Here is a 54304-nt window from a genome sequence, read left to right on the forward strand (position 1 = left end):
CTGATAAAGTACTATTCAGTCATTGAGTCTGTCCTCTGCACTTCAGTAACTGCCTGGTTTGATTCAGCTACGAAATTGGATATCAGAAGACTACAAAGGACTGGAAAAATCACTCTGGACCCCACTCACCCAGCCCACTACCTTTTTGAACTGGACGGCGCTACAGAGCACTGAGCATCAGAACCGTCAGGCAAAGGCCCTTAATAGCCACATCCATATAATCAGCCCTCATTACCAAACATACAGCTGAATTTTCATCAAAATCACACAATGCACACAGAACATATAATGCACTTCCTGTTTTCCATTTTTTGCCATAAATGTATTGTGTCGCCATGGTGACACCATTTAAGATATAAAAAATATGTTTGCAATTTAACATTTACAATTGTCATGATGTCGCACAAATTTGGTGCCAGTCACATGAATCCCCTAGGAGCAGTATTTAAAAGTTTAGAGCCTGCAATTTTCAGAAAATCCAAAATGGCTCACAATAGATACTTGAAAATTTTTGAAAAGTTGTTCGGCTTTATGAGAACTATATATGTACCAATTTTGGTGACTGTAGGTGAAAATGAGGGGGCTAAAAGGCCCCCCTTACATGCCCATTTTCAAGGGGGCACTACAGAGCCCCCACTGCAGGCTTTCAGTGCTTGGGCTCAAATAAAAAATAGGGCCTCTGCACTTTCAGTTCTTAGGTCCTAATAATAATCGTTAGTAGAACAATAGGGCCTCCACACCTTCAGTGCTTAGGTCCTAATAATATTAATAATAATAATTGTTAGAAAAACAATAGGGTCTCTGCACTTTCAGTACTTGGGTCCTAATAATAATAATAATAATCGTTAGAAGAAAAATAAAGCCTCTGCACTTTCAGTGCTTGGGTCCGACTCCTAATTAAACAAGAGAATCTGAAATCAAAAACCCTATCACACTACATCACTGATACGACTCTGCCACTTCATCTTTCCCTTTGTTTCTTTTTTCCAACCCTTTTTCTATATTTTCCCTTCACACATGTTTTCTCTTTTTGCCCTTCTCAATTTTGTTGGTAGTAATTCTTAGTTTCAAAGAAATGAAACTTTTGATATGAGCTGCCGCATTAAGCCCCAGGGGAGATCACCCCTCCCAGTTAATAAATATTCATATGCACACAGTTAACCATCTCCCCATCTACTGAAGGTCAGTCTTCTGTGGTGTCCATGAGGGCCCTGACTTATATGAGAATCTGTACATCGAAAAAGCGCTTCAGGGCCCTTTGTATCCAATGGGATGTGTTTCAAGATTATATAAACTGCAATGGATTACTTAACCACTTCTAATTTGCAATAGGCTTACTCAGTATATTCCATGAAGTTTGTGCCTTCCATATTTAGTATAAATCATACAAAAATAGGATGTTGTGGTAGTATATTAAATAAGTATTACGATGAACGATGGATTTTATCACACTGAAATAATGGCAACAATGTTTACACCTTTCAGCTATACAGTACTTCTGAAACAATGTGTATTTTAGCGTTTATAGACTGGCCTCATTCACTTCAACTGAATGTGCCTTACTGTAACTAATTCATGCCTTTTTTATCTTTTACAGTTGAGGGGCAAATATAATTTGTGGTAATCATAATTTTGTCACAAATGCTGTTGATTGATCTTAACTTGAATTGAACCCTTTAAGTCATTCTGTAATTTTGAGTTAATTTGCACTCTTTCTTAATATTTATTATGATAATAGTGGTGTGAAAACTCACAAGGGTTTCAGCACTGTAGCTACTTTTAAAGCACTCATAAGGCAGGTCAGTCATGCAGACTAGTGCATTATTTAACTGCTTTCTCTTATTAAAAGAAGTTTACAGTAATGGGACTATAAAGCTGTGATGATATAATAATTACATAATCTGTTTGTTTGTTTATTTAAGGTTCTCAAGTGTATATAAAAGTATATATAAATGTAGAAAATATATATAAAAGTATATATAAAAGAGGAAATTAAAATGAAAGGTGTGAAAAAGAATGAGAAAAAGAAAGAAAGGAAGGAAAAGAGAATAAGACCGAGAGATGGGGTGGAAATAAGAAGTAATAAGCAGATTTGCCGGCAGCCATCTGATGTTTTAACAGAAGCTAGGTTCTGGTAAAAAGAAAGAGGCTGGAAAATGGTGCAGTTTCCTGGATTTGCTGGACAGGGTTTCATTGCTATTCCTCTCATGTTTGGGGTTAAGAGGCTTTTTGGCTGCTTGTTGGTGAAGTCTCATTATCTATGACATATGCTGACCCTTGTATGCCATGCCCTGTTTGTTTCTCTGGGTGTGTATCCACATCATGTCTATATAATGACCAACAACAAACTTTCATTTTCTACCCCGGTTTGTGTCCATTACAACACTCAAGACCTTTGTGTGTGTGTGTGTGTGTGTGGACTGTATTTGTGGTTATGTGCATGTGTGTCATGTTTTTTTGGGGGGTATATAGTGTGACAGGATTGTGTTGCACACTTTTGTGCTTATACGGAAACGAATATGACCTTTTGAATCAATAATATGTCTTTATTATGATCCATTGGTCTTTATTAGGGATCATATGCTGTGTTGCAGTGCAGATCTGGCTATGTACTGTAATTAATGGGATGGGTGGACCAATTAAATTTGGGTCCTTTATGGTTGTGCTGATTACCATGTTTAGGGCCTGCATTTCAAAGAATGCCTCCCAAACAGTTCCAACCTCTTGGGGGAGTATGTGAATACATGTGTATCAATCTTAATTTGCTTGCATGAAGGGATGCTTGTGCGTGTACATGTATTGGCTGGGGGTGGTACCAGCAATATAATTATTGTTCATAAATTACCCTTGAGAATCCTTTTAAGCCACCTATACTTTATTATGATAATAATAATAAATAGAGAGGGTAACAAAAAGCATCTGTAATTTGGTCAGTTCATATGTTTTTTTTCGATGTCTTCTCTCTTTAAACCAGCTGGCCCCAGAACAGCAGATATGCTCTATTCCAGTATTTCCCAAATTGGGGTACGGAGACAAAATTCTGAGATTTACCGTTCTTTTAATTTCATTCTAGTTCAAAATAACATTCAAACCGAGTTCATTTATTTTCATAGGTAAAGAAAAAACAAAAATGTATGCACCCTCTAGTGCAGCAACACCAAAATAGTTGTGTCATAAAGGTCAAATAAATAGCATGCAATGAAAAAACCCTATCTTTTACGGTAAAAAAATACTCCTATGTCATGCGAGAGCATACGTGATGTAGGTATGTGTTTTTGCAAGCCCTACACACTGCTAGTTGATGTATCTAAGTGACTGCTTGTTAAATAGACTTCACTGTTTTACTACACTCGCCCTAGTCAGTCATCCACGATTTTATGTCACTCTAAACGGTGCAACCAAAAATTCACACACACATTCACACACAGTAATGTTCACTTGCATTTGCTCACACTCTAGACAGAACTACCGCTTTCACATCCATTTCTCTCAGAAAGACTCAGAACAGCATAGAATGAAGGGAATAACAATTTGTTAATGAACAATAATATAACAATGTAAAGTCTCCTTGGTGTAAGACCCCATCTGACAATCTGGGAAAATTTTCAAGTCCAAAAAATGGCAGGGGCGAGGAGCCTACCACAAAAATACTTTTAATACTAGGACCCCCAAAAGAGTAGGGAAAAATTAAATAAAGAATACCGACCTGGTCTTCATGTTGGCAGGAAACAATCTACAAAGGTTGGGGGTTGGGGGCATAATTTTGCAATACCCTTGAAAAGGATAATGATGCTTTGAGGAAATTGAGAGAGGAGAGAATAGTTTGTGATGTTTGATGCTTTAGGGCCCTGACTTGGGCTGTGCAATACCCTTGACAAGAGTAACCAAAGCTTATGTATATGAGCCATGAATTGGGCAAACATGGTTGTGCAATACCCTTGAAAAGAATGACCAATGTTTATGACACATGAAAGGGAGGGGGCGTTGATTGTGCAATACCCTTGAAAATGTAACCAATTATGTATTCAATCCCTGAATTGGATGAGCATTTGATCATGCAATACCCTTGAAAAGGATAACCAACGCTTATGACACATGAAGGTAAGGGGGCATTGGTTGTGCAATACCCTTGGAAAGGATAATGTCTCGGTTACTGTCATAACCTCCGTTCCCTGATGGAGAAGTTGTGTCGATGAAGTGACACTAGGGGTCAATCTTGAGAGCCCGAAACACTTTCAGATCTTTGAGAAAAGGCCAATGTGAATTGGCGAGTTGAATTTGCATCCAACACCCCCCGAAATATGAGTATAAAAGGGAGGCCAGCAGGCAAGTTCATTCAGGTTTTGCACTGAGGAGCCGAGACAAGGACCTGGCCGTTACAGCGGTACATTTTCTGTCTGTGGCAAGAGGGACACAATGTCTCGTTCCCTCCATCAGGGAACGGAGGTTACAACAGTAACCGAGACATTCCCCTTCTGTCACTCACTCAAGGTTGTGTCGATGAAGTGACACTAGGGGTCCCATATACAAAACGCCACAATGACTGAACTAGTCACGTGAACTGCTGATGCAGGTGTAGGCAAGCTACTACGAGTGTAGGAACAGATGCACTCGGGCTGCACGGAGGCTCCCCAGACGCCCCAAGATGTCATGTGCTTCCCCATAACCCTGGGGGGAGATATACCAAAGCCGCTGCCATTTCTGTCTAAGTTTTTCTCACCATAGAAAAATAGATTCCGCTGGGGCCTAAAAATGCTCACAAAACGCGCCGGGGAAGTGTTATTTTCCGTTCCTATTCTTTCAGGGGGAAAAGACCTGGAGGCCACACCCTGCCCTTGAGAGGAGGGGAGGGTAAAAAGTGGCAAATACATAATCTGGGCTGAATGGCCGGACATGGGAGAGGCGCAGTGGTAAGTCCTGCCATTCATGGGGGGGGGGGGGATTCTACAAACACAGTGGCCGGGGCAGAGAGGGCTCTGCAAAGGGAGACGTGGGTCTACCACAAGGAAGGGGGAGACCATGCTGCGGAAGATACATCATAGGAGGTTAACAAGGAAACCGAAAACCTGTGGAGCATTTACCCTAGTTCAGGGCATGTAGAAGAAGCACCAGGTCTGACCACGAATTCCTCCAGAATTTGTGAGTCAGTAGGCTAGGAGGCAGATAAAGAGCTGCTCAGAGCATCTAAAGCTCTGCTTGCAATCAAAATAGATGCGCAAAGCATGCAGGTATTGCTTGTAGGCTCACCACTTGATCCCTGAAGGGGGTTGTGGGAACCTTGGGCACATAGCCCGGTCGGGGTCTCAGGATCACGTGAGAGTCTTCTGGACTGAACTCTAGGCACTCTTCGCTGACAGAGAACGCTTGCAGGTCCCCGACCCTCTTGATGGATGGAGTATGGTCAGGAGGGCAGTCTTCAGAGAGACTGCCTTTAACTCAACTGACTCGAGGGGCTCCGCCCGACCGTCGAATGCAAACCGTAGGAAGGTCTGTATCGAGCTAAAATCGAGCATCTTGAACAGGAGTATGTGCAAAGCCCGGTTCAGGACTCGCAGGTCCAGCATTGGGCGCAACTTACCGCCCTTCTTGGGAACAATGAAGTAAGGGCTGTAAAAGCCTCTCTTCATCTCGGCTGGAGGGACAGGCTCTATCGCGTCCTTCTGTAGAAGTGGGAAGCGGGGGGCTCTACGCCGCTCAAGCTGGGTTGGAGTTGGTTGTGTTTGGGTTGCCGCAGGGGGGTGCCCTTGGCAATCAGACAGTGTGCGCACTCTTGAGCCGCGGGGAAAGATGTGCTTTATGGCTTCTGTCTGTTGCTTCACCGCCGAGAACTGCTGGGAGATGAGGGCATTAAGGAACCGTGCTGTGTCTGCCTTCCTCATCTCGACCAGGTTCAGTCATAGGTGGCGCTTCTGGACCACGAATGTGGACATCGTCTGCCCGATGGCTTGCGCTGTGACCTTCGTCGCTCAGAGGGCGAGATCAGTTGCTGAGTGCAGTTCTTGCAGCACATCAGAACTATCAGAACTAACCTCATACAAATCTCTTAGCACCTTGATCTGATGTACTTAATGGAAGACTCTTGAAGTTCTCTTGAAACAGTTGCTGTAGCGGCTCTTATCCTGAAGGAATGGCTGGAATACGCTTGAGGAGAGAGACTGCAGCGTATTAGCATGCCGGAAAGATGAGATGTGAACCAGTGGAGAGTCATGGGGTCCCCAGAAGAATTAATAAAAAAGGGGGAGGCAGCTGAAATGTGAGGCTGTGACTAAAGATAATTTATCAGAGGTGTATGGTCAAAAGGAATTATCAGGATATTATTCAGATATTGAAATGGTGCGGCCATGATCTAAACATGATCTATCTGTTTTTGAATGTTTAAGAAATAAAAATAGATTTTTTATTTTTTGGGAGAAAAAGAAATATCAGAAAAGGTTAAATGTCATGATGGAAGGAAAACTAGAGAATGTGAAGTGAATTCCCCACACCTCAAAAAAGCTGTAAAATGCCATGAGAAAAACTGCTTCTAAAAAATTTGAATTTAGAAAAACCTCCTGCTCTGAGAGTGAAAATAAGGTGTAGAATGTCTAAATTGATAGGAAGTCATTTGTCGGGAATGTTAGGGGAAATTTTCTGATTCATCTCAGAATTAGGCAGATGGATGGATAGGAGAAAAGACTGGGGAATTCAGGTGAATGACATCAAGCTTGAAACCAAATGACTACCACCATTTTATTAATGGATGAAGGTTTTGAAAATTTGACATTAAAACAGAAAGCAATGAAAGCACAGACAGTTGACACTAACACTGGGAATAACGTGGTCTTGTGAGAGTTGCAAAATGAAAAATATTGAGACCAAGCAGAATTGTAAAATTTGAGCATAGAGGGGCAATTCCATGCCTTATCAAATATTTTGCAGAATCTAGCGGGGCCAAAGATTCTAAATGTAAGCTGCCCTGACAGCAAATATATTAACAGTTAAAGGAGCAGAGAGCAAAATGCATTGCAACTTTAAAAATAAATAATGCGTTTTGACAAAGCCTTTCTGTGATATAGCCTACTAGACAGTGCTCAGTTCTTTTACATGTCCAACATTTTGATGCAAATACGTGTTTTGTCCCACTGTTTACACTCACTTTAGACCAAACCGACTTTGTTTATATTAATAAATCATCAAGATGGGCATTGGCAGAATTATAAAGTGTATTTGATAATTTTGGCACGTAATCGCATTAGCGCTCAAACATTAGCTGCCTGTCAATCAAACAGCACGCAACTACAGATGTCAGGAAATAAAAAGTAAATCTTTTATATTTTATCTTGATCAACCAACCAGTGGTTGTCTTGCTATTGCAGTCGATGTAATGAACACCCCTGTTCTAGATGTAGATCATAGGTTAAGTATATAAAATTACTCAAAATTTTATCTTCAATATCGATCTCTCTTCTTTTGACATAAAAATCAAGATTGTTTTATCACCAGCCCTATTGATAACATTGCATTAATCTCTCACATCAACCCAATAATCTGAGTGATGGATAGTAAAATTACAGGCTACATTATAGACACACAGAATATAGTAAGCAGAAATATGAAATTTACCTTGATATGTTTCTTCAAATTAGAGGCAGAATTAATGCTGATATCTGGCTTAAGCAAGTTAAACTCACATGACACAATCCTGCAATTGGCCTTTTTCACTGCGAAAAGCCCTTTCAGGTGTTGAACTGTGCTTGAGGCTTCCTCCACAGTTGGCGCCAGATCTACAGTTGCTGTGTGTCATTTGATTTGACAGGAGTCTCGAGACTCTCCCTAGACAATCATATTGATAGATTAAAATAAAATTAGGACAGGGAAGTAGCGAACACAGGTGGTGGGAAAATAGCGTGGTAAAAGTACAGTTACAGCATTTAAAATGAACTCAAGTAAAAGTATAAAATTTTTAGACTACTTAAAAAAGTACAATTCCTGGGAAAAACTACTACTACAGTAACATGAGTATTTGTAATTCGTTACTTTACACCCCTGGCTATATATTAGCAACTGGTTTGCTATCCAAATAAAACCATACATAATGTTGTTGTAACTTAGTAGGTGGTCAATAAAATTAGTCTAGCCTTACTTTAACAATAGCCTCAACAAGACAAGGTCTGTATTAATCTGTAATGATCAGGCCCCGTGGCAGAATGACCGTTTAAATTTCAAGACATCAATTAAATGCTATATTTGGCTATGAACACATGGTGTTGATTGCATTTTTTTTTTAAAGTTTATAATTATTTTTTGTTTAGAGTAAGTTTTTTGTTATCAGTTAATTTAAAGGCCAGTTTGGTATTGAAAATGTAGCTTAAATAAACATTTAATTAAGAGAACAACAATAAAGTTTGTTTATCGTTCATCCTGTTTTTGTTATGTAATTCGGTACCATGGTAATACTGTTTACCATGATAAAAGCTTCAGTAATTATCGTGACATGAAAATTTTATATGTCACATGCCTATACCTTTGCAACAATGTCTTCTGAATTTAGCCTTGCATCCTCAGTCAGCTCTTTCAACCATAGTCCTGGTAACTCAGAGGCTGGGGCAGCTCTTTGCTGGTGGAGAGGTGAAGAGAACATTATGAGAGCCAGCATGCTGGGACTGGTGTTCATTCAGCAACTAGTATTGACATGTGCCTCTCAGGTAGACTGGGGAGCAGTGCAAATAGGCTGGGGAATCAACAGCTACTGGGCCGACTTCTGGGCAGTGCTGGACCTGAAGGCAGTACACCGTGTACTGCAGCATTTCCTACCACGCGTAAGGGGCTATCACATCTTGGTTCAAACAGACAGCACAGTGGCCGTGGCATGTATGAACAGGCAGGGAGGTCTTGGCTCTCCTCCCTTTGTTGACTAGCATACAAACACTAGACTTGAGCAGATGCACAGTTCCTGTCCTCAATGGCAGTACACATGCCATGATCCACTAATGCAGCAGGGGAGTGGAGACTCCACCCCGAGGTGGTCACACAGGTCTGGGGGCAGTTTGGGCCAGAAGTAGTAGACCTGTTTGCCTCCAGGGAGTCAATGTCCACTGTTAATCTCTCTGGGGAGGGACAATTCCGCTTTCGGAAAAGATCCCCCATTCGGCCTGCTCAACCCCTTCTTCAGAGAATGAAGGTGGAGATTGTGAGAATGTTCTTGGTGCGCCATACTGGCCTTACATGGTGTGGTTCTCGGACATCCCACTTCTCCTGCACAGGACACCATTGGAGCTTACCATGAAAAAGAATGACATTTTGATCTTGCCCTTGCAAAAATAGCATATACAGAAACACCTTGTCCTAACCAGATACGCTGTGACTCCCGATAAAAGGTATCTTTCCAAGTCAATCAGAGTTTTTGTCCTAACCACTAGTGACAAGTGACAGAGACAGGGCTTTCTATTTTTTAAATGGTTTCTATTTCTGCTCAGTCAACTAATGGGTCTAAAATTATTCTTATTACAGTATATAAAAGCCGGCAACACACTAGCTGGTTCACAACAACTTGATTTTGGCTGAGAGTGTCAAGCACCTACCGAATGTTATGCTTGAGGTCTCTCTCTCTTCAGCCGGAGCTATATCACACACACACGCACTAGTTCAGAATGGCAGGGGGGAGACATACCGGCTCATCCATGCTTCCCTGTTACATGGACATCAGTGAAACAGCAACAGGAGTATCACGTGAACACAAACAATTGTAACAGACTGAATAAGGATGTGATTCATAAAGTAACATTTCCCTGTGTTTGTGTAAATTAACCCCTCTGGGCTTGCCGTTAAAATAGTTATAGAGCTTATGTGAGAAAATGAGTTGCGATCACTGATCTATATATATAACTGGATTGCTCATAGAATTCTAAACTGCCAGCAGTAGGTGAAGCTACCGGAAGTGCTCTGGCGGCCATCTTACTATTCCCTACCGACAGAGGGCATCGTGGCATGTGCAGCGTTTAACCGCGAAACAACACTCACTTAAGGATGCGGCTAAAGTGCCCTCAGGTTGTAATTTATGACTATGTACATATTAAGCACACATTAGTCGTTATCCCCATGTAGAGTGGGCATAACGATCATAATCTTTAATAATCAACAGTAAAAATACAACACCAAAGTGTATTAATACCCCTTTTTAAAGCAAAGTTATCCATCTGCAGATTGTTTTACTCTGTCAGCCTGGTTTCACTGAAGAGCTGTTTTAACAATGTCTCCTCATACAGCTTTTCCTCCTGTTGCAAACCAATTCCAGTTTTATCTAACATTCAGTGGGATGTTTATTGAAATCCGACGGCAAACTCACCTTGTTTAACTTCAACAATATCCATGTGCTCCTTGTCAGAGCTGGACTGAAAAGAGAAATCGGCCCGGATTTGACATAACTGGCCCAAAAGTTGTTGGGGGGGGGAGTGTTCGGCGGCGGCTCGTTTTAGATTATCGCGGCTCGTTTTAGATTATCGCGGCCGACACTGCGGCCCGCTCGGTTCTCCCGATGGCCAGTCCACCCTGATCGGCCCCATAGTGCGTCGGTCCACCGGAAAAATGTCCGGTAGGCTAGATTACCAGTCCAGCCCTGCTCCGCGTCTATTCCAATTGATCACTTTATAAATGATGCCCGTGAGCTGGTCCGGTTTCAGGCGTGCACTGCAAAAACTACAAATCACACACAGAGAATTAATGCAAGCCCACATTATATTCATCATATGTAACCGGTGTTGATCTGCAATTAGATATTCAACTTGACCAAAAAAGCTAACTTGGTGAGTTATACTGTTATTCATTGTGGTTATTTTCCTAAGTTAACGTTAGCTGCATAGCTAATATTCATTTATCCTAAGAAAATAACCACAATGCACGTTCAACGTAAACAAAAGCTACAAAACATAATTATGTATTCAGAATAAAAACTTTAAAGCCTGCAAAAAAAAAAAAAAGTCTACTGATATCTTACCTCAGTTTCTTAAACTTGTTTCTATTGAGGTAACACGTGCGCCGCTGATCGTAATGCTGCTGCAATAAAGAGTAACATAACACGCTCACATTTAGAATAAGCAGGGGGAAAAAAATGAAAGTCAAAATAAATAATGAATTACATATTTAGGAAGATTGCATTGTGATGCAGTGTATGCAGACGTAAAACATTGTTTTTAATGTGACTGGATAGGTAAAAATTACTCACCAAAACAGACGTTTTCTCATTGAGACCCATAGGAATACAGAACGTTAGGGAATACCAAGATGGCGGCGCAGTAGCTTCACTGTTGTGACGTCATGAGCTATCCAGTTATATAGATCAGTGGTTGCGATCAATAAACAGACTGTTCCATCTGCGATTGCTGTTTTTTTTTTTTTACATTTTTTAAATTATCTTCATTTTAGTGTATTAATATAGCTGTGTCACGTCGCGCCTGGTGTGGACAGACAGATGGCTTGTCACTGGAATCTTATCGCATTTCGTCTGGTTAGGACAAGGAATAAGACACTTACAATGGAAGAGAATGGGGCCAGTGCATAAATGCTATAATACACACCATTTCAAAAGTAAAGCCACAAGAGATTTTAGTGCGATAAAATCACTTATTAACCTTGTATTTGTGTAAGTTATATTCTGTACCAGTATTATAGGATTTCATTGTCATATCTACCAAGGTGTAATATTGGATATACAGTAACTTCACAAAAAAAAAGGTTAGTAAACATTATATAGTAACCATTTCGTTATTACGTAAAAAGTTTTGTTAAAATGTCTTGTTGTTCTACTTTTGAAACAATGTGCATTTTAGTGTTTATGTAAAAAAATATATTGTTTATAGAAAATAGTTTGAAAATGCAAATGAAGCCAAAGCATCAATCTTTGAGTGGCACCAAGCAACACACAGTCTGAAACAGAGTTTATGAGTGGAATAAGGTGACAGCAATTTCCTTTTTATCACTCCCCTCCAGCTCCACTCCATCTTTTTCATTTTCCCTGCTATCTGGAGTGAGAGACAATGCAGACACTAATTGTTTTAATAATATTTAAAATTGAAATTTGTGCTATTCCACCTGTAAACATGCTGGTTTACAGAACAAATCTCAAATCTGCCTGCAATAGTGGTACTGCCTTGGAAGGTATTTTTTAATGAAATGTATATATCAGAAATTTTCTCCTGAGAGGCAGACAGAAATTGGGATATATAGGGGGGGCAGAAAGAAAATACTGAAGATGCATAGAAATTGAAAGAAAGAGAAACAGAGCTGAAACAGAACAGATTGGAGTCTCTTGAGCACTACTAGAATCATCTTACGAATCCCCTCAGCAAAAAGATAAAAAGAAGTACTGCAGCAATAGCTACAAGAGGACGCAGTGAGTATCTTTGCAATTATATGTGATGAGGAAAGGAGAAATTTACTAATGACAACAAAAAATCTAGTTCTTAGAGCACTTAGAACCCTTGTAATGAAAACATCCCTTTTTTCCCAATGGTTATCTTAATGCTTTTTGGCACAAGCTTTTCCACAAGACATAGTTGCAATAAGTGTTGCATTAAAATATAATGTATTAATAGGTTGTTAATTATTTTTGCATTAAAATACTTGTATCTATGTCAGTTTAATGTTCAGAGTACAACTATCCACAACTTTTCTTGAACAACTAATGGGCATTGCCATGATGGCACCCTATTTCCGTTTGACGGTTTTCCCTGTCTGGTCTCATTAAAATGTGCAAACCATGACAAGATAATGCAACATAAAATTAAATTTGAGCTCATAGTCAACATGTGTGGCTGTTGTTTGCCACAAAAATAAGATATTTTAAAGGAAGTTTAGAACACTAACAAATTAGAGAATAACGCCCATGCCCAGTGCCCTATACATTTATTTCACACCAAAGCAAGAAGAAAGGAGATGAGTGTGTTTGCTGCTTTAAAATTAAAATAGCCTCCCAGCTCTCTCAAAAATCATAACTTACTATTTACCTAACAATTAAAAATGAGTTTTGTTTGTGTAACCTAATGTATTTAAGTTTATTCAGACATGTTAAGTATTATTTTTTACTTGAATCAAACCAGTTAATGGTAACACTTTACAATAAAGTGCCATTTGTTTACATTAGTTAACATGAACTAACAATGAACACCACTTTTGCAGCATTTATTAACGTTTTTAATGTTAATTATGATGTTAACTAATACATTTTTAACTAACACTTACTAACAATGAACAATTTCAGTTGTATGAGCTAACAGTAACAAAGCTTTTTAAATGCTGTAATAAATATATTGTTACTTGTTAATAATACCTAATGCATAAACTAATGTAAAAAAATGGCACTTTATTGTAAAGTGTTACCCACTTCATTTATATGTTAATTCATATATTTAGGTAACGTTTTTTTTTTTTTCACTGAAGTAAGTGTATAAGTTTGTTTTCCATTTTGATGAAAGCTAAGCTATAGAACTGCATCCAGTGCAGAGATTTATTGTACCTGTGTTATGATCATCCTCCTTAAACTACATGTAAGTGGAGAAAGCTGAACATGTATTGCGTGCACTGGTCTTCATTTAGTGAAAACTAGAGCTTTTATAGTGGACACTTTTAAAGGCAGGTATTTCAATAAATCTCTTATATTCTGATCAATCGCAGGTGATGTGAACACTTGGCGTGAATGTAGACAATGTGCAATAGGATGGCAGCTTTGATATGTTTAATGAAGAACATCTTACATTTTCAAAGACACATTTCAGTTCTGCATATGCCTGTATTTAGTGCCTGTGTGTAGTACTCACCATAATGTTAGATGTCTGTTGAACAGACCTGTTCAATGTTCTGCTCTGCGGCTTCTTCTTCAAGATATTTTGGCTAATCTCTTACGGTGCAAGAGATTACAATAAACCAGTTTTGAATACTTTTTTTGTTTAAATAAGCACTTCACATTAAGATGTTAAATTTTTTTCTACAAAACAACAGTTTGGCTCAGTGCTGGGAGTCTGGGCCCCATCAATTACACAAACTATTGTACTATGATGTTATGGTGGGTTTAAAATGATTTATTTTATTATTCATTTTACAGAAACAGCACCAAAGCATTCCTTTGGTGATTTTATGAGCAACATTTTCATAAGTAGACTATATACTTTGACTAGCTTTAATGAATGTACTAAAAAACACATTGTCACATTTTCACATTACACAACACAAGATGAAGTTTATCAAAGTTACCTTTCTCAAAAGCCTGCTGTGGCAGTATCATGGTACAGAGATGGTACAATATTGTAAAACTTTGGTATTTTTATTATATACATTAGGTCTATATCATGGTATTTACATGGAAGGCTCTTCTAAAGAACATGTCCAAAAAATATGATATTGGGTTGATTTTGGTACTTTTACATGCTTTCATGTAATGTAAGTATTTTGATACACTTTTATTTAAAAAGCATCTTTACCTGCAGTAGGCAATGTTTTCCTGGCAAACAATTGAATGCAGCTGCAAATTTTGTTTCAATTAATCGTAAGTAAATATTCACTTGTTTTTTTTGTTATGTCTTCTGAAGCATCCCATTACTGTTTTACTGCGTGACAAAGAGATACAAACGATTCAGCCTGCAGTTAGACAAATTAATTGAGAAGAACGGACTCAAAAGATTAATTCACGCATTGGGATATGAGTCTATGGCCATGTTCACAATGGCATACTATCCATAATACTCTCAATGTTTTTTGACAAACACAGGTATAACAGAAACAGTAAGAGTAGTATTTGTTCCGTGGGGGGCACCACAACACGTCATCGGGCACATAAAGTTTAACACAGATTGAACACATACTTATTGGCTCGGTAGATCGGTGCCCCTGAAGCGATTTTGCCTTAGGCACCCACCTATGTCACGTAATGGGTTGACCTGCCCTGGTTTGGCTATTCGAATATAAAGCAATGTGAATGTAAAACACTTTTAAAACAACTGGAAAACTGGTTTCTTGTGCGAGGAAATTATTTATTCAGGAAGAAGGTGGATAACTAAGCAATTCGTAGGTTACTTTCAACATTGCTCTCTTCGGTTGCGCAACCTTACAAGGCAATAATGGCAAATATGTTTACATGCAACCTAATAATCCATTAATAATGTGAACGATGGCTCAACTGGAATGAAAAGCCTTCATGTAAACACCTCAACTGATCCAACTGAAATCCAAACCAAAATTACATTTCTGTCCTGTTAAAAGGGGTGCTGTCAATCTTAAGTAATCCATTAAATAGAAGAATATGAGCCATGCAAACCTTTCAATCCAACTTCAGTTGCAGTTTGTTTACAATGAGGTATGGGGGCATGCACTGGATATTCTGCAGGGCACATGCTATATGTTCTTTCAAGACATCACATAAAGGAAAAAGTTTCCATTCCACATCTGTAAACTCCTTAAGGACAACTCTTTCCCACCAATCTTTACTTTATTTGAGGAATGGGCATAAGGCTAAACGGTTAAGCCAGAAAGGATGTTGGAATGCTGCTTCTTCTTATCTTTGTTTGCTGAGTAAATTGAGTAAGAAAAAGAAAGCTTTTCTGGCATATTTTTAGATATGTCAATAAAGCAAAATTACCATTACCAACTTTGGTGCCATGCTTGCAGTGGCTTTCTCCATTGACGCTCTTTGCATGTGCTGAAATTTTGTTTGGAATAGATGTAATGCACATGTAAACAAATATTTGTATTGGATTGCCATTTTTTAGGGTACACACTGTATATATGTACTGCAGTTGGATTTAATTTATTTCCGATACTCATTGACTACACCAATAGTGTGTGTGTTTGGGACAGTAATACCAATGGCAGATGGTCAGACTGTTTGAAATAATATTTGTTTGGTGGTAGCACAGAAATTCCACAAAATTCACCTTTTTGTATTTGAATATAAGGAGACAAAAACAGAATAAAACCAATGACATCTTAATGCCTAAAAGCTGGTGTAGTATCAGCCTCATTCAATAATGCCCAATCCAATAGTACTCACCCTGAATACTATTGCTTATTGTGTGCTTTACGACTACACTCAATCGTGTTCGGTCAATGTATTGATGCAAGGTTGAAGGCTGACCTCTATACCAGGAACCCACTTGAAATTTTGGCTAGCAACTCACATTTGCCATGATCCAAATGACTGTGTCTTCATCTTCATTCTCTGATGGGTCTGTGGTGCACTACATGTTTATAGGCATTTGAATTGACCCCTTCCTGAGTCCATGTGGCAGCCATTTTGTTGAGGAGGGCTTTTCTGTGAGAAGTGAATAAATATGTTGATCTAAGGAAATATGGTTTCACTCCATGTGGAACCACTATTATATTACATCTAAAATTCTTTGGCAAGAAGTTTCGTGAGTTGGGAGCATTGCTTTAAGTTAAGCCCTATTAATGTTGTGAAGTGAGAATTTGGAAAAATGTCAACCTCTGCATGATGCCAAATCATACAAGTCGTGAGAGAATCAAGACACAAGGGTCATATTTGTAGTAGACAATGTGGAATGTCTTCCTTTTAGTTTTATAGATCAGGGAAGAGAAAGTTCAAGTCAAGAGAATTTTGATAAAAGATCTCAAAAACGATTTCAAGATGTACTGGTAGTACTGGCAATGGTGCTGATAAATCCAGATTTGTAGAGTTATTGAGGGGTATGGTGGGAAGACGGGTTGAGGGGTGTTACTCCGGGGTAGAGTTTAATCTCAAAGGACTTTTGGTAGAGGATGGGCAGGATGAAGAGTCTTCAATGTCCACAGTATTTAGTCCCATCTTTTTTAGTGATGATTCATCCGTGACAGAAATGGAGCGAGTGAAGTTGGGGCGCATTGGAGTAGCTGAATCTGAAAAATTAGACAAAAGAGAGATGGATGTTTTATGTAATTATTGCCATTCAATTGTAAAATGAATTTAACTTTATGGTATAGTCAGAACAGTAATGTTCAGTCTGAACAGGGTTTGCCCCAAAACACATGCTTCTGATTCAGCTTCCTAACATGTTGCACAAACTTGTTAGATGAGTCATCATGAATTCCATATTGTCAATGAGGTTGCATCACAGTGGTGTATAACTGTAATAGTTGTGAGATGAGCACATCTATGCAGTGTAATAAATTAACCAACAGAGGGCAGTGTGGACACTGAGAGATTTGTCACATGCATCCAAATGCCCAAGTTGGGGGTGTCCAGGGGCAAAAGGAGCGACAACATTTCACTGTTTATAACTCATACATCACTACTACATCACAATGAAAACTTTCTTTCTCTCATTCTCTCTCTTTCACACTCTTACTACATTTCTAAAGCTCTCTGAATTTCTTCTTCTCTCAAACTCCACCCCCCAACCCCCAATATTTCATAGAATTGCATTACAATACCTAAATATTTGCAGAAAAATCCTTATATTGCTTGATCAAAATGCGCTGTAGCTCAACTGATAAGAACGCTGCACTAACGAGGCAAAGGACTGCTGTACAAGTCTTAAAGAGCATGCAAGTTGACATGGAGCCACATCATAAAATGCTGTGGTTGCTTCTGCAACTGCGTTTTTCATGTCACATTTGCTTTTATGACAATGTTGGTTAGGTGTAGGATTGGGAGGTAGGTTTTATTGATTTAAACTTGATCAAACATTAACCTTAAAAACCTCATCTGTTTTTCATCCCAGATTTGTTTATATGAAACTATCAGTTATGTTTAGGTTTAGGATTGGAAGGGTTGATTTTAAACTTGATAGAGGATTAACATTAAAAACCTCATCTGTTTGGGAGACAATTTAAAACACTTTTTATTCACCTGTAGTGAACTGGGTGCTAAAACACTGCAGACAGCATGTACAAATAAAAGACACTATCGGTTGCCGCAATTCATTTGTAGTGAATTCCCCCTACTGTGTTCTAACTTCTCACACAATTTTTCCACCCTCTCTTCCCAACTTTCTTTCAGCATTTTTGCTCTCTTCCTCTAAACATATGTTACCTGTACAGTTAATATCACTCTTCAGTTTGCTGTTGGTTTCGTCCTGCAGGTTTTTCTCATATTCTCTCACCTCTTCAAGTGTCATTCCTGTATGCACAAATATAGATCACATACAGCATTTGAGTGCCAAGCCAGGTATTAGGATTCTGATGTACACTTAACAGAACATGTGATTAATCACGGTTAGAAAGCAATTCAAAACTTAAAAAAAACCAATACATTTACTGTACCATGCCACTCGTCAATCCATGCCACTGCCTGTCTGTGTCCCACCAAAAGAACATCACGAATGTTCTATGATGAATCATAACATGCCATAATATGACACATGATAAAATTGCATGATTAGAAAGCATGATGTAATGCATGGGAATAGTGACATGACATGGTAAAGTGGTGCGGTCAGTACCCTGTGAACAAACTCCTCTGTTCTTCCCTGTAAACCATAGACCTCAAAACTACAGGTGACTCTCTTGTAGGAGCACATAATAGGTTTGTTGGTGTTCCTCCAGCCATCCACTAGGGGTCCCCTGCCTGTTTTCTTTGACACCCAGTTGCTCAGATCCTGTATGTTTTAAGTAGATCAAATATATTTCCTGCTGAGTGAGCAGATCACTACTTGTTCTCAAATGTATTAAATGCTGTGCATGTATCTCTGTGCAGGTGTGACATTACATTTTAACATTCAACATGTGCTGAATTTGAAATTAGTAAAACAATAACATTGGATTTTTTCAAAAATGTCTCGCCAGGGCACATTTTAGATTTTTTATCAAATATTGAAATGAAAGGTCTTATATAATGTTCATTGTGAATATTAATGTTTTATATACAATATTGTGTATATTACCTTTTATAACCACCTTGATCTTGCCATGAAAATAGTCAGTGATGCTGATATGGCAATACAAATAAATAAATAAATACATATACAAATAAAACAGTAACATTGCTGAATTTGCTAGGGAGGGTAAAGTCACATGGGGTAACCTCCTCGTGGTTGCAAGGGGTTCTTGCTCTCAATGGGGCATGTGATAAGTTGAGCATGGATCGCGGAGAGTAGCATGAGCCTCCACATGCTGTGAGTCTCCGCTGTGTCATGCACAGCAAGCGACATGATAAGAAGAACGGATTGAATGTCACAGAAGCAGAGGCAACTGAGACTTGTCCTCCGCCACCCGAATTGAGGTGAGTAGCCGCACCACCATGAGGACCTACTAAGTAGTGGGAATTGGGCATTCCAAATTGGGAGAAAAAATTATCAAAAATCATTATAATAAATTGTAAAATTTGTGCCAACAGTTCAGTTGGAACTATCAGTTATAATAGATTCTCTCGATATAACATTAGTCTCAGAAGTATTGATATTTCAACATTGATTCACCCGTCCCTAGTCTACAGTATACAGTGTGCAGTGTGCTTATTAACATTTTTAGGGTGGTTTCTTCAGTCTGAAGAACTAAGATAATGGCATACACTAGCTGCCATTTTAATCATGGTGTCAACAAATCTGAGTATGTCTTTGATGTATCACAATGTTTTTGCTTATTGTATAACTGTTATCCCTTGGATTTGTCTTATTCCTAACTCTGCATATGACAGCAATGGATTTAGGTTGTGCATGACTGAATCTGTGAGTGTAATATGGAAACATGCTATCCTCTGATGTATTGTCTGACCTCTGAAAATTATTTCAGAAATGTGTCTCTAAATGTAGTACACTGAGGAATGTCTTTCTTTCTTGTGCAGACATTTACTTATCTGTAGAGGTGAGAATCTCTATTTTGTCATTTAAATGATAGTTTTGTTGACATTTGCACTTTTATGAGGGTCTATTGTGTGTGTTTGTGGTTTACCAAGTATTTATGCATAAATTAATGTGTATGTACCTCTGACTGCTTATAATGTTTGTCTGGGATTGGATCACTTAATATATCCAAAAAGCAGACACTGTCCTCTGGGGTGGGGTTATCGCCAAACACCTGCAAACAAAATTCCAAAACTATATCAGAAGTCCCTAATTCCCAAGTGAATCCATACATTATAACTTGTATTGTAAAAGTAAAGTGATGAGCACAAAGATGCCAACTTCTGCATCTCATTGATGATAAAAGGAAGCATTTTCAGTACTTAGCATTCCTCAGAGTAAATATCACACAATAGCACTGGTTAAACATTCTGTAGCACATTACAGAACCTTGACACACTATATAACGAAAGATGGTAGGCAGAGACTCTGAATAAATGCAAGATGTTTCTGCAGGTTTAGATTATATGTTGAGTTAAAGTTGGATCAGTCATAGGGAATTTTATTTTTTTTTTTAAGTTTTGCGCAATCTCCCTTTCTCTTAATTCCCGCAGGCAGACTTACTCATACATCTTTGAGTCACAGCTTTGTGGCAGGTTGGGTCTTAAGTCTTATTTTTCATTTCTTAATAACAGAGACTACCCCAGGGCACAACTGGCTCTCATTCTCATTTGCTGAATGCAAACAAACTCAATATCTGAGCAAACCAGTAATATCTCGACTCATCTCTGCTTCTCCACTCTAAAATAAACTCTGAATGAAAACACAACTACCAGTAAATGAATTACTTTTGAATGTCTGTTCACCTTAAAGGCCGTGGTGTCCTATATTAGTGGAGTGAGGTGTAGTGTTTGCTCACATTGGATTTGCTTACCTGACTACTAATACTGAGTGCTTAAGAGACAGACACAAACACAATGGCCTTTACAAGGATGCGGTAGCTACGTGTGCTGGTGATGAATCGCCATCCCTACAAAGAGGATTAGCTCCTGTGTGAATACACACCGTGTGAGTGTGTGTGTGTGTGTATCCTTAACTATCCTTTGGGGATAAAGTTGTCCCCTGATGTGTGATAAATTTGACAAAATTCTTAATTTGGTATGACCTTATTTGTAAAAAGTATTATGTAAATTAAGTAAATGATGTTTTTGAAAAGTAAAAAATGTCCAGTCGACCCGCACTTCAGAATCTCAATGGAAATTGTAGGTCATCCGGGTATTTCTCGCTTACATTTAATGAACACTGAGGATTTGGACATACTACTCAATTGGTATACTGTTTTTGCATACTATATTGTAGGGAAGTACTATTTGAACACAGCTTATATGTCCCCATGTAAATGTTTTTATGTGCGCACATATTAGCATACTCTCACTCACATTTTCTGTGCTCCCGTTGTTATTCTCAAAGCGCGTCTCTATCCTGATTTGGAATCTCGGTAGGAAGGAACACTTTTGGGAAGAGTGATGAGATGAGAAGGTGAGAGAGGAAAAAAGGACATTGGGGAGGATAAAGAGAAATGATTATGTTGTATGCTCATTGGGCCAGTGAGCCCAAAGCAGACTGCATGAATCTAAGCTGTCATGTGAGAATACTTACTGTGTACTCTGTGGTAGAACACCAATGGATGGAGAAAGAGAGAGGTATGTAGAAGAGAAATTGGGTTTTAGATCATGGTAGTTACTGGTGCATTAAAAGGACAAGATAGATGTAGGTGCCATGTGACAGGGCACATAAATATTCAAATGCTGGAGCATTTATCATATTAGAATGCTTGAACTGACCTGTCATGGTGTAAGGGTAAAAATTCCAAGCCGTTTCAGTCACATAAAAAGCCATGGGAACAAACCTTCTCATCCATGCAGGCAGTTTGCTAAACACAGACAAAAGAGGAAACATGAGAAACACAACATTAAGATAAAACAGACATGTTATGCAAACCCATACACAGCGATGTTGGAGGATCGGTTTACAACAGAATGTATTTCCATACTGGTCCAAGCAGGTTGATGCTGTTCAGTACGATAGCTTGTCTGTTCACCAGGGTAGGGTTGCACCAGTAGTGCTTAAGGACTCAATTAAGTTGATATGTAATGTTCACACTAAGGTCTTAGTAACTACTTAAGTTTGTAACTAATCACCTGTTCTTAAGGCAAGACTTAACTAGGTCGTAAACTCTCCATAAAGTAATGCCTAGTTGCATAATACGACATTTACCTGCATTGATACAATAAACAGCCTTGAAATTTGTACAAAGAAGTGTTAAATGGTCAAAAGGGTTGATGTTCAAACCTTGTTTGCTCTTAATAAAAATTGAAGATTTTATTAATGGTATATTTAGCCTTTGTAAATAAAAATTTTCAAGAACTGTATCTAAAATGTATAAGGGACAATAAATAAATAAACACTAATAGCCTACAACAGGCTGGAAAAATAGACATTTATTCATTTTAATATCTAGTTCGTATGTTGAAACTTGACACTGGGCGGCGTATACAGGAAAGTGCACCGTTAGATGAGTTTCATGCTGAAGAGGTACGTTTACTTTTTTACATGTTTTCTTTCGTAAATGTAAATGAGTGGCAACATCAAAAGTGGCAAAAGGACTGAGGCCTGTCAATCAAAACATGAACTCATTGATGTAATTGCGTGAGGAAGACCTTGTCTGAGTTGTCAGTAAATATTTAGTTTATACGTAGGCTTATGTTCTACGTTCTAGGGTTAAGTTTAATGGTGCAATGCTCAAATATTGAGTATTACGTAAATTGTGACTTAGTGCCCATTTACGCCACAACTATGCTAAGTAGTTGCTTACGTATAACTTGTGCAACTGGTCCCAAGTCCACATACTTTTGGACATGTAGTGTACAGTATGTATGTATGTATGTATGTGCACAATTGTGTGTTGGGGTGGGAGGTTAGACAACAGTCACAATAGCTATAAGTCTCACTTCTAGAGGTGCCTGGAGCCATCTTTCTCACACAAAAAAAACCTCAATACACACACACACAGAGAGAGAGAGAGAGAGGGGTGGGTCTGTGATAGAGAGGATGAGATAATGAACTCAGCACTGTAAGATAAGACAGCACAGACAGCAGTTCAGATTAACAGCCTGAGGACCAGAGTGATGGATGGATAGACAGAATATGAGAAGAGAGAGGAGGAAGAGAGGAGATGTAGATCATTCACGGTCAGCCAGTTGTGTTGAGTGCCACGGATGAGGCCGTGCTTTCTCACTCTGCTTCTTTCCCCCTCTCCGCATCTCTGAAGTGACAGACACTTCCTCAGTGTGTCCTGGGGAACAGCACCTTCCCACCAAACAACTGTTGTTACATTACAATGCATCAGTTCAGCCTGATGTACTTGTAAACAGGATATAATGATCTCTTCTGCAGAAATATCACAATTTGAATTAGACCCACATGCACCATGATAAGATTTATTTGACCATTAGGAATTTAATGCTCTGCCCTTTAAGTCTTTGTTAACACATTCATGCTTTGAAAAATTTGTTTTACTGCTAGAGGTGCAATAATTCATACTCACTACAGCATTTAATGACTGATTGTGTGTGTTTTGTGTGTGTGGAGCTGGGGGGCGGGGGGTCTTTTGTTTTTGTAGGGTGAAGAAGTGTGAAGAACATAAGAAAACAAGCGATTACAGTACATAGCGTGGGAGGATATCAGACTGTATACAAGGGAGTACAAGTGCAAGCCGGCGTTTAAGGCCCATTTGCACAGAAGGTTTTGAGTCAATCCAAACAGTTTTTTTAATTGTTTTTCAGTGTAAACATGGGCTGGATGAATGTTTTTGACCTTGCTGTTTATTCATCATCTTGAACAGGAATGCCGTGTCAAGTTAAATGAGCTTCAACTTTTAAATATGTACCTTGAGACAAATACGTCCCATTAATTTGATGATCTAGCTTTTTTAAATGCAAGAACATGTTACGTTTGACCAGCCCTTTAGGCTACTTCCTATTAAACACATAACGCTCATCTAAGGTTGGTGTATGGTTTCATGTCTGGTATTGTTCCTAATGTTCTAGGAACAATTATTTGGGATTTAATTTTTTAACTGTAAACTAAATATCCCAGAATGTTCCCGGAATGTAAATGTGATGGCTGTATTTGAACACAGCGGTTTTGTAAGTCAGCTGAAACAAAAGCACAGAAATGGAAAGAGGAGGCTGTTTTGGAGGCAAAGTGAGCGATGGAAAGCGATCTGCTGCAGTCATTAATAATAGCTGATCGCTGGCACTCTGGCAGGTGGCTGAAGTAAACCATGAATGAAACAGGATCATTTTTGCATGTGTGTATGTGCTCTTACCTGTTAAGGTAGATGCGTTTTTCTGTGATCTGACCATCTCCGCATGTGGGGTCTGTGCAAGGTTCATTACGGACCACCTCCACCCCTTCACCTCCTCCGCTTTGTTCACTGCTGTGCTTGCTGATCATATACAACTGGCCGATTTTATACTGAGGAAGAGAGAGAGATATTGCTTACACCCATTTATGACCTCATGTTTTCATTTCCTTTTTTATGTCCTTGCTTTTAGATAAGTGTGTGCTTAGCAGATTTTTATGTGAAAAGTCCTCCCCATTCCTTGTGTGCTTCTTGAGTTTCATTTTCCACTTAAATGTTTGTATTGCATATATCAGTGTCCTTATCTTGTATCTTCCATGTTTATCTTAGTAGTCTGTCATTTGCAATATATTTTCCAAATATTATTATCAATTATAATCAATATCTGGAAGAAAAACATTTATTGAATCTACAGTCCAACTACAGTCGCTGGCCATTAGGGCATGGCAGAGTTACATGGGCATGTTCGGGGGGCTATCTAGCACATCCCTTTTGAGGCACAGTCACCAAATTTTGTACACATATAAGATCTCAGTCATAGGCTTTGCCCAAAAGGAAGTTGGCCATTTTGGATTGTTTGAAAAAGGCATGCTGAGGAATTTGAAATACTCCTCCCAAGGATTTAATGGTACAGGTACATCATGCCAAGACATTGACGATGCTAAATTGCGAAGGTATTTTTGATATATCGAACGGTGTTGCCATGGCGAAGCGACAAATTAACGTAAAAAAATGGAATAAGGAAATGACTCATATCTTCTGCGTGCAGAAAATTAAAAACATAAAAATTGAGCCAAATGTTTGTCCTTGAGGGCTGATCACATTGATGTGACAATTGTGGATCACAGTCGTAGCACCACCAACTGGCGGAAGGAAGTGTGTCACTTTTAACAGATTTTGATAAATCCCTATTATGTTCACCTGCGTTGCTTAAAAAAAATACAGATTAATTAAGGCATTGCACATTTAAAATTCTGAAGGGTTTCTTGATACCTTAAATACTTTTGGCATGGCAATGCATTAAATGTCATGATTCCTTTTTGTGCATATTCACATGTTTTGAGATATTTGGCATAATTTTACTTTGTTAATAACCATATTTATTCTATTTTATATGAATAAAATATAGTAAAAATATCAATTGAAATGTAAAAATACAAGAAAACCCCTGTCTAATCCACTGTAATCTGACTGGCAATTACAAGAAATTTCCAATAGAGGGCATCCAAGCTCCATTGTTGAATGATTCCCAACAGTTCTGAGTCTGAGTACAGAATGGGCGGGGACTGAGTTCCTGAGTTGGTTGAGGTCTTTTGCAGTCGAATCCCATAAAAAAAAAAAAAAAAAATTATAAAATGCAAACAACGTGTCCCCACTCAATATATACATCAACTGAGGGGCGAATGCAATCTTTGTTAAGAACCTTTAACCCTTTCCAGCTGGAGCGTTCAAATTTGGGAAATTTTTTTCCCATGGTTCCTGTCTCAGGGTCATCGCCGTCCATTCACCGATTTTATTCCTGAAAACGTATCGGTTACCTAACGTAACCTCGGTTCTCTCTAGATGAGGGAACGAGTATTGCGTAAGCTAGCTTACGCTACGGAAAGATTAATCTTTTCTGAGATATTGAAGCCAAAAAATTATCCTTAATTTTTGTATCCATTGTCAACGCAGTGCGGCAGCTGCAGACCTTGAGCGGGCTATCTAGCGAGCTCATAGGTTGCTCTGCGGCAACTGCTGCAGCCTATAGACGAGCTTGGGCGAACTCGCATCCAATGAGAGGCGTCCGTGCGCTCACTGCATCAAAGCCCGCCAAAATGGGCGTGACTAGAGTGCATATAAGCGTAGTTCAGTAGGCTGGAACCCTGGTTTTCATTGACTGAAGCGAAAAGTCGCCAGTGGCGCGAAGCACGGCCGTCTACGCAATACTCGTTCCCTCATCTAGAGAGAACAGAGGTTACGTTAGGTAACCGATACGTTCTCTTCACGAGAGGTTCTCTCATATTGCATAAACTAGCTTACGCTACGGGAACCCATTGTCAACGCCGTGCGCTCAAGCATCCACTGTATGAGCCCCAGGGAATTAAGGGGGACCCGGGGAGCCCTTATGAGTGGGGAAATAATATTTGGCCGGCAAGAATGCGGGACATTGATTGTGTAATACATAAGCACATAGTGGGAAGGGAACGACAGAGCGCCGGTGCCGGTCTGTGTGGAATGTGACCCATCAGTGCAGCTCACCAGGGGAGCTGTAGCGTATTAAACCGCTAGTAGTTTTGCCTGCAGAGCGGGCACTTCCATATTGTAAAATCTGACAAAGGTGGAGGGGGAAGTCCATCCCGCTGCCACACATATGTCGTGAATGGAAATCCCGCTGGACCATGCCCACGAGGATGCCATGCCTCTAGTGGAGTGAGCCCTAATGCCCAACGGGCATGGCAGGTCTTTTGACACGTATGTAGCAGCAATAGCGTCCACTATCCATCTAGATAGTGTCTGTTTCGAGGCGGCGAGACCTTTGGTGCGCCCTCCGAACGAAACAAAAAGCTGCTCAGAGCGTCTGAAAGCGGCGGAGCGTGCAGTATACAATCTCAGTGCTCTGCCCGGGCAAAGGAGATTGGCGTCGCGTTCGCTATCGGATGCTGGCAGCACCGATAGGGAAATGACCTGTGCTCTGAAAAGGAGTACCGATCACCTTGGGAACATAGCCGTGTCTAGGCTTTAAAATGACCTTGGAGTCACTTGGTCCAAACTCAAGACACGCAGCGCTGACAGACAGCGCGTGAAGGTCTCCCACACGTTTGACTGATGAAAGGGCAGTCAGAAAAACGGTTTTGAGTGAAAGGTATTTCAAATCCACGGATTGAAGTGGTTCGAAAGGGGGGCTTTCATAGTTTCGAGAACTATAGAAAGATCCCAGATAGGAACCGATGGGGGCGTGGGGTTCATCCTTCTAGCTCCCTGAGGAAGCGGATGACCAGCTCGTTTTTACCCCATGACTGGCCGTGCAGGGGTTCAGCGAACGCCGCAACGGCCGCCACATACACTTTGAGCGTGGATGGGGATCTGCCCTTATCCAGCAGCTCTTGTAGGAATACGAGCAGCGACGACACCCCACATGTCCAGCGGGTCCAGGTCTCTGTCGGTGCACCAATTTGAGAACACAGACCATTTTGACGCATAGAGTCTTCTCGTGGAAGGGGCTCTAGCGTGTATGATGGTGTTTATTACTCCTTCTGGCAGAGCGACGGGTAGTCGTTGATCACCCATGCATGCAGCCCAGCGCTCTGGGTGGGGATGCCAGATTGTGCCACGAGCTTGAGAGAGGAGATCTGCTCTCACTGGGATGGGCCACGGCGCTGTCAGTGACAGCTGCGTAAGCTCCAGGAACCATGTCTGATTCTCCCAATGCGGGGCTATGAGGAGCACCGAGTTACGCGTTTCCCTGATCCTCTGCGTTACCTGTGGCAATAGCGAGATGGGAGGGAAGGCGTAAAGCAGGCGTCTGGGCCAGTCCTGGGCCAGCGCGTCCTCGCTTTTCGAGAAAAATATTGGGCAGTGAGAGTTCTCTTTGGACGCAAAGAGGTCTATCTCTGCTCTGCCGAATAGGTGCCATAACGTCTGGACTGTTTGAGCGTGCAGGGACCATTCCCCTGGGGGAATATTGTCTCTGGACAGTCTGTCCGGGCCGTCGTTCAGGTGGCCTGGCACGTGCGTCGCCCTCAGCGAGCGCAGGTGGCATTGGGACCAACTGAGTATGCGTTTCGTCAGATGGAAGAGGTTCCTGGATCTGACACCGCCCTGACGGTTTAGGTAGGATACCACAGATCTGTTGTCCGAACGGACCAGGACGTGGTGACCCTGAATGTCCGGGAGAAAGCGCACGAGTGAGTACTCGACCGCTATCATTTCCAGACAATTTATGTGAAGGAGCTTTTCCTGAACTGACCATAGGCCGAAAACCGGAGAGCCCTCGCAGACCGCGCCCCAACCCGTGTTGGACGCGTCTGTCGAGATGACTTTTCGGCGAGATACAGCTCCCATTGTCACTCCCCGCTGATACCATTCGGCCACTGTCCAGGGCTGCAGAGCTGATATACAGGTCTGAGTCACCTTGATGGGCTGGCGGCCTGTGGCCCAAGCCCGGCGAGGCCGCGGGTGTTTAGCCAATGCTGAAGCGGCGCATGTGCAGTAAACCCAGCTGAAGTACTGCTGCGGCTGAGGCCATGTAACCTAGCACTCTCTGGAATTTCTTCAGAGGCGTGAGGCTGTTCATCTGAAAAGATGCGGCTAGTCGCTGAACACGGGCGCTGCTGTGTAGATAAGCGAGCCGTCATTGCCACGGAGTCTAGTTCTATTCCAAGGAAGGAAATTGTCTGACAGGGCTGTAGTGAGCTCTTGGTCCAATTGACTGCAAGACCCAAACTGTTCAGATGGCTGAGGAGAACTGCTCTGTGAGACAGAATCTCCATATGTGACTGTGCCATAATCAGCCAGTCGTCCAAACAGTTCAAAATTCGCAAACCCTGACTCCACAGGGGTGCGAGCGCCGCATCCATGCACTTCGTGAAAGTACGGGGTGCTAAGGACAGGCCGAACGGGAGGACGGTGTATTGATAAACCTGGCCGTCGGCTGAATCTCAAGAATGGCCTGTGACGGGGATTTATCTGAATCTGAAAGTATGCATCTTTCAGATCGAGAGAAATAAACCAGTCCCTCTGGCGCATCATGCGCGAGGAGTTTCCTGATTGTAAGCATTTTGAGCGGTCTTTTGCAAGCACCTTGTTCAAAACCCTGAGATCTAATATTGGTCTGAGGCCGCCGTCTTTCTTGGGAACAAGAAAATAACGGCTGTAAAGCCCCGACTCAGCTCAGAGAGGGTGGCACTTTCTCTATGGCCCTTTTGCACAGAAGGCTTGCTATTTCTGAACGAAGCATGCACGCTGCTTCCGTGTTCACAGTGGTTTCGAGCCGGCTCTGAAGCGAGGAGGGCGGCGATCGAACTGTAGCAAATAGCCCTGTTTTATTGTGCTTAACACCCACTTGGATATCCCTGGAATAGCTTCCCACGCTTTGAAGCATAACGCTAGAGGGTGAATGGCCAATTCGCTCTGATTGCCGCACACAGAGCGCTGAACAAAATGTGTGAGCGCGTTTAGTGTGTTCATGCATGATTGCTCGCAGACAGCATGAACAGGCTGTTTTGTGAGTGACTTCCCGATTGGAATGAATGGGGAAAGAGTCACATCTGTTACGTGATGCGCAAGCATAGTCATGGGCACGGGACTTACACACAGAGGAATGTTTGCTGGCCGTGTAACAGAACGGGCAGAGAATGGGCATTTATTGACTCTAGCGCTCGAGCGGTTCGTAACCGCTTTATGTGAGCGTGCTCTGGTGGGGACACGAGACATGCAGTGCTTGTGTGCAGAAGTGAACACTGGATTGTGGGCACATTTTCTACACATAGGGCTGGTCGTGTGACAGAGCGGCCAGAGAATGGGCGCTACGACGCATTTGTAGGCGCCTTCATTGACTCTGACGCTCGAGCGGTTCAGTAATCGCTTTATGAGAGCGTGCTCTGATAGGGGCACGGGATGTGTTATGCTTGTGTGTAGGGGCGAACACTGGGTTGTGGGCACATTTTCTACACATAAGACATGTTTGCTCTTTACAAGATTTATTTGGGTTGCCGTGAAAACGGCGTTTGAGTGCAGGCAAGCGGGCAGTGTCACCGGCTTGTTGGCTGCTAAATTCACCACTGTAGTAGCCTGAGAGAAGGGGACTGACAGGGGCAAAGCTTTGACGGTGGTCCGGCCGCGGCGGACTGAGCCGTCGTTTGATCAACAAAGTTAGGAAGACTTTGGTTGCTCTGGTTTCAGCGTTACCTTAAATCGAGGCCCGCGGGGCAGCGGTCTCGCGGCGGCTGTCTGAGCGCTGATCGAGGGCGGCCGCCCTGTCGACGCTGAGAAGTCTGAGATTGTTGAGCTGGGCGCTGTGAAAAGGCTCGTGCAGGAGGCTGATCACGTGAGCGGCCTGCAGAGGAGCTAGCGCGACGAGGCAGAAAGAGATTCATGGCTTGTGTGGCTTTTTGGACCTCTGGAAACCGGTCAATGATACCACTTACCGCGGAGCCGAAGAGACCGGATGGTGAGAGCGGTGCATTGAGGAACGTAGAGCGCTCTGCTTCTCCCATGTCGGCTAGCGTTAACCACAGATGTCTCTCGGTCACAGTCAGCGCGCCATGCACTTCCCTATAGCTTGGGCTGCAGCTTTGGTAGCTGGAGGGCGAGGTCCGTAGCACTCCGTATGTCTGCAACCGCCTCTGGATGCCTACTTTCCTCATCCCACTCCCGCAGAAGGTCCGCTTGGAGGATCTGTAGGACGGCCATAGAGTGCAGAGCAGATGCAGCTTGGCCGGCGGCGGAATAGGCGTGGCCAACACAGGCGGAAGTTGTTCTGCAGGCCTTAGACGGGAGCACTGGTTTAGACCGCCATCTCGCGGAGGGCGGGCAAAAGGTGTGCTGCTACCGCATCCTCGACCGGAGGGATGGAAGAGTAGCCCTTCTCAGTGGCGCCATCCACCGAAGCAAGAGAGGTGGAGACGTGGGATCGGACCCTGGCCGAGAAAGGCGCGTTCCATGATTTGGAAAGCTCGGCGTGGAGTTCCGGCAGGAAGGGAGCGGCCCGGGTAGCGGGTGCTGCGCGGAAGGCGGCGCGGCGGCTTCGGTCCTGAGCGCTTCGAGTCGAGCCCGCAGGGTCGACATCGGCAGCTCCTCGCAGAGATCACATCCGCCTTCGGCGAGGGCGAGCTATGCATGCCCCAGTCCCAGGCAGAGAGCGCCAGATGATATGGCGGTCTCCGGTGCTGAGAAGAGCGGCATGAGGCGCAAGTGGAGCGTGGCATCTTAAAAAGACGCTCGATACTCTTTTGTGAAGTTCTTAAGAACTAGCTTGCTTTTAAAAGGATACGTCGCCGGATGGCGTAGCTCGCAGGACGGCTGAAGGTGGCGAAGACGGCCGGCTTCTTCGGCGCTGTCCACGCTTGCTTGATGCCCCTCGAACGGCGCGCGGCTTCCAGTTCAGTGATGCGAAGAGCTTCGCTGAAGAGATGAAAATCAGGGTTCCAGCCTACGAACTACGCTTATATGCACTCTAGTCACGCCCATTTTGGCGGGCTTTGATGCAGTGAGCGCGCGGACGCCTCTCATTGGATGCGAGTTCGCCCAAGCTCGTCTATAGGCTGCAGCAGTTGCCGCAGAGCAACCTATGAGCTCGCTAGATAGTCCGCTCAAGGTCTGCAGCTGCCGCACTGCGTTGACAATGGATACAAAAATTAAGGATAATTGTTTGGCTTCAATATCTCAGAAAAGATTAATCTTTCCATAGCGTAAGCTAGCTTACGCAATACGAGAGAACCTCTCGTAAGAGAACTGCCAGATACCCATGACAATATAAGCTAAAGGCACATATGATTGGTTTAGTGGTTACTGGGCGTGAATAATAAATGTATCATCGTCGTCGTCGTCCTTCATTTGTCTGGGTGGAGACAGAGGGGATATCCCGGGAGATTTACTCAAGTGTTGGACTTTCCTTTGTTTCAAATTGAACACTTCAAATTTCTCAAGGTTCTGTCACGGTTTTAGGGCCACTGTTTCGGTACACTTCGGTAAAATAAAAATAAAATAAAAGTAAAAATAAATATTACTGTCAAACCCAAAATAAATATATTCTATTTGGTAACAGACTCTTCCAAGAGATTTTCCCTTACTACAAATCACTATGGTTTTACAACAGTATAACATACAGTATTTGTAGTAAAATCATAGTACCATTAAATTTAACATAGTTTCTGTCATGGTTACTATATGGAAATTACAGTTACTATTGTAAAACAATGGTTAATTGTATCAAAACTATGATTTCTGCCAAGAAACAATGGTGATAGCAGTCATTGTTACTTGGCTACTCACTCATGGCTACTACATATAACTTAATACTTGCATTTATGCATCAACATAATGCGCATTTAATATTCAACTCAACACATATTAAGAAGTTGTACATCACTATAGAATGAATAACCTTCCTGTAAAAATATATGCTAGAAGAGATGTCGTAACGCAACATGAGTGTTTTAATCATACGTGGAAATCCCACATCTTCATCAACAGAGTAAGGGAAACATAACTTTGGCAATGAACACCCCGAGCACATTCATTTTTGTTTCATGTCTGTCCGAACTAGCAGTGTGTTCCTGTTTAAAGATGGAAGGGATTGTGTCTGTGTGCAATTTCGGGGTCACCTGAGGTTCTGTACGCACCGCACACTATATATTCCCGGGTGATGTCAATAAATAATGAAACATCGATGTATTACCAGTATATGGTATTCGTGTCAAGCAATGTCTGCAATGTCTGTTTGTAAAGGTTTTTTGACCATCGCTGTTATGATTGACCACAAAATGAAAGTTCCCAGACAGGAGACTTGAATGACGCAGTGGCTTCTATCTTGCGGCTTGTTTTCTCAGTTTGCCATTTTCGACTTCACACTAATGTGTGCAGAACTGTGAATCATCAACTGATTTAACAAACTTACAGTTAGTAGGACAACTTCTCCCAGTAGAAAGTTAACCCACGTGAAACACAGTCGAAGTGTGTTCATCTACAGAGCCATACAGGTGCATTAGTGGTAGGGTTGGGTATCGAGAACGGTTCCATTTTAGAACAGGTTCCAAATGTCCAAGAACCATGGATTCGATAAGACACAAGCATTTCAATTCCTCACTTCAGTTCTTAACTTTATTAATCATGCTCGCGAGGTGAACGGCAGTGAGCATTTTACAGTCGTGTTGATCTGCCAGGACCTGCTACAAGGACCTAATTTAATTACGCACAAGCGCAGTTCATTAAATTCGGCACCATGGCTGAGTCTGACCGCTGGAAATGCTCCAAAGTTTGGTTAAGCTATGATAAATTGATAACAACAATTGCAATAAAATGATTTTGTGCATGGGAGGAAGCACCTCCAATATGATGAAGCATTTACTTCAACACGGCGTGAATCTAAAGGAATGTACCATGATTGCTGCACCAGATATAGCTAATATTAGCAGCTCCATATTACTGCTGGGGATACAGTTAGCCCAGTGAGATCACGCATCCTTCCGGAGAAGGCAGACATGCTGATTTTTCTTTGTGTTATATTTACTTAACATTTTTGTTTTGTAATTGTTTTTGTTGATCGTTCCTTATTAAAAAAAAATATATATATTTATTTGTATAAATGAAGGGGAACTGTCACAATTGGCAGTTTACTGGTTATAGCCTAAATGTGGCAAGAATAAAAGGTAGGCAAATGTTTGTTCTTGAAGTATTTGCTCTTTTATTTCTCTCCCAAAAATTATTGGAATCGGAACCAAGATTCAATAACAACCGGATTCAATAACCAGAATCGGAATCGATAAAATTGAAACAATACCCAACCCTAATTAGCGGAGGTTATAACTGCGCATGTCTATTTGCCACTTTCTGCTATGTACAATATGTTGTTAAAATAACATTCTATTTCATCAACTACGTACTCTTTTGATGTAGGGCCTACTCTTCTATGTATTCACCGAGTGGCCCCCAAATCAAATTCTGCTTAGGGCCCCATAAAGGCTTGTGCCGGCCCTGAGTAGATGTACAGGTGTTTCAAATAAAATGGCCGGTGAGTGTACATAAAAACAGCCTTTTTTGTAGTATTTTGTTGCATAGAGTAAAGTATGTGCCAGTGTGGCTTATCTTATATCACTGAACACCGTACATACTGTATTATCTTTTTAACATATTATTGTGTCATATTGGATTTCTGTATGGGTTTAAGTTATGTCTTTCCATAAAAATCTCAAATATATGGCCAATAACATATACTATATATATAACTAATGTTTATACGTTTGGGCATACAGTATGTGTAGGCTACATATAAAAAAAACAGCAATTGTTCGAGAATTTAGAAACATATTTTGTTGCATATATGTGCCAGTGTGAGTCTTTTTTATATCACCATACATACTGTATTAGAAGCCTATGTTTTACATTTTTTAATTACATGTGACATATCAGATTTCTGCATGGGTTTAACTTCAAAACTATGTAAACATTCAAAGTAACTGAAATATGAATTTACTTTGGACGAGAATAAAATAAAAAATACTTCAAAATTCGACCACACACCACTGCCCGAATGTCAGGTGTGCTTGTGTGGACTCGTCTGGTCTGAGCTATTTGAGGAGGGTGAAATATGGCTAGACAACACAATCCTGACCCTCTCATTGAAATATCAGGCCATTTATGGGAAGGGCCCTTGTGCTTTGTTTCTAGCCTTTAAGTGGCTAGAGTTGCACCTGCTTTCAGAGTAACACAACTGGTCAGACCTGTTTAGGTGAAGAAAACGATTTGCTAAAATAAAGACAAATTATAAAATACATGAAAACACACAAACTGTGTATACACAGAGCTGAAATAGGCTAGACCTTAGATTAATGTTCAGACTTCACAATCACACACACAAAACAAATTCAAAATCGTTTTGGCTATGATTACAGGGCATGAACAAACACTCTTATAGAAACAGGTCAGTTTAGTTTTGACAGGAAAAAGCATCACTTTTCTTATCTTCTTTTCTTATGTTCATGGTTTGAATATCGCTGTTGCTTTCTGTTGCAACTGTATAAACGGAGATGAATAAACATCTTAATTCCTTACAGTTCATGTTTCCTTGCTAATGTTTACACACCAGTCATGTGGAGAGATGCACTACATACACAAACAGACGCAAACCCAACTATATGTAAAAAGGTACATACCTCATCAACAGTAAGAGGCATGCATATCCGGTATTCTTTTATCAACATGGTCTGGTCTGGAAGGGACTTGTTTTAATCCACTTGTCTTTCTCTTTCACGGACTGTCTTTCTAAGCGCCTTAAATGGTTTCCTACAATCAAACAAATGTCTTTGTTTGAATCTTGTAAGTACTTGCAGTAAATCAATGTAGAGTTACACTTCACTACAGCTACACACCTCACTCTCTCTGTCGCTCTCTACTGATGTCAGACTGTGTCTGGTCCAGTAAACTCCACCAATGTGTAGGCTATCCACTGTATTTATTTTATTGCTCTCATTTTATCTCTCTATTATCTGTTTTGTTTTTCTTTCCCTTTCAAATGCTCTCTGTAATATGTAAAGTGATATTGCTTGAAGAACGAAACCAAAGCTTCCTGGCTGTCTCAACTTCTCTTTCTATTAGTCAAAGAAGAAAAAAGACTTCTGTTTTCATGTGTAACCTTGCTATGTTCTTTGCCCCTCCCTTCTACCCTCCCCTTCTTTCCGTTCTGTGTGCATTCTTTTCCTCTGTGGTTATCTTTATTCTTTCTCTCCTCTCTCACTCATTCCGCCCCTTCTCTCCACCCTCTACTTGACTTTACCTCTCTCTGCTAAATTTCGGCACAATACTGTTCAAGCTCTCCATATTTTTCATCTCACTTACTCACATACGCTCAGTCCTACTTTCACTCTCTGTCTGGTTTTTGTCCTGCTCTCTCAATATCAATATAATTTCACTTTGTCCCAGATTAAGCAATCACACAAATTTGCACTTTTCTGCATTAACCTGCTCAGCCTGTACCAGAGCATTTATCTGCAGAATTATTTTCATTCAGAGAAAGTGTGCGTGTGTGTGTATATGTGCATCTGAATTTTATCAGTGATGAATGCAGAGCGCCCTCAGATTAAAGATTACCTAAAGTACAGGGGAACGAGGTAATTAAATATTGCAAAAGGAGGAGAAATGTTTCACCCCCCCCCCTTCCGAATACCCCTAGCAAAGCATATTCGTTTTCTGGTCCAGTGAGTTTTGTTTCACTGGGAACAGCCCTGTTGTTTATACTTACAAAAACTATGTTGTCTTCTCAAAGCATAAAAGAACATTCTATTCTTTTAATCCTTTAACAAAAGGAACCAGTTAGGTTTGTCAGTGTATGGAAGTGTCTTTTGGTTTCTGTTCTATTCAATTGCTTTATCATCTTAACTGGATCAGGCTAAACTTAACCCAAAAATATGTCTCATTTTAGGAAGAGATACCTTTGTCTATTGCCTGTGTGCAGAGGTTGGTATGCTTGTAGAACACAATATAAACCAAGAAATGGAAAACTGAGGGTGAACGGGAGAACTGAACATAGACAAGCCTGCTGTTTTCTGAATGAGACGCTGGGAGCCAGTTGAACAACTGTGTTCACAGCACTTTACAGGTTGATGTGATTTATTTATTCATCCAACCATGCTTCATGTATTTTATATTCATATTTTAAATACAGGTCATGGGGACAGTGTACTCAGAGTTATTGTACCTCTGTCAGTAGCAGTTTGGCCCAATATTTTTATTGAATCAGCACAATGATAAATATTTATTTACATATATGCAAAAGCAAAGACAAAATAATAGTTGTACTCTTAATAATGGTCCAGGTGTTGCATCTTTAGCCATCAGAGAGCACTGATTGGTTGGGTCTTTTAACTGATACAGTATATCGAGAACATCAGCACACAGTGATAAAGCCCAAACCCCTGATGTTCTAGATGATGAAGGGCTTTCCAATCTTCTCGTTGAATCTCTATCTAACCCTGTTGAATACCTCTTGAGAGAGAGAAAGAGGGTTTGAAGCATGCAGCATCATGCCATCATTAGCTGTGGATGAAGCTGTTCAGTGAGAGTAATACTGTTTAAATGGAATTATAAGTGATCAGAGAAATGACCTGAGGGAGTGAAGGCTCTCATGCCTTCTAGACTGTGCTCCCTCTGATTTCCACCAAATGTACAGAATCAACACACGCGAGGAGTTGGGCTTTAAAAAGAATTATTCATTCAAAGGCTATATATCTTCACCAATGCTGATGCTCAAAAAGCGGTGATGTATGTTAACACTTTTGACATTAATTAGCTCAGGATTATAATGCAGATCTATTTACTGAATAAGACATTTGGTCACGTTTTCTTTTGTTCCTGACGCCTCATTTCGAGCCAGCTGTCTCCATGTGATTCCAGGTTTAACATAGGCCCAGCAAGAGAGAAAAAACCTTCAAGAGAAAGAAAATTTATACAAGAAATGAAATGTAGCGGATTTGAACAGAGCTGTTCTGCGAGGGCACAGCAAAGGATTAGCCCTATTCTTCTCAGAAGGTCGGTGACAGCTATTGCACAAAACTACTTGGTTATTTTCTATTACAGCTCGGACCAAGAAAAAATTCAATCGTCACTGAGGTCTCCCAGTGCGAAAGTAAAGTCTGTGTGACACTGAATAGGGCTCACTCTATCCTTCTTCCCTCAGGCAGTCTTTCTCTTTAGATCTATTGGCCTAGCTTCTGCTCCGCTTCTCCCTCGTCGCTTGCCAAGGTCTACTTGTTTTATCCGACACTAATGCCAGATCGTGGTCCGCATAATTATTCAAAGGCCTGTATGAACCTTCAATATGATACCTATAAGGCCCTGTTCATGCCTTTGGCAAATTTCCAAGAATCGCATGCTGCCGAGCACTGCTGCTCAATCCAGCCATCTACTAACTATTCACTTTATTAAAGGGGATTTTTCTTTATCAACTCTTGTGAGTATACTGAGAGAAAGAAATACCAACACTTGAGTGTAGCCTTTGCATTCCCCAATCTGATCTGATAGGATTTACTTGTGACTATCAATGTTTACTCATCTGTTGTGCTCTAAGCTATAACTCAAACAGCAGGACACATATACAGAGAGAGAGAGAGAGAGAGAGAGAGAGAGAGAGAGAGAGAGAGAGAGAGAGAGAGCATAGGATGTGAACATAAATTCTGCTGAATGAAACTTGTTAACATGTGCTCACTTCAAAATCACACTCATTGCTTTGATAGTTTATATGGCAAACCATATTCAGCTGACATGTGTCGCTACCCAGTGGGAATCAGATTGATGAATGATATGTATTATAATTGCAACTTCACAACTTGGACATGAGACCCAAGTTTTTTTGGATTAAGTTATAATATTTATTTATAATTTTAATGATATTTAGAAAACAAATTATAGGCTACCCTGAAACAGGTCATGTTTGTACAACCTTGTGTAGTACTGTATAGGCTATTTCAGGTTCAATACAAGTTTTGGCGTACATTTGTGGCATATAATGTTGATCACCAAAAAAAACAAAAAAACAGTGGGGCACAATTGAAGTGAATAGGGCCAATTTTTGGATGGTTTAAAAGCAAAATTGTGGAGATATGATTTTTTTTGTAAGCATGTGTATTATTTGAGCTGTAAAATTATTTAAATTTAAATTAACAACATATTGTTTACATCTTGTGGCTTCACTTTTGAAACAGTGAGTATTTTCATGTTTACGGATTGGCCCCATTCACTGTAACCCAGATTTTATTTTAATTTTAGAAAATGGATTATACAACGTTATGCCATAAAAGCTGTTGATTAAGCTTAAATTGTATCGAACCCGGAATATTTATTTAATTGTATCCTCGACAACAGAAGATCTGGAACAAGCCATGATTATTGTATAGGCATCCAGTTTACTCACTTAAAGGGGCATGATAGTGATGCAGATATTTCTTCAGTGCAGGAGATGAGAAAGCGGAGCAGTGGGCTACTTCTTGCTTTAAAGGCTGAACGGTATTTCATCAATAGCGCTGCGTCACGCTTGGATTTCAGTAAGGAGTGACCTTCCGCAAAACACTGGCCATCCATCCTTCGATGGCCACTGAATGAAACACACCCAGTGTCAGTATTAATCACGGGTTATTGAGTTATTGGTTTGTTAATCAATTGACAAGTGACTAAATCAACAGATGGGCGCAGAAGGCAGAACATATCCTTGGGGAATTTACGAGTTTTTGATTTATTTAATAAAAACGACGCAAAAGAAATAGGTGAATCATCTCTATCAAAATAAGCAAGTTGGTACATTGATACTTAACGGATACTACAGCTCAACCACCAGTCAGCTACTCCATTCACTGATCATTTCCCTGACACAAGCAAGGGTTTCTCACCAATACACACACGCGCAAACACAAACACACTGTCGGTGCGTATTTTTGCCTGTCAATGCTGTGTGGCGCGTGTATGGCACTCGCATGGCGACAGACAGACAGAGTAACGGACGCACAGTTCACCTATAACCTACTCGGAGTAACAGAAGCGGCACTACTGATTCGCTGTACGGGATGATGGGAGGGGAGTGAGACACGGAGGGGGGCTGCGGGGGGCATGCAACAGAGGGCTGAGTGGCTCTAGTAAATATTTATTTTGCATGATGATATGCGCGAGCGAAAAGAAGAGGTGTGTGCGTGCGCGCGCGCTCGTTTGTGTTGTGAGGGGGGCAGAGAGAGGCAGAGGAAGAGACCTCGAGTCACAGTTATCAATATTATTCCACACCGCTAAGTTTAGCATTCAACACGTGTCGCTAGTGATGGAGAGAGGGGGAGAGAGAGAGGGAGGTTGACGGTTGCTAGGTGACGAGGCGCATATACTGAATTTTAACAAAAGAGCGGAGAAAGAAGGAGGGAGAGGGAGATAGGTAGAGAGAGAGAGAGAGAGAGAGAGAGAGTGAGAGAGAGAGAGCTCGCGCTCGCGAAAATTGAATACATTTAGAAAATATATTTCTAGGTGTGTTTTCCTCGGAGAATCCGCAAAAAGGATACCTCGAGTGGAATGATGTGAAGAGAATGGAGGACCGAAAGGAGAGAGGGGGGACAGGCGCGTGAAAACACAGTAAGTAACAGTTGAATTAATTCTGCTGTGTTTCTGCACGGACTTGACTAGACCCAACGAAAAGACATGTCACTGACAGTGCACCGGCGGTTCCGGGTGAGGGTACTTGATGCGCTATACGAGAAAAAAAATGATGGCACGCCATAGAGAGATGGATACGGCCGGCGCGCGCAGGGGTTTGACCCTTCTGTCATTGCTGCACGCGCGTACATCTGCCAGTGCTTATAACCCCACTTGTTCCTCAGAAAAACACGCTCAAACAGCACATACTTCGACTTTTCTCACTCTCTCACAGCACAGATACGCTCAGATGTTACAGCAACATGCAGAAACGCACACACGCACTATCGCACGCGCCTGGAAACGGCACAGAGACACGCGCAGTCTGCGGGCACAATTAGTGATTTTCATAAAAACAACAACTGTGATGCAACTGAATATTAAAACGTGCTTAAAATTCCGCTTCCGTTCACGGCACAGCTGATGATCATGTCGCTGTGCCGCGCTGTCAGGCTGCTCGTCTCCAGTTGTTTACGTAAACTGCGGATTAATCAATTTTACTGAGCACAGTTATCAGTGTCTTACAATTTATGTGTGTGTGTGTGTGTGTGTGTGTGTGTGTGTGTGTGTGTGTGTGTGTGTGTGTGTGTGTGTGTGTGTGAGAGAGAGAGAGAAACAGTCAAGTCTAGGCATTAAGGTACCATGCAAGTTTATTTAAACAGAACATTAATTTTATAATATTTATATAGGCCTATAATATTTCTTGAATGAAAGATGTAATTGTTTTTCATTCTAGATACATGCACAGTCTATTGCTGTGATTTCTCAAAGTCTGGTGATTTGCTTTTTAATAGTTGAGTAAGTAATCAGTGAGATTCATGAGCAGCGCTCATTATGTTAATTTCATATGAGCCCATGAAAGGCCCACAGTTTTCCTCCTTTGATATGAATCAAACCGTTGGCGTTTAAATGAAGTAAAATCGTTTATATGGGGCTTCTGCTTCATATTCTGTAATAAGTTTTACTCCCTCCTTGCGCTGAACTTATTAAAGCTTTTATGATGGAGCCTGTAGTCCTGCTGAGGGAATATGCTATCTTAATGTCCACTAAGATAGGCCTGAGATCAGTGCTGACCGATTTCGTACACAGAAAACATTTTAGTTGAATTATATATGTTAGTGCACAACATTATATTTTGACGTTTGATACGTTTTGCTGTCTTTAGACTATTTCCAAATTTTGTGAGATATCAGCTCCATAGGTAAAAAAAAACAAAAAAAAAAAAAAAACAAAGGTTTGAAAAGTTATTACAAAAACTGTTCTTGTGGATACTTGGCACACAAACCACTGCACACGCGCACACACGCACAAACCACTGCACACGCGCACACACGCACAAACCACTGCACACGCGCACACACGCACAAACCACTGCACACGCGCACACACACACACTGCAGTACTGTAATGCGCACAGTGATGTTAATGTGATGCCTTCAGTGTCAATACAGCTTCACTCCAGTGGCCTATCTTACAGCTTTTTTTTCCAGGCTTTACTGTTGAGGGGAGGGGGGCACTTATAAAGGAGGAATGTGAAAGAATGAAAGAAGGTGAGACTCTAATGCACATAGAGAGGAGGATGTAGCAGCGGTGTAGATATAGGTGTATAGGGAGCAGAGGATCCTGATAAACAGAGAAACAAAGTGATAGATGTGGAAAAGATGGAGACAGCTAGAGAAATAGAAAATACAGTGCAGAGGAAACAAGAAAAAGATGGAAATGTAATAGCGAGAGGAGGAAGAGAAGGAGAGGAAGAAAGTGAGAAGTGAACAGAATATCTGAGACTCATGGTTGGAGGGCTCAGACTGAGAGATGAGAGCAGCTTGAATCAACGATTGCATTTATCTTTTCCTCTTTCCTTTCTCCTGTTTTCAGCTCATCGATTCTTTATCTTCTCCTTCACCTTTGCTCTCAATCCTCTCTATCTTTCCCTCTCTTGTGCTTTCAGACTGTCGAGAATTCCTGCTTTTTTAACATCTCTCTTTTGCACTCTTTCCCTCTCTCCTCTATTTCCTTCTGTATCTTTCCATGTTATCCTTTCTCTCCCTGCCTGTTATTAAATTGTACTGATGTGTCCAGCAAAACTGCACCCAACTTCCCTCTCAGTATCCCCTGTTCACTTAAATGTGACTAAATAAGGTAAAGCTCGTTAACACAGAACATCAATTAGTCTTTAACGAGATCATAGGCTGGTGTTTGAAAGAGATTACATTGCTCCCTTTTCCCCTGGCTCCCCAACGGTTTAGACTGGCCTGCTATTGATAAAGGCCACGCTAATTTATATTAGCAGTTTGGGTGGTTGGTGGTCAGATGGAGAGTAGGAAAACACATGAGACCACAAAGTCACTTAGACATTCAGACCCATATACACAGGCCCACACTGTCTCACACACATACACATACATGCCTGGCAAAGCAATTGCTGCTTTATAGTGTTATTTTTCAGCTGAGGCTGAGCCAGAGTGGTCGTAAAGAAGCATTGGAAGGAGGAGAAAAAAGGAAGAGTGTGTTTCTATGATCCACTGTGGTGAAGACACTCTGAAAGTTTAAACACAAGTATTATAAGAAGCTGGAAATGTTAGCATGTTAAGAGGAAATGTCATCAGAGAAAGTGTAGCACTCAGTGGCATCCTGTTCTAATCAGCCATGAGTTTCCACAGGAAGCAGAGTTCTCCCTTTCACCCATTTCCACGGTTACCACAATGACTGATATTTCATTCTAACTACACTGTAGTCACCCCACAGCACCACCAGTAAGGCTGAAGTACCCCTTCATCGACACAAAACCAAAGATGTATACCAAAGACTAAAGATAATTTAACATTTTCATTAATATTGATTATTACTGATCAATCAGTATTGGTTCTACAGTGTTGAAATCCTATTAGGGCTGGTCTTGATAAAGATTTCCAAATAAGATTATATTCCAATTTAATTCTGATTAATTTGTGTATATTTCAGTTATAATGTCCATTTTGCTTACAAATTAAAAACATTCTCACTCAGCTAACGTGTTAATTATACAGGCAACCTTCTCACTTGGTACATTATGAAATATACATTTAGAAGTTTTTATTTTATCATTAGTTTTTCATAATTTTGGTTGCATTTTGGCTTTTTTTTAAATGTACACATTCCACATATTTCAACAATAAATTTGATGTCTTTAAATTGCATATATTATAATGCTTACATTCTGTATTTTTTATTACATGTTTATAGTTTAAATGCATACAATAATTTATACTATTTACAAAATTAAATAGCTAAAACGGTCTCTTTAAGACTACTGGCAGTTCAGCCAGTGAGCACATATTAAGGAGAGAGGACGTACAGTATTTCTTTAGCACATCCGTGCTATGTGTGATTAGAATTCATGTTTTTGTTGTTGTCTTTGATCAACAAACTGAAAAGAACAGAAAGGGTATTAAAAGGGACATTATTTAATTGGATCTCATCTTTGGGCACATTACATGGAATGAGTCATCTTCTTGCACTTCTTCTTAAAAACAGCTCAGTTATGAGTGTTGACACCTTGTGGACCCATTGATTAGTGCAAATAATTCCAGGCGCAAGTGCATATTGCACGTTCGGAGGATGTGTGTATTCAGTAAAATCTGGCTGCATGCATACAGTGCTCAACACTCTGTTGATGATGAAATTTATGGTATACATCCTGTATGCATATGCAAAGTATTGGCACAAAACCGAATAATACTTTTGCCTTTACCCCCTGGGTTAAACTTACCCCTGGTTGGTAATCACTGCTGTACAGTTACCACGGAAATCCCTGCTAGACTTCCCTCACCTTCATGCACAATTCCCCAGACAGCTGTATCTTAACTCGAGATAGCTGACACTCTTCAAGCTATATTTAAATATTTCTTAAATAATTCATCTCCAATATCCAATCAAAGGCAAGCCCATAAAAAATTATTGACAGATGTAAAACAATAATGTCTGGATATCAAGCCAGTGTGGCTGTGTGTTACCCTTGGGAATGTCTGTAGTGATAAGATAGGGATTGCGATTCTGTTTCTGTGAAGTGGAGCGCTGCAGAGATGTGTACAGCACCTGTTGGCTGAAAAAATTTTTTTGATTCAGGGGCAGTAAAATTACACAGATAATGGTGGACCATCGAGGAGACATTTTCAGCTCTATGAATTCAAGGAGTCGATTGATTGTATTGACAGAATTCTGTCCAATAAGACATACATGTTTATGGAAAAAGGAGGGAAAGAAACCAAGCAGGCTTTTAGCTGAAATAGATCCAGAGGTCTTTTGTTTAGATCCAAACAAGAATAGGTGTGAGTGTTTGTACTCACAAAGTATTAAGGCTCACCAGTGACAGTAAATAATTTTGTTTTTTATAAAAATATTTACCAATATAGCTGATGGAAATGCAAGTAATTAATTCGATTTCAGAAAGTGTCAACATAATCCAACAAACGCCACAAAAAATTGTTTGAAAACACTTTTTGAAGAAAAATATTTTAATTTCAGCCATGATAAATTCTTGGAAAGATTTAGCATGTTATTGTGGGTATGACATATTGATAGGATATTGGTCTTGACAGACAAGATCTGCTACATTGCTGCTGCTGCTGCAGAGCAAGTACAGAGACTTGCTACTGATAGAAAATACACAGACACACTGAGTTTAGCTTGTGGACATGCTGCTGATGCACAAATACACACTACAAACAATCCCCATGTAGCAGATGTAGACAGTTGCGGTGGGGTGGTGGTGGGTTTCTGAGAAAAATTCTCGCAGCTCGCTTCAGTGCAGCAGCTCAAGAGCAATTTAAATATTAGAGATGCAAGTTAAATGGCTACCCGATTACGTGTCAAAGGACCAATCAGCTTAAACCCTGCGAGCCGATTGACTTAACGTGACTCACATGTGAGTGAGATGATTGGCTAACAGATAACAAGCTCAAAGAATTTATCAGCTTGTGCCACATAGAGTTGACAGAATTGACATAATTTAGGTTAGGCTTACCTGTACAGATCTGGGCATGCGTATACTACCACTAAACTTTGCCTGCCAACACAAGACTTACCTGGAGAACAATGGATGGCCATCCTTAGTGATTTAGATAATTGCGGCAGCTATTCGTCGGGGGGAAAATAGTGGTGTGCCTGCCATCCAACGTACCATAAACCTGTGACACAATGTGCGACAAGGAATTAGAGTGGGCAATTTCAATGCCATCCGCTACATTTGGCAGCCTATTACACATCGATGGATGGTCATTTTACACAGCATATACACATCGATGGGCGATCATTATACTAACACAAAAAGTTTGCTTCTGTACTCTGTACTCTGTGCAGGTTTACAGCTTGAACAGGGCAATATCGATCCACATTCGGGACGGAACTGGTGGACAGTGGCAACCTAGGATAGGCCCAACATCAAAACCAATTAATTGGCACATCATCTCAAACATTATCCATAACATCATTAAATGTTGCAGCCAGAGACTTTTTGTTAGGGATGTCTTGATACCATTTTTTTTGAGAATGAGAACGAGTACCAATGCTTGATTTTTGGTACTCTCGCCGATACGGAGTCCGGTACCTGTTTTTTTTTTCTCTTCATATCAAGTTTATTTCAATCTTATTAGCAAAATACTGTTTAAATAAATAAATAAATTAAAACTTTAATGAAAATACGACAATTAACTTTCAACATAATATTGTATTATTTTTTATCCAATGAGGTGCTTATATACAAAACCTCGCAGCACAATACTAAATGCAACATTGGAGTTATATTTTGTCAAATAATGTGCTGCAAAACAGAGCATCACAGATATTAGATACTGATTACAATACAATAAGAGTTATTATGATTATTATTAGTAGTAGTAGTAATAGTTGTATTACAGTAATTACATAATATTACAGTAGTGATATACTTCTGTCATACATTTTTCATATAAATTTAACTTTAATTTTAACTGAGCTTTTATTTTGAAGTGTTTCTGTGTTGTTTTGACCGATATGCTCTTATGATGGCAGATTTCCACTTTTGGACACTATGTGACTCAAAGTGATTATTAAACCGCAAAAGGCGGTATGTACTCTGTATGTGCCTCGTGCTACAGTGGCGGAGTCAGGAGTTTTTCAAAAGGGTGACCAGGCAGGGGCTAGCAAGTCTGTGGTGGCACAGAAATGCTCGGGCAGAATTTTTATATCATCAGACTGTGGGGGAAGGGGGGTTGGGGTGCATTAGCATGCGGTATATATTTGGGTTGTATTGCTAAAAATATTTATTTTGAATGCATGAATAAAAAAAAGAGATTTGTTTAGCTTTTTTTTTAAAAGCAAACTATTATTACAGTATTCATTTGGTTAATGCTGCACTCATTTAGGTTTCAGGCTGAAGTTTAATCCTCTTACCAGTAAATTAAACTTTTAATTACTGAAAATTGTCATTGTTTTCTTAATGTGAAAAATGTTGGTATGAAGTACAAATACCCTTATAGTTTAAATTGTAGTGCATATTGTTTGTATAAAGCAGCCTACTTTTATTTAGTAGGCTTACATACTGTACAGCCTCTTCCTCAGTGCAGTGTGTGTGTGTGTGTGTGTGTGAGGGACGGAAAGATGATATAAGATTGTATGTGTAATCAAGCATGTGATGAACAGGTGTGCAAGTTTTGTGTGTCAGTAATCTAATGTTGTATATTAAATGTGGTGTTATATCCAAGTGTGTATCTGCGCATCACTGTGTAATATATTGTTTACTCTCAACCATGTAGTTTAAATGTTCTAAATTATTCATATCTTATGGTGTGTGGCTTTATGTTCAAGTCTTTCCTATTTTTGGTATATTTACCAGTGGTGGACGAAGTACACATACCATGTACTTGAGTTAAAGTAAAGATACTCAAGGTAAAATATTACTCAAGTAAAAGTAGAATTGCTGCCTTTAAACATTCACTTGAGTAAAAGTACAAAAGTATTTGCCTTCAAATGTACTTAAGTATCCAAGTACTATGATTTTCTATGACCATAATGTCCTATTATAATTTGTCTCAAGACTCTTGCTTAACTCAGTCTACATGAAGACTAATGTCACTCTTGGCACACCAATCTATTAATAAAATGACATTAATTAGTCATATATATATATATATATTTGAATTGAATACATTTTTTGTGTGTTCCATTTTGGTGGGAAGGGGACTGTTCCCATAAGGTATAATACATTTACAGTATTTACTGTATATAGTTTTCTCGAGTGTCTATGGTCATAATTATTAACATCCTAATGTTATGATACATTCACATAAACCTGCACAACACCATTAAATATATATATACAGGTGAAACTCGAAAAATTAGAATATCGTGCAAAAGTTCATTAATTTCAGTAATTCAACTTAAAAGGTGAAACTAATATATTATATAGACTCATTACAAGCAAAGTAAGATATTTCAAGCCTTTATTTGATATAATTTTGATGATTATGGCTTACAGCTTATGAAAACCCCAAATTCAGAATCTCAGAAAATTAGAATATTACATGAAATCAATAAAAAAAGGATTTTAAATACAGAAATGTCGGCCCTCTGAAAAGTATAATCATGCATATGTACTCAGTACTTGGTTTGGGCCCCTTTTGCATTAATTACTGCCTCAATGCGGCGTGGCACTGCTGAGGTGTTATGGAAGACCAAGATGCTTCAATAGCGGCCTTCAGCTCTTCTGCATTGTTTGGTCTCATGTCTCTCATCTTTCTCTTGGCAATGCCCCATAGATTCTCTATGGGGTTCAGGTCAGGCGAGTTTGCTGGGAAATCAAGCACAGTAATACCATGGTCATTGAACCAGGTTTTGGTACTTTTGGCAGTGTGGGCAGGTGCCAAGTCCTGCTGGAAAATGAAGTCAGCATCTCCATAAAGCTTGTCTGCTGAAGGAAGCATGAAGTGCTCTAAAATGTCCCGGTAGACGGCTGCGTTGACTCTGGACTTAATTAAGCACAGTGGACCAACACCAGCCGATGACATGGCTCCCCAAACCAACACAGACTGTGGAAACTTCACACTGGACTTCAAGCATCTTGGATTGTGTGCCTCTCCATTCTTCCTCCAGACTCTGGGACCTTGGTTTCCAAATGAGATGCAAAATTTGCTCTCATCAGAAAAGAGGGCTTTGGACCACTGAGCAACAAACCAGTTCTTTCTTTCTTTAGCCCAGGTAAGACGTTTGACATTTGAAGCCCATGTCCAGGACCCGTCTCTGTGTGGTGGCTCTTGATGCAGTAACTCCAGCCTCAGTCCACTCCTTGTGAAGCTCCCCCACACATTTGAATGGCCTTTTCCTGACAATCCTCTCCAGGCTACGGTCATCCCTGCTGCTTGTGCACCTTTTTCTTCCACACTTTTCCCTTCCACTTAACTTTCTATTAATGTACTTTGATACAGCACTTTGAGAACATCCAACTTCTTTTGCAATTAACTTTTGAGGCTTTCCCTCCTTGTGGAGGGTGTCAATGATGGTTTTCTGCACAACTGTCAGGTCAGCAGTCTTCCCCATAATTGTGAATTCAACTGAACCAGACTGAGAGACCATTTAATGGCTCAGGAACCCTTTGCAGGTGTTTAGCTGATTAGAGTGTGACACTTTGTGCCTACAATACTGAACCTTTTCACAATATTCTAATTTTCTGAGATTCTGAATTTGGGGTTTTCATAAGCTGTAAGCCATAATCATCAAAATTATATCAAATAAAGGCTTGAAATATCTTACTTTGCTTGTAATGAGTCTACATAATATATTAGTTTCACCTTTTAAGTTGAATTACTGAAATTAATGAACTTTTGCACGATATTCTAATTTTTCGAGTTTCACCTGTATATATATATATATATACAGACACACGCACACACATATATACACACACACGCGCGCGCACACACACATACATAGAATATATATATCTATATATTCTATGTTATGGGAGCAGCCAATTTCCCTCCAAAATTAAACACAAAAACGTATTAATGCAGTGTTTCTGCTACTCCCCAGAAAAAAAATTCTATTATATGCAAGTCATTTTAGTGTCAACATAATAAGCAATGTACATTATGCATCAATATTTACCGATAATTGCTGCAATAATAGCTGCTGCTCTCTGCCCCGCTTAAAATCATTGGCAACGCAATTTGTTTGGAACTATTGAGAGCTACACGAATCACGTGACACGTGGCGGCGAGATCACTGTCGCAACCGTCTATGTTCGCAACTCTCATATTTAACGGCTCTGGGGTGCGTTTCCCGTACAACGTAACTTGCTGCTCCACTACCGTAGTACGATGCACTGTTGAAGAAATCAACTTGCTAGTCACAACTGTTTCCCGAAACCGTATTGTCGCAAATTGGTTGTTCAACCACATTGGTTAATGATGTCACACATGTGGTGGAGTAAAAACTACTTTTAATGAATCTGTTTGCGATCGAATTAATGTTAGATGTTTTGCTATAAATTACGGACGTGTCATCTGAGGACTATCTCATATTTTTCTCAGTTATTTGCTTTATTTCCAGATTCAATCATAGGCTCGTTCTTATGCACTAGAGCACGTTCACACATGCGCACTCTTCAAAAACGGTGCTTTAAATCTATTGACAAACTAAAAGACATAAAGGACATTTGTATGTCTTCTAAATAAATTATACTTATTGTACTGAATGTCATCTTGCTTATTTGGCTCAAGATAATAATTTATTAAGCCCACGTTATAATAACAAGAAACTCTGCTTCTAACCACAGGTCGAGAGCTGTCGTTCCAACCACACAACTCTGCGATGCTGTTTGCGAATGTTCGTTGGAACGATGGTTTCGGGAAACACCGACTCGTTGAACTATGATGATAACGACGTAACTAGCGACCATAGTTGGCTAACGATGCTTTTGGGAAACGCACCCCTGAGGGCTGTTTCACAAAAGCAGAATTTAGAAATCCAGGATAAGAGATAAAGCTGGGCTTGACCTAGTGTGATCAGTGCATCCTGGCTTTATCAGTTTCACAAAGGCCAAACCAGGCTCAGGAGGAGCGGCTATGTCAAGCCAGGTGTAAGTAATTCAGATAAGTGGGTGTCAACAGCTTTCTTCAAGAGACCACACGGTCCATCACAGATTCATTGATGCTACAATGGATAAGTTGCGTGCGCCATACTTCACAGCAAATGAGCAACATCTTTTAATGGAGACTTACGATGAATTGAAGCACATCATACTCAGAAAAGGAAACACTGCCGCTATTATAAAGGAGTGAGAAAGGGCATGGCAAACAATAGCGGATCGACTGAATGCGTAAGTAGCTACTGAAAACGTCATAATTATACATTCAAGGAGTTACTTGTTATTTGCTCAAATGAACAACTGTAAACTTAAAAAAGAACAGTGGAAGTCAATGTTGTAACGTGTGAATCTGACCGCTGATTAATTTATGTTACTCTTTTTTGTTACACATCCTATCAATATTTATACAGAACAAACATGACTGGACCAAAGAGGACCTGGCAACAGGTCAAGATCATATATAAGAACATTTTGCAGACTGGTAAGTGTCTGATAAAATATTGACTATAATGTATAAATTACTTAGAAGGTGCCTGCTCACATATTTTATTCTCTTACTTATTTTAGCAGTTAAAAAAAAGGCTCATGTGTCTGGCACAGGGGGTGGCCCACCATCCCCAGAATTCACGCCAGCAGAAGAGCTGGCCCTCGATATAAACAAAGGGAGGCCTGTTTTAGAAGGTATCCAGGGGGGGGACAGCCACTGACTCTGTCCCACCCATGGAAACTTCCCCCTTCATACACGGTACATTATTCCACTACTGCATATGCAACGTAATCAAACATTTTTGTAGATATGGACTGACTGACATTGTCTTGCAGTATCTGCCAACACACTTTCTCTTGTGGAGCTACCCGAGGATAACATTAATCCAGTGAGTATTATTCATTAAAGGCATATAGGCTAGGCACCTGTCAACAATAGGTTAATATGAGTTTGGTTAATGTGGCAGGGTGAAAGAACTTCTGCAGCAGACGATGAGGAGACTCTGTCAGTAGACTCAAGAAGGCTGGAGGTATCATGTCACTCTTGTGGAAATACTTTAATTTAATTCATAATGGAAAAGAAGTCACTGATGTGATGCTCATAGAAAATATCATATTTATAACAGGACTCAGATGGTGTACTGCCTGAGAGCCAATCTGGGAACATAGTAAGTATTAACTGAACATTTACATTTACTCATTTGGCAGATGCTTGTATACAAAGCAACTGACATTTGAGGAACAACATACAAACAATAGTAAAGTAAGAGATCTATGAGTAACAATAGATATGAGCGCTAAATACTTGTAAGAGCTACTAACACATAGGCCTATGGCATCAATGGGATAAATACCTAGGTGAAGCAGTAAGATTGAACAAATAGTGCAATCAAGACAACAGGACATCTTACCATGCACAATTCACGCCCTTCTAATTGATATGTGTCTTACAGGATTCAAAAACTGTCAGAGGTCTGTACAGCATACACTTAAAAAAACAAATTGAATTGGCAGACATACAAATCACATATCACAAAAGAAAACTGCAGGAATTGGACCTAGATATGGAAATCAAAAGAAAGACACTAAAGAAACTGGACTTGGAAATCCAGAAACTACAAAAAGAAGTAAGTTATGTTTCAATGCACGCTGTAAGCATGACTGTAGGCTCCTGCACAACTTATTAATCATTCTTTTTTTCTCTCCCAAGCTCTCGGCAGACAAGTGACCTCATTAAAAGAAAAACATTGTGACATCCTGACCTTTGTTGAATACACGAAAAAGCAAAAAATCAACTGAAATAGTTAACAACGTATTGGTCTCTGATCAGTCTGCCATTGACATTATCTGGAAATATTGCCGGATTGTCCCAGTCCATCTCCAAGGCCACTCTAGGAGCCCTTTCCTTCCTGAGACAGGCAATGTTGTGAAGGACAGCGCCTGCAACAGTGATATCACAGGCCCTGTCTGGGGTGACCCTCAGGTGGTGAAGGCACTGGAAACAGGACTTAAGAAGGCCAAATGCCATTTCTATTCGGGCCCTTGTTCTTGCATGGCCAAGATTATATGTGCGTTGTGCTGCTGTCTGGGGGTCTGCAAAGGGTGTAAGTAAAAATGTCTGACAGGCATAACCCTTGTCTCCCAGCAGCACACCAGAGAATTCACCTGAGAACACAAAGTGTTATGGTTACATCAACGTAGAGTAAAACCTTTGACAGTGTCATGATGGTCAAGATGCTCATCCAAACAAATTGGGTGGCTTACCTTGTGATAGTCGCTGGTTAATTGCAGAGGCCCGAAAGACTCGGGAGTCATGGACTGAGCCAGGCCACTTTGCCTCGATATTGCTGAAGATGCAGTCAGCATCACAGATCATCTGAAGCAATAAGTGTTGAGGTCATTTAATGCACATAATAAATGTATGTAGTTGATAGTAGGTCTAATCATAACCCACTCTTACCTGAACATTGATACTATGAAAGGATTTTCTGTTAACAAAATCACCTTCATGTGCACCAGAGGGGTGTTTTATCCTAATGTGTGTGCAGTCCAGCGCACCAATAACATTAGGGAATCCTGTATCAAAAAAGGAAAGAAAAGTATTCCACCTGTTCTAAAGTTTCTTTTGTGATGTGTAGCCTAATTCATGTTACCTGCAATGTTGTAGAATCCCTCCTTGATATAGTTCATTCTTCTGTGGCCGGGGAAGGTTATGAAGATGTGCGTATATCCTTTTAATGCCAAATACACACTTCTGACGGTGCGGCAAATAGTGGCTTTGCTAACATTTTCAGCATCTCCTACTGCATATAGGAACATACCACTAGCGAAAAATCTGAGCCCAATACAGATCATCTGTGAAATGGTTAAGGCATGGCTCCGTGCAGTGCGGTGCTGAATTTTGGGACCCAACAGTCTGCACAGGTAGCGGATGCCATCCCCAGAAAAGCGGTAACGCTCTTGCAGGTAATTGTCGGGAAAAGCCAATGGGTCGGACCTGTCCCGAAACACTCTTTCACGTCTGAAAGCCCTTCTCAATATAAGTGCTTCATCATCTACGATGTCATCCAAAAATGGGCATGCCATTGTAAAGGACGAAACATGTGTTTAGAGCTACTTATATTGCCTGACTTGATTGACAACACTTTTGCTTCTTTATCAGCCATTTCTCTAATTCCCTCATCACAATTACAATAGCCTATTAAAGACCTATCTGTCAAACTTAGAACAACAGCAGTCTTCAAAAACACAACTGAACAGTAACAATGCCCATATGGATAATTATTATTACAGTTAATAATGGTAGGCTACCATCATAATGTTACAATAACTTGACTGAATGCCAATATGTATCTGAGGTATTTTAATGCAGGCTGATAACAATTGCGCTAAACACATAGATGACAAAACGGAATAACTGACAAAACACATTGGTTTCTGATCGGCGTGACCACTGACTGAACAGATAAGGCACCAGGATTGACTAAGCCTGGCTGTTAGCCTGGTCTGGAGCAGGCTAGCTGCACAGAATAAATCGCCATGGTAACTTATGTGCTACTGCTTTTGTGAAACCGAGTCCCGGCTTAATTCAGCCAGGATATCTGGAAAATCCCGGCTTAATCCGCTATCTTGGTTTTGTGAAACAGCCCCCTGGTTCGCGCTTAGTAGATGCCGCCAAGGCAAGTTCAAAACAAAGCGCGCGCGCTGTACTGTGATTGGTGGCTCGTTTGACCAGTTACGTTTTTATCCACTCATAAATAAAAAGGAACGACTGATTTTGAAAATGTAGTAGAGTAAAAAGTAAGATATTTGACTTTGAAATGTAGTGGAGTTAAAGTAAAAGTCTCCCCAAATTTAAATACTTCAGTAAATTACAGATACGCAAAAAAGCTACTTAAGTACAGTAACGAATTACATTTACTTCGTTACTGTCCACCACTGATATTTACCTATGTTGTTTATCCGAATGCATAGGAATGCTGACTGCTTTTATTTTCTAAATATCTATACGTAGATATTCTGTTTTAGTGATTGAGGATAGGAACCCGTTTTTGTGTTATTACAGCCATAATTTGCTGTTTAACTAACAGCATGGTGTGCTGCACTGGGAAAACCGTCTCATTGGGTAACAACTGTCATTTGTTTCAAGGAAATAGGACAACGTAAGGCTGCATTTATGAAATGATGCATTTATTT

The 54304-nt window shown here is 40.5% G+C and overlaps 2 protein-coding genes across 2 annotated transcripts; both read right to left on the reverse strand.

Moving 5' to 3' along the window:
* Positions 1-16503: 16503 nt before the first annotated feature.
* Positions 16504-35474, reverse strand: LOC127658146 (cytoplasmic phosphatidylinositol transfer protein 1-like). Its single transcript, XM_052147267.1, has 10 exons — positions 35019-35474; positions 24130-24278; positions 21584-21672; positions 21399-21406; positions 21179-21250; positions 19882-19974; positions 18402-18557; positions 18223-18286; positions 17993-18079; positions 16504-16857 (listed from the first exon to the last, which is right to left on the reverse strand). Exons 1-10 carry the CDS (start codon positions 35064-35066, stop codon positions 16697-16699), a joined length of 927 nt encoding a protein of 308 aa, XP_052003227.1. The 5' UTR covers positions 35067-35474; the 3' UTR covers positions 16504-16696.
* Positions 35475-51899: 16425 nt separating this feature from the next.
* On the reverse strand, positions 51900-52622 carry LOC127657587 (putative nuclease HARBI1). Its single transcript, XM_052146446.1, has 2 exons — positions 52373-52622; positions 51900-52273 (listed from the first exon to the last, which is right to left on the reverse strand). Exons 1-2 carry the CDS (start codon positions 52482-52484, stop codon positions 51900-51902), a joined length of 486 nt encoding a protein of 161 aa, XP_052002406.1. The 5' UTR covers positions 52485-52622.
* Positions 52623-54304: the final 1682 nt, after the last annotated feature.

Source organism: Xyrauchen texanus, chromosome 17, assembly GCF_025860055.1.
Source record: "Xyrauchen texanus isolate HMW12.3.18 chromosome 17, RBS_HiC_50CHRs, whole genome shotgun sequence".
Classification (NCBI taxonomy): Eukaryota; Metazoa; Chordata; class Actinopteri; order Cypriniformes; family Catostomidae; genus Xyrauchen; species Xyrauchen texanus.

Coding starts and splice junctions, on each gene's coding strand:
- LOC127658146 (XM_052147267.1), bottom strand. CDS start 35,066: ATGTTGATAAAAGAATACCGGATATGCATGCCTCTTACTGTTGATGAG. Junction 24,279..35,018: donor TGCCTCTTACTGTTGATGAG/GTATGTACCTTT, acceptor TCTCTTCCTCAG/TATAAAATCGGCCAGTTGTA. Junction 16,858..17,992: donor GAGTGATATTAACTGTACAG/GTAACATATGTT, acceptor CTAATTTTTCAG/ATTCAGCTACTCCAATGCGC.
- LOC127657587 (XM_052146446.1), bottom strand. CDS start 52,484: ATGATCTGTGATGCTGACTGCATCTTCAGCAATATCGAGGCAAAGTGG. Junction 52,274..52,372: donor TAACCAGCGACTATCACAAG/GTAAGCCACCCA, acceptor TTGTGTTCTCAG/GTGAATTCTCTGGTGTGCTG.